At 36.3% G+C, this 72,089-nt stretch overlaps 3 protein-coding genes across 3 annotated transcripts; 2 read left to right on the top strand and 1 right to left on the bottom strand.

Annotated features, from left to right (window-relative positions):
• Positions 1 to 35,051: 35,051 nt before the first annotated feature.
• Positions 35,052 to 41,554, top strand: LOC105648006 (AP-5 complex subunit beta-like protein). Its single transcript, XM_012234251.4, has 3 exons — positions 35,052 to 36,581; positions 39,169 to 39,608; positions 39,734 to 41,554. Exons 1-3 carry the CDS (start codon positions 35,148 to 35,150, stop codon positions 41,226 to 41,228), a joined length of 3,369 nt encoding a protein of 1,122 aa, XP_012089641.1. The 5' UTR covers positions 35,052 to 35,147; the 3' UTR covers positions 41,229 to 41,554.
• Positions 41,555 to 52,343: 10,789 nt separating this feature from the next.
• LOC105648007 (Phototropic-responsive NPH3 family protein) lies at positions 52,344 to 54,962 on the top strand. The gene is made up of 3 exons (XM_012234252.4): positions 52,344 to 52,513; positions 52,596 to 53,750; positions 54,456 to 54,962. Exons 1-3 carry the CDS (start codon positions 52,451 to 52,453, stop codon positions 54,795 to 54,797), a joined length of 1,560 nt encoding a protein of 519 aa, XP_012089642.1. The 5' UTR covers positions 52,344 to 52,450; the 3' UTR covers positions 54,798 to 54,962.
• A 4,118-nt stretch (positions 54,963 to 59,080) lies between these two features.
• Positions 59,081 to 68,465, bottom strand: TAF15 (TBP-associated factor 15). The gene is made up of 8 exons (XM_012234253.4): positions 68,219 to 68,465; positions 67,641 to 67,808; positions 67,153 to 67,505; positions 66,833 to 67,027; positions 65,748 to 65,831; positions 63,280 to 63,361; positions 63,075 to 63,201; positions 59,081 to 59,601 (listed from the first exon to the last, which is right to left on the bottom strand). Exons 2-8 carry the CDS (start codon positions 67,758 to 67,760, stop codon positions 59,369 to 59,371), a joined length of 1,194 nt encoding a protein of 397 aa, XP_012089643.1. The 5' UTR covers positions 67,761 to 67,808; positions 68,219 to 68,465; the 3' UTR covers positions 59,081 to 59,368.
• Between the last annotated feature and the right edge of the window lie 3,624 nt (positions 68,466 to 72,089).

The raw sequence follows: 72,089 nt of genomic DNA, 5'->3' as shown, positions 1-72,089 counted from the left end.
TTGCTTCTACCTCTTCTTCTTCTCCTTTTTCCTCTTTATTCTTCAAAAATTTGCTATCCAATTTAGAAATACTGCAACATTTCCCTTTCAATTTTACACCAAGAGGGGTCAGAATCATCTTGTAGGGCAACTTTTGCTTTGTAACATTCTACATCTTATCAAACAGAGCAAAACAGAGATTGTAAGGCCTCTTTTCAATAAGATGTCACATTAAGTACAAGTCCACTTGGTTGACGTATGTGAGTGACCCACTCTTAGGCAGCAAATAATGAACTACAATTTTGTAAAGCCACTCCACATTTTCATTCAAATTAGAACAGTCATGTAAGCCCCATTTTTCTGTGTATGAAATAGTAGTTTGTCAGTCTGTGAATAATACCACCAGTCCGAGAATCTGTATTATCTCGGTCCGAAAAATTACTATTTATACTTTATATTTCATTTAATATTTTGCAATATGTATACATGATTTTTATGGGTAGAAAGTAAGTAATGAATTTATTTGGAGAATTTAGATAATTAGTGAATAGTGAATTATGATGTTATATTAATTAAGGAAATTTAAGGAACTATTTTTATGGAGTAAATTTGAGAATTTGTGGAGAAATAATATTTTGAAGGAATTTAATTGGAGAATATTTGTAGCCATTAGGTTAGATTACTATTGACTCAATCTTAGCCATCCAATTATGGGAAAAGACCAAAACACTCTTTAGTTGCTTTATAAAAGTCAACTCCAATAATTGAGCAACCACTTTTTCTCTTCTTCTTCTTTTCTTCAATGCAACCTTCCTCTCCTTCTCTTATTTTTCTTCAACTTCTACTTGCTAATCCACCAAATTCACCCCATCCAACTTGATTTAAGTAATTAATCTTAGAGAGTGAAGCTAGAGAAGTGATTTTTGGTGACTAATTTCAAGAAATTTGGAGATTTTCCTACTTAAGCCAAAGGTTGCCCTCTACTAAGGAGTTAAGGTAAAGCTAAAGCTTAGAAAGTCGTAATCTGAGCTTGCTAAAGCTTGTTTTAAGGTTAGTGTTCATAAATACACTTACTTTGTTTCAATTTTTGATTTTATGAATTTATGCTACTTTGTGAAAATTTGGGGATTTTGTATGAATTGATTAAATTGTTGAACTTTGATTGCACAATTGTACATATGTTATGTTTAGAAATTTTTCCTATGGTAAATTGTTAGAACTTTGGGAAAAAAATGAGGAATTGGTTTATTTGATGCATGATGAAGGTTTAAATGTTTTTTTGGGTGTGCTTAAGGGCTATTTTTCGATCCTTTTTATTTTCCATCTATGTCTGAGCCCTTCATGGAAGTTGTAGGTCTACTTCTTAGCTTTCCAACCCATCCTCTTGTATCCAATTTGGATACATATAGCTCAACTTATGGCTGAAACACCCAAACTAACTATGTTATGCTGGGCCACATGCATCTTTGAATTGAGTGCCCATTTTGACCACTATAATGGCAAGATTATGTTTTGAGTTCTACATGAAAGTTGTTTCCCTGTATTTTAAGACTTCCTTGGTTTTATATTGGTTTGATTAGAGTGTTTGGATAAGTAGGAATTTCATAAACATTGGACTTGGTTTTGCTAAATCAGGTCTGGACTGTTGGTCTATGTTCCTAGATTTTGTTTATCATGTTACAGATTGATCTGGGCTATGGTCCCTTCATAACATTTGTATCATTTTGTCTTATCTTTCTAATGAATCAAATTTCATTTAATTTGGAGACCTATAATTCAAGTTTTGTCTTAAAAACACAGCAAGGGTCAAGGTTACTTTAATGCTGAAAATTTCCTATGTTAAGTAATTATGTTTAAGTAAGAGAATTTTCATGAATTACTTAAGTTTAAATTAAGTTTTCATTATGATTATAAGGAGAATAAAGAAAATGAATTTTATGAGAAATGTTATAAATTAAGAATTAAAACAAGGATTTTGGGCTCTATTATTTTTGGTGTGAATTTGTTGCATGATATGATTTATTATGTAAGATGAGGATGCTCGGCATTTGATGCCATTATGATAAGAAGCTATGATCATATGCTAGACACGTGGGTGTCATATGTTAGGGCGGACGCACTCTATATGTTATGATAAGTTGGCGACTTAAGGCCATTATAAAAAAGCTATGAAAACTTATCTGCTTCTCTTTCCCATAAGTATAAGCGAGCCCTTGAAAAATATTTTAAAGGAAATTAAATGAATGAGATTATATTATTTTAGTAAACCTTAGTTTGGAAATAAATGATTATGTTATCAAATGAATTTTCAAAGCATGATTTTAAAATAATGGTTTTAAAATAAATAGTATGATTATTGGTATATTGAATGCCTAAGCAATGAACTTATGAGAAGAAAGAATTAAAATATTCATATTATCAATTGTAAGTTTATTTAATATTTCTTTTGCTATAAAAGTAAATGTATGTTGAAGATTTAATGATTTAATGATTGTAAATCTTTAAATGAAAATTTATGTTTTAAGTGTGTTGTCATCACAACATTTGTAAGTGTGTGATTTATGAGCACCACTGAGTTTTATACTCCGCACATTGATTTTTATCACGCACAGGTTAAAGACCATGGTTGCTGCTTGAAGACCAGAAGAGTAACATCAAAGCAAAAGAGACTATTTTGGTAGTAGTAGATTGAGATTTATGTAATGAAGAATTATGGCATGTATAATTATTACATTTTCGGAGATTATGTTATTTGAATTATAACTTAAGCATGTAAGTATAAATTATTTTGTGGTATATATTTGGAGATAAGCATAAGATTTATTAAATGACTGAATATAAAATATGTTTAAGATAGTTAGTATGACTAAGAACATAAGGACATAATATTTATAATGAATGCAATTAATTGATGAATATTAAAATGCTATTGAGAATTTATATAGCTATGAAGATAGAGAAGTGTTGTCGTGTTGCTTAATTGTTACTGGAGTTGTTGGGAGTTGGAGTTTGGATTAGGAAGTGTTTTGGTATTCACATCTTTTGTAAGCTCACTTTAAGGGAAACTCTTGTAGTTAATCTGTAGGATTTTTCCAAAATCGTTTTCATAAATAAAAATATATTATTATCAAAAAAAATTTACTCACTAAACTTGTGAATACTTAATCACTTTTATGATTTATATGTTAAGTTAGGACGGTGTCTTTGGCACCGAATGTGGCATCCGCCGTCAGGTCTCTCGGGACTGGGCGATGGGTGTTACAAGTCAACCAATGCTCTCTGTTTGTTAGGAGTAGGTCTCTTAGAGATTTTTCTAACAAATTCATCCTTGTCATATCCTACAAGTTTGGTGATCTCCCTAATTTTTATTGCCTTTGTTCCTTTATTTGCAATTTTATAAACATCACTCAAATCTTTAAGAGAGATTAATCTAACTTCTCCTCCCAATTTCACTAATAGAATTTCAGCCTTACTTCCACTAATAGAACCATAGAATTCTTTAACTAAGTCATCATAACAAGGTTTATCTAACGGTAAGAAATCTATCCAACCCTGAAATTGAAACCATTCTCTAAAAGGAAATCCCTCTTTTCCGAAGAATCCCCAATTAACAACATAAGGTCTCATTAAGGGGTTTTGAGAGAGAGTAGATTTTTCTTTACCTTTGAAAGTAGTTTCTTTCTCTATCACCTTTTCTTTTCCTTTTGATTTCCCTTTCTTTGGGCTAGATTGGATTGCTATTTGTTTAAGCTATCTTTCTTGTGCCTTAAATTTCTTGGTGAGTTTGGTGAGAAGGTCTAGTTCTTCTATTTTCATGACTTCTAGAGAAGGTGAACGAGATTCAGACATGGTGATTTCTGAGTTTAGGTTTCTGAAGGTTAGGGTTTCACTTAAGGAAGAAAGATGATTTGAGAGAGAGAGAGAGAGAGAGATGAAGGTTAAGAGTGATTTTAGTTAGCTTTAGATGAGAGAGAACAAGCTTTAATGGGCAGTTGTAATTAGAAGAGGTAATGTCAGGCGGCGTGGGAGAGGGAAAAATAATGGAGAAGTTTTGAAAGTTGAAAAAGGTGAAAGGTGTTTTTTGGGGTGAAACCAAAAAACAATTGATTTGACTTTGCAAGTTCTTTGATAAACACAACAAGTAAAAAAATAAACACATAATTGACACAACATTAATGACTTGTCGTCACTTTGACAAAAATTAAATTTAAAAGAAAACTTTGACAAAGAAAATAAAAATGTCAGAATTAATTTGTCTAAATAAAAATAGAATTTGATGTGGACTAAAACTTTAGAATTCCACATCAGAACGAGATAAGCTCTTTCAGACACAAAAATTTTATACTTCTACAGAAATATATGCACTTAAAATTAGAATGACAAAACATACTGATTAGAGCAAGTCTTTTATTGAAAGCGCAAGAAAGCATTTAGAAACATGACAATTTGATTAGTTATATTTTGGATATAATATTTCATGTAATAAATATTTTGTTATTAATAAAAGGGCATATATTTATCTTTTATTTTCTATTGATTGAATCTTGGTAAAAGATAAAGTCCATGAGACAAAACTGCTTTGCAAACTAAATTATAATGTGGTTATAATTATGAGTTTGTGGGTCCCGTATGTGTTTGGCACAACCCAAGAGGGGGTTGAATTGAGTTTTCTAAAACATAAAACTTTAACTTTAAAAACAAACTCAGAATTCTATAGCAGTGGAAAAGTAATGCACTTGTGAGAATAAATTATTGATTAGAACTACTTTACAATTTCTTATGCAATATCAAAACTACTTTATGAAGGAAAGCTATTATGTTTAGAACATCCTCATAAAGTTTAGATAAATATAAAAGACTATGTGAGAGACAGTTATTGAAATCTGAACTGTTTCATAAAGCTTCAATCAAGATTAGAAAACTGATTAGAAACCCAAGTAGTGAAATATACTAAAAACAGAAGAACAATTTAGAACTTGGTATATTCACTGAGCAGAAGTCCAGAGTCACTAATGTTTAGAAAAGACAAAGCTTATTCTAGTTTAGAACATCAAAACCATTAACAACTTTTTAGCATTTCTAAAATATAAACAGAAGTGTAAGTAAAATAGTATCAAGCAGAAACTTCAGAAAGTAAAAAGATCAACACAGTGATTTATACTGGTTCAGCACTAACTCTCCTACATCCACTCCCAAGACTCATCTTGAGATCCTCAACTATTTTATCTCTTTTCAAGGGTAAGAGACAAACCGACCGTACAAGACAATAGATCAACTCCTAGATCTACCCTCTGTCCCACTAGATTTTCCAACGGTTATAGTTAACCTCAACCCTTTTAATTTTTGGCAGAGAAAAGAAACTCAAATCAAGACATTAGAACCTCCCTCACGGAGAATGTCGCTTGATAACCTATTTCACAATAGCTTTTCACCTAAGCTATTACACAAAAGTTTATCAAATAAAAACCTGTCTACTAAAGATTACAAAATCTAAATAGACAGACAGAAATGCAAATATGAGCAAAGGAAAGACAGTTTTTAAGATTAGAAAATCATTTTAGAAATCAGAATTGTTTTTCAAAAGAAGTTGTTATAAAATTTCTTTTCTCCTTTAAAGATAAAACGAAAAGTATTAAGATGAAAAGAAATAAAGGGGGTTGAGAATAAGTTTTGAGAGATAAAAAATATGATTAATGGACGAATACTTTTAAAAACTCTTTTCTCCCACGTCTTTTAAAGAGAAAACGCCTTTTATAGAGAGGGAAAAGAATCCCGTATTTAGAAAGTAAAATCTCTTTTTCAAATCAGAATATTGACTTTCCATATTTAGAAGATACAGAGATCTTTGTTACCAAAAATTCTTTTGAGTCAATATTCTATCTTTTTGGTAAGCGAATAAGAGAAAATCTAACTTTCCTATAAGAACAAAATTTTCAAAAATAAAGATTTGAAAATCTTCTTCGAAATATTTATTTACCAAAAACGATTAAGATAAAATCTCATTCATTTAGCTAAGAAGATAAAATCAAGATTTTGGATTTTTTTAAAAGATTTTTTTCCGAGAATGAACACATAAGATTTTATTCTATTTATTCTATTACCAGAATTATTTGAGACAAAATCTCTTTAATTTAGGTAAGTGAATAAATTTTGAACCTTTATGAAAATAATTTTCGAAAAACTAAAATAAGCTTTTTCTAAGATATTTATTATAAAAAATGATTGAGACAAGATCTCCTCCATTTTAGGTAAAAGAATTAAGGAAAGAAAAAGCTTTTAATTTTTTTTAAGGAAATATTTTCGAAAATCCTTTTTATACAGAGAGAAGAAATTAATTTTGTGCTTATAAATGGATGTCTCTCCATCCTACAATAAATCCTAAAAATCTAACCACTAAGGTCTTCAATAGTCTTCATGATTCTTGAAATTGTAGGACTTACCTTGTTTATTTATTACTTTCCATATATAATCTGCATAAAATATTATTAGCACAAATAACATAATTTAAATTTATTTGTTTTGTTTTAATCATCAAAATCTCGAGATAAATATTTGACCCTTGAGCCAACAAAGTTTTATTTTGCACTAAAACAATATCTCTAAATATTCATGGTCAATGTTTTCCTCATTATTGGACGATGATTAGAGCTATTGAGACTATTACATATTATGTTTTTTCCTTAGGGAAGCAGCTGTTCCCATAAGTTGAGATATTTGTATAATATGTAGGTGTTTGTTATTTAAACAAGTCCACTGAATTGACCTACATGAGAATTCCGTATGGAGAGTTATCTGTGTCTATGGAATACTCAAGTGATGGTTGTGTAAGAGATCCTTTGGCTTGAAATTACTAAGCTATCTTGTATGGGGACGACTATATTTTGATTTTTCGTTCACATTATTTATTCATGAATAATAAGTAATGATTTATTGGACATAGTAGGAACTGTATGGAGATAATTGTGTAATTAAAAGAGGATTCATCACTCTAAGTAAATCAAGGAAAATGTTCTAATTGTTCTCTACTATTATTGATTAAGAAATCCTTATGTAAGGTAGAATGAAATTAGAAAACTAGATTTAAAATTTCATTCAAATGATCAATCGCTAAAATTAAGAGAAATAACATGATTTAGTAAAGCAGACACACTTCATGTCTAATTACTAAATCAGAACATTAATGATGAAGGGATATTAATTATACTGATAAATCATGCACTGAAAGGTAAAGTCAAACCACTTTGACTTTTCAAATATTTGAGTAGTCTTGACATGTTGCTAGACAATGTACTTGATCTTCAAATATTAATTATTTAATTTAATTTATATTTATTGCCAACATATTTAGAACCTAGGAGGTCACACACATAAGAATGGATATGAGAAAGTGAAAACGAGAAATCGAATCAAGTATGACTTAATTACAAATAAATTTTGGGACATTAAGGGTAAAATTGTAATTTATATTTAATTACAATTTTACCTAAATTATTAAGTATTGACTTAATTGATTTATGTCTTAATAAATTTTATATTAAAGAAACCTAACATTTTAATTATGATTTATTTATTTAAATAGTTAAATAAATAAATATAATTGATTAAATTGAAAATCCTCTATTACTATATGTATTATGATTTATTTATTTAAATTTTTTAAATAAATAAATAGGTACATTTATATTTTAGTTATAATTTATTTATTTATTTAAAAGGTTTAAATAAATAATTATAATTAATTTTATTTATAACATAGGGTTTTCATATATAAGGTTTAAGAGACAGTCTAAAGACAGTAGTTGTTGTTCATAGCCACAAAACAAAACATAGAACATAAGATAGCTAGCACCATTATACATCTTAATCTCTCAACCCTCTAAAATAATTTTAGAGTTTTTTGATTGTACATTCGTATAGATACTACTAGAAGCCGGATACTTGAACAACTTTTGGTTTGCGACGGCCTAGCCGCATAGATCGAAATTTCGAAGAATCTGCAAAAGAGGTATTCGTCTAAACAATTTTATTGCTTTAATCGTTTAAACGGATCCCTATTGGTATAATTATATTTGTTATTATTTTCTCTTTCTGCTATGTATTACTAATATTGAAATCTAACGTGGTGAAATAATCAGAAGTAGGTGCTGAAAAGAAAAAAGTTCACATAAAAAAATAACCCACCGTAACAGTTGGATAAATTTAATATCTAGTTAAAAAAATCTTTTAAAATAAAGCATATAATTGGATAAATTAAATGATAAATAAATAATGTAAAGAAAAAATTTAAAATTCATCTAGCAATATTTGCAGTATATATATATATATATATATATATATATATATATATATATATATATATATATATATATATATATATATATACATACTGTAAATTTCACAGTTTGCATATCCATTTATATGTATATTTGCAAATCCATCTAGACTAACAACAAACCACTTATTCAAATCCACAATGAAAACATAATTTACCCATGCATAAAAATTAAAATTTTAAATGATAGCCTAAAAAAATACCAAGCATTAATCAAATTCAAACTATTCAATTAAATGAATGTGTAAATGCATATCATATAAGAAATTTATTGTTTGCATAAGAAAAAAAGAAAAATCAATTTTATAAACTTTCTTATTGCAACAGACATTAGAAAATCCTCCTTCTGTATTGCATCTAATATAAGTCAGCTCATACTCATTCCAAACTTTAACAAATTACAACTACTATCTTCTAAGTTTATAATGAACTAGACCTTTCAAATATAGGGTAACTAAGCTACAGAATCTCATACCCCAAAATCATATTTATTAAAATAAAACATTATTTGGCATTTTATAACACATCTCAAAAGTGAGCTCAACGATTTGTTGGAACTAAAAAGATATGAATACAAATGGAAAGCTAATGAATTGTAAAATAATATATAAACCCTAAGCTTCTTTGGAATAAATATTTTAATCTGAAATTTGTTTGTACCTAGTGCTAATAATATACTGCACTATTGAAATACTGCCCTACTTAGTGCTAAAGCTAAGATGTCAAAGCAACTTTTGAGAATTGCTTCTACGAGTTAAAAAATAAAATAACTAGATTACCTAACCTTAAAAGAAGTGGGTTTTTTTTTTTTTTTTTTTTTTTCATTTCAACAAAACCGAATTGAAAAACAATAATTCTTAATTGAAAAACCTTCAAAATTCACACAAGAAATTCATTAGTAGTAATTAGGAAAATCCTAATGTTAATACCCATAACCCATAATTGCAATGCCTTTTATTTAATATAAAATAGCGAATAGAGGTCAGTATCGGCGAGAAACTTTATTTATAAAGGTTAAACTACCTTGCGGATAGAGGTTAATCTGCATAAGGCTGGGCTTTTTGGGTGAGTGAGGAACCCTACTTAGGACTGCAATAAAATTGCTGTGAACATTTGAAATACTTTATTAGACCCTTAAAATGATTTACATAAAGTTACAAGACCTAAATCAAAGGTATGCTAAAATTATAGGGGAGTGATGTCTCAAATATAGCAATGTTCACTTATGCTACACTTGAGTTTGCGTGTGCCCCTTCTCCCTAGAGTCTTCTAGGCATGTCCTTCTTTAGAATTTGGTAGAAGGCTCTAGTGTTATGGACAAATTCCGTAACCGTGTAGGCCAGCATCAAAGATGCGTACCAAGCTGCGTTTCAACCTGCAGGGTTGAGGCGGCTTAGCGGATTAGGGCGTTCTGCCCCAGTGGTACCATTACCCCATGCAAAGTCTGCATGCAGGCGGGGTAGTGTGCTGCTCGGGCACAACTGGTTGAGAGCTGGGCCGCTCTCCTGATGAGCCCATGGCAGGGCGAAACCAGTGTGGTACGGTATGGCGAGGCTTGCCTCGGAGCTATGCGGGAGGGCTCCCGGGGCGCCGCACGGGCGCAGTGCTGCGCGAGACTCTATGCCCGTGACAGAGTGGTATCAGAGCAGGACTTGCTTCACGTACAATACCCAATTGATGATGCACAACTCCAGGGCCAGCGTCAAAAGTACCGCCCTGTGTCTTGTCTCCTCGTGGTGTTAGAGCAATGGGGGAGTCCTAGGCACCACAGCTCCTCGTGATGTCAAAGCAATGGCGGAGTCCTAGGCATCACATCTCCGGGCGATGTCGAAGCAATGGCAGAAGTCCTAGGCATCGTTCCTGCATCTGGTGTCAAAGCAATGGCGGAGACCTCAGGCACCGAGTCGTGTATGGGAGCATTCATTCGGAGCAAGCATGGCTACATAAAGCTAGAGAAGTGGGTCGAAGTGGGGCGTAAAGCAAGGACGGTCCAAGGGCGAGTTGACCTCCCTCGGCACGAGGACGTGCCTGGTTTTGAGTGGGGGAGGATGTTATGGACAAATTCCATAACCGTGTAGGCCAGCATCAAAGATGCGTACCAAGCTGCGTTTCAACCTGCAGGGTTGAGGCGGCTTAGCGGATTAGGGCGTTCTGCCCCAGTGGTACCATTACCCCATGCAAAGTCTGCATGCAGGCGGGGTAGTGTGCTGCTCGGGCACAAGAAGCTAGCAAGAATGCAAAGGCAGCCTCACAATTTATAGGCAAGACTTAGAAGGGTGCCAATTGGGCTGCCACACTTGAGCCCGTTTTCTAGAATTCTCCACATTATTCTACTCAATAGATATTTCATGTAATGTCTACATTATTCTAGAATTATCCATGTAATCTAGACCGTTGATTTGTATAGATTAAATCCTAGCCGTCCATTGAGGAGGTGGAAGTGGCTATAAATACCACCCCTCACTTCACTTGTAAATCATCCAAGCTCATACAAGCAATACAAAGCATTTGAGTGTTCTTATAAGCTCTCTTGTGTTCTCTTCTCTATTTAACTCTCGTTTTTGCTCCAACACAACTATAAGGCTTACTTAGCTCGTCCTAGCACCCAAAGGCGACTAAGTGCCGCACGGATAGGCAAGCTAAAAACCTATCTCCGTGACAGGTGGTATCAGAGCAGGTTCCGTCCTAAGTGCCAAGTCCCTTGCCTTGATCAATGGCAAACGAGGAAGCTCAATTGGTTGTTGCTGAGGAACAACAACCCGAGCAACCAGAGGCAGTACGAGGCCGTGAGCCGGTGCGCACTCGATCTAAGAGGGGGAAGTCTAAGGCACGAACCTCTCCCATGGATCATATGGAGCAGAGAATCGCAGCTCTTGAGCAAGCCTTGTCTTCTCAAGAATCTCTTGTGGGAGAACTCTCCGAACAAATTGATAATGTTGTTCAGGAGAATGAGGAGATCACTCGGGCAGCAAAAGGCATGATCACCGAGCTTGGCCGGACCCTACGAGAGGAGCTTCAAGCCCTCGCTGGTAGGATAATTGAGGTACGAACATTCACCGAATCTGAACTTAGTGCTCTACGTACTGAAGTAGATGCCATCCGTTCCGAATGTCGGATGCACCAACGAATGACTAGTCCTGCCTCGACCAGTGCTACCACCGGTCCTATGGTGCATGGCTTGAAGGTACCCAAGCCTGCAACGTACGACGGTACGCGTAGCGCCTCGATGGTGGAGAACTTTCTCTTTGGCCTTGACCAGTACTTTGAGGCCATGGGGGTAAATGATGATGCTGCCAAGATCGGTAATGCCCCCACATTCCTCCGAGATGCTGCTCAGTTATGGTAGCGAAGGAAGCACGCGGAGCGTGAAAAGGGCATTTGTGTTATCAATACGTGGGAGCAATTCAAGTCAGAATTGCGAAAACACTTTGTGCCTCACAATGCAGAGACGGAAGCAAGGGGTAGGCTACGTCGCCTACGACAAAGCGGTAGCATCTCCGACTACATCAAGGAGTTTACTACCCTCATGTTGGAAATTGACGACCTATCTGACAAAGATGCTCTCTTCTATTTTCAGGATGGGCTGAAAGACTGGGTAAAGGTAGAGTTAGAGCGGCGTAATGTGCAAACGCTTGACGATGCCATTGCTGTGGCTAAAACTCTAACTGACTATTCTGCCCAAGCCAAAAGTAAGAAGCCTAATCCTAGTAAGAGTGGGGGAGAGAAGCATAGTCAGAAAAAGGATCAAAGCCACAAAGAAGGCGGTTCATCCAAACCTTTCGGCAGAAGATTTGACAAGCCGTTCAAGAGGTATGATTCCAAACCTCTAAGACCTTGCTTCCTCTGTGAAGGGCCACATTGGACAAAAGATTGCCCCAATAAGAAGGCAATAAACGCAATGTGTGTCGAATACAAAAAGCAAGAGGCAGAGGGAACCAATGCCAACTTGGGATCCCTGCAATACTTAAGCTCCATAACAAGGCCCCTTCCTGCTAATCTCCCTGAGATGAAGGGTTTGTTATATGCTGAAGTAGCCGTCAATGAAAAGTCGGCTAGCGTAATGCTAGACACAGGGGCTACAGATAATTTCATAGATGTTGGGGAAGCTAAACGCCTGGGCCTTAACATCGTTGGAGGCAGTGGCACAGTTAAGACCGTGAATGCCAAAGAAAAGCCAATTATGGGATTCACAAAGGCTGTGACTGTTAAGATCGGTTCATGGTGTGGGAAGTTGGACTTCACTGTCGTGCCCATGGACGATTTTGACATCGTGTTAGGGCTAGCATTCTTCCGCAAGGTACGTGCACTCCCTTTCCCTTATGCAAGTTCCCTCATTATACTTGAAGGAGAGAGGCCATGCATTGTCCCATTAAAATGCATAGAGAAATCACCATCAACGATCTCTGCTATGCAATTTAAGAGGGGCCTAAGCAAAGCCGAAAACTTCATACCATCAATCAGGGAACTAAATGAGGGAGAAGAATCAACAAGTCCTAAACAGTCCTTGCCCGAATGTGTGCAAGCGGTCTTGGAAGAATATAAAGATGTCATGCCTCCCGAGCTGCCTAAAAAGCTCCCTCCTAGAAGGGAGATTGATCATGAGATTGAGCTGGAGCCTGGTGCCAAGCCACCAGCCATGGCTCCTTATCGCATGTCTCCTCCGAAGTTGGATGAATTGAGGAAGCAACTCCAAGACCTCATTGATGCAGGTTACATCCAACCCTCCAAGGCTCCTTATGGCGCACCAGTCCTCTTCCAAAAGAAGAAGGATGGCTCTTTGCGGATGTGCATAGACTATCGGGCCTTGAACAAGATCACTATCAAGAACAAATACCCAATACCTTTGATAGCTGATCTCTTCGATCAATTGGGGAATGCTAGATGGTTCTCTAAGCTGGACTTGCGGTCGGGTTATTATCAAGTGCGAATTGCGGCAGGAGATGAGCCCAAGACGACTTGTGTAACTCGGTATGGTGCATTTGAGTTCTTAGTAATGCCTTTCGGCCTAACCAATGCCCCAGCAACATTCTGCACTCTTATGAACAAGCTGTTCCACCCATTCCTTGATAAGTTTGTGGCGGTGTACTTGAATGATATTGTGGTGTATAGCACTACCCTTGAAGAGCACGTGCGACACCTCAAGCAAGTCTTCCAAGTCCTCCGAGCAAACGAGCTCTATGTGAAGGTGGAAAAGTGCTGCTTTGCTCAACAAGAGGTAGAATTCCTTGGGCATCGAATTAAGGAAGGCAAGCTAATGATGGATCCAGCAAAGGTGAAGGCCATCCAAGAGTGGCAACCTCCATCAAAAGTCCCCGAGCTAAGATCCTTCTTAGGCCTGGTGAACTACTATCGCCGCTTTATAAAGGGGTACTCAGCCATTGCGGCGGCCCTGACCAATCTGCTCAAAAAGAACTGCACATGGCATTGGACATCGCAATGCCAAGAGGCCTTTGAGAAATTGAAGCAGATGGTGTCCGAAGAGCCTGTCATGGTGCTTCCCGACTATACAAAGCCTTTCGAGGTACACACTGATGCCTCGGATTATGCTATTGGTGGGGTACTTATGCAAGAAGGCCATCCCATTGCTTATGAAAGTCGAAAGCTGAATGATACCGAGCGACGGTATACTGTCCAAGAAAAAGAGATGACAGCCATCATTCACTGCCTACGGACGTGGCGACACTACTTGCTTGGCAGCAAATTCGTGGTCAAGACAGACAATGTAGCTACCAGCTACTTCCAGACGCAAAAGAAGCTGAGTCCCAAGCAAGCCCAATGGCAAGATTTCTTGGCAGAATTTGATTACAAGCTCGAGTACAAGCCAGGTGTGAACACTCAAATTTTGAGGCTCAAAAGCCTATTTTCTTCCGGACTGCGAACAGTCCGGCCGGACCGGAGGCCTTTCGGAAAGTTCACCGGAAATATGCCAATATGGTACTTGAAACGTCCAGAAAATTACGAGGATCACGGAACTGGTCTCGGAATATTTTTTGGAGGTCCGGAACTCCCGGAAATATCCCGGAAAAGCCCCCAGCCGCCGAGCCGGCGGCCCATCCCGGCGGCCCATCCGGGCGGCCCAGCCGCCGGGCGGGCCGCCGAGACTTGGCGGCCTGGCCGCCGGGCGGGCCGCCGAGACTTGGCGGCCTGGCCGCCGGGCGGGCCGCCAAGCCGGCGGTCCATCCGGCGGCCCGGCCGCCGGGCCGGCGACCCGGCCACCGGAAACAGTCCGTTTTGCGCCTATAAATACAGGCCTCGGGCCTCCTGTTTTCCACACTCAGTCTGTGTTGACGGACGCTCCTTCTCCCTACGCTCTTTGCGATTCTTTACTGCTTTCTTGCATTTTTTAATTTTAATTTCATTTTATTGTTGTGATATTTGGTCACTTAAAATTAAATTAAAATTAATTCCCTTAACGAGGAGCTTAACCTGGAGTTAAGAAGCGGTCGACGATTAAATCAGGTACGTAAACAAAACTCTGCCTATTTAATTTTAGCACTTCATGCATGCTTCTCTTCTACTCCTTTTAATTCTACAACTGCATAAATGCATTCATGTCATCATATAGGCAAGTAAATTGCCTCAATTAAAGTATGATTAAGCTAAATGCCCGGTTAATTAATAATCGTGGTATTAAAGCCTAAATCCGACAATATTGGCTTAAAATATCTAGTCTATTAATGGCTATGGTATGATTGCCTTTATTTCGAACAATTTTCGGCTTAAGTCCAGTTCATCAATAATTGTGACTAAGTAGCCTAAATTATTCACGTTCTTTTGGCATTAAATTGCCTACATTGCAGTTTGATTAATTACTTTTGGTAAACAAATTGCCAATAAGTAAGATCAGTTATTTTTTAGCAATAAAACGCTTAAATCAAAGTTTTGGCAAAATGCCTTAAAACTAAATCAATCTTTTTGGCTTTAAAGCTTTAAATCATTCAATTTTGGCGACAGTCGCCTAAATAAATCATCAATCAATTTTGGCAACATCTTGCCTAAATCGGCACTTTTTGCTAAAAGCTTTCAAATCAACACATTTTGGCTAAAAGCCTTTAAAATCAATTTTTTCGGCAATTAAATTGCCTAAATCACAAAATGTTTTGGCTAAAAGCCTTAATTCATTTTTTTGGCAAACAAATAAGTCCAATCAACATTTTTCTGGCACACAAATAAGTCCAATCAAAACTTTTTGGCAAAATGCCTAAAACAATCAATTCTTTGGCACAATGCCTGAACAAAATGCACAAAGCATACACACACTCATGCATAAAGCATCCCCATTCAAAGCCCTCTAAAAGAGGCCTATCGAACTACGTTGACTTTGATCTTCCATTCAAACGGAAGTACGTAGGCACGTTCGGGATCTAACCCCGGGCGGCAAGTCGAATCACATAAACATCTTTTTCATTGGTCTAAATTATTTCATCTTCCTTGCAAAACATTCATTCTTAGGTTAGTTTCATCAGCATGACATAGTCTCGGGATCCACCTCGGGTTCGAAGACCATGCCTTAGACATTGGGCTAATTAATCTAGTAACTAGGTTAATTAAAATTGGAGTCACTTATGGTTTTTCCTAGTTTACCCTAAAACAATTAAACAAGGTGGCGACTCATACATTCACGTGCATTTCTTCCTTTAGTCACACGCATTCACATGCCCATGACATTTTGGGGAAAGGGGTTCACAGTTTGGCGACTCTGCTGGGGAGACTAATGCAATCATTTTGCATAAAGTGGACTACCATTGTTGTGTAAACTAACCTGTCCTTCTTTAGGGCATTATTTTACAATACTTTGTTTTGCAGGGTACCTTAGCACAAATCAAGTATTCTTTCTTTAAGAATACGAGATGAGGAATTTAAACTCAAGTTGTACAAATTGATTAAGACATTTTAATTTGTTGATTTATTTGCACGAATTGAGAATCCTTTTCTCCATTGCATAAAAAATGAATTTCAAATGAATTTCTTCTCTCTCTGTTCAAACTTCTGAGTCTGGATAGCAAGTAGCGCTGATCGGCAGGTCTCCTTGATTATGTCGACGGACAGCCAAAGCGTCCTCCCTGTTGCCGCAAACCATCCCTAATCCTTTTGGGGATGGCCTATGGGCATGCGTACCGTTGGACCCACGCGAAACTCTTTGTTTCACATGTGGTTAGGTATATCCATGCTCAAGGCTCAAGGGTCCCTTTATAAGCCTATTCTCTATTTGTGTCATAGCCTATAGAACCTATCCTTTAGGACTGTATGCACCCAATGATGAAAATCATATCATAAACAGATTATGGTGTGTTATTGTGCGCATTCATGGCATATCATAAACATTTGGGTAAACACAAAGAGAGCAGAAAACACCTTTTATCTTCAATCATGCACAGTTGGACAAAGAGTCAATCTACCTCATATCACTCCCCTGATACACCAAACACTATACCTAATCCAACTACCCTTGTACTTTTAGGTGCCCCCTGTTCAAGTGCTAGCCACACCTACAGTGCTATCACCAACTTCACCAGCTTCACCAGCTACACCGGTTACACCTACGACTCCTGCAACTTTACCCTCACCAATGGCATCACTGTCTGACATCCAAAACCTCATTGAACAACTGGAGGCTAGAATGGAGGCCAGAATGAATGAGGCATTGGCCGCTCAAAGGGCTGCCCTGATAGCTGAATTGGGGAATGGTAATGGTAACGGAAATGGGGCCTCGGCCGGAGGAAGTGGGCCTGCCGCTTCCAATCAGGGTCCTGCTGCTGCTGAACCTACAAACCCTGCCTTGAACTTGGATGACGTACCCTCCAAAACTGCTTCTGAGCTGGAAGCTCAGAGAATGAGAGAGAAGCTAGAGCTTTTAGAAAGGTCAGTCACTGCCCTCAAGACCCATAAGGAAGTGGTGGACATGGACTCCTTGTCTTTGTTCCCTGAAGCCAGATTACCAACTAAGTTCAAAATGCCCAACATGGACAAGTTTGATGGAACCACTTGTCCTAAAACTCACCTGAAGATGTATGTGGGTGCCCTTAACCCATTTGGATTGAGCAGTGAGCTCCTTGCTCAGTTGTTCCAACAATCTCTCACCGGTGCTGCATTGAGATGGTTTGTCAGCTTAGATCGGTCTAAGATGAAGACCTGGGAGGATATCTATAATGCATTTAATTCCCAGTATCACTACAACATGGAGGTGGATGTTACCCGAAGGGAATTAGAGACTACTAAGCAGAAAAATAATGAACCTTTTTCCTCGTTCCTTACGAGGTGGAGGGCCAAGGCCGCCCAAATGATTAACCGGCCTTCAGAACAAGAACAGGTAGACATAATAATAAAGAATCTGCAACCTGTCTACCAACAACGGTTACAAACCCAGTACTTGCCAACGTTTCAGTCGCTCATTGCTACTGCTACGAAGGTAGAAGACCTGATCCAAATGGGGCAACTGAAAGACGACGCAGGAACCTCTAAGTACAAGAAACCCAGCCAAGCTGGCAAAGTCCACGAAGTGGCAAGCATTACCCCCACTAACCCGTTACGTGTGGGGAACATGAGAAATGGCAGCCAATCAAGAAGAACATACACTGATCTCGGGATGCCAATCCTTTTGGTTTTCCGAGAAGCTGTCAAAGCAAATTACATCAAGCCTTTGGAAGCAAGGCCCCCACCAAATCCTTTACCAAGGAATTACAAAGCAGATGAATACTGTGAATACCATCAGGGGTACGGGCATAAGACTGAAGCGTGTTGGACGCTTAGGAACCGCATACAAGATCTGGTGGACAATGGCTCAATCATCCCGAGAAGTAAACCAAACATTAGTACTAACCCCTTACCAAATCATGGGGTAAATGCTATTATAGATGACCAGGAACTGATCGATCCTTTCGAACTGTTCCTAGAGATGAATAACATATGTGTCCTGGATCTGAACGACCTAAGTGAAGAGGTCGATGCTATTACCAGGAGCGGGAGACAGTATGAGCCACTGGTTTTGGATAAAATCCACAACAAGCCCTACCAGAGGGCAGAGGAGCCAAAAGAGGACCCGTTACTCTTACAATTGAAAAAGACACAAGCTAGGGTATCAATCTGGGAACTGTTGGCAGCATCCTTTCCTCATCGCCAAGCTCTTTGCAAGGCTTTGAGCCAATTACAGACGTCAGTGGAGGTTAGCCCTGAAGTACTAGTCTCCACCCTCACCCAGTCATCCAAAGTACAAAGCATCGGGTTTTCTGATGAGGACCTGCCTAAAGAGGGAGGCAGTCATAATAATGCTCTGTATGTCACGGTCCAGACCAGAGACAAAACGGTGCCCATGGTTCTCATTGACAATGGGTCAGCTCTGAATGTCTGTCCACTAAGGGTAGCCAGCTGCTTAGGGTTGGAGGAAACAGACTTCACTCCATCAGATCAAATAGTGAAAGCATACGACAGTACCCGGAGGGAAGTATTGGGGGTTGCCACACTGAAATTAACAGTTGGGCCAACTGTGATGGAAGTTCCGTTTCAGGTAATTGATGTACCAACTAGCTTTAATCTGCTTCTAGGTAGACCATGGATACACCACACTAAGGCAATACCCTCGTCCTTGCACCAAAAGGTCAAGTTTCCCTATGAAGATAAAGTTGTCACCATCCAAGGGGATGACTACAATCAGCTGAAAAAGCCAAAGGGCCAGCCTCTCTTTGAGGTCAGTCCTGAAACTGCCAACCTACCTCTCTCAGGATTTCAGTATGACACCGTGCAATGCATAGAGGGAAATCCTGCCAATTCTCGAATTCTCTTTGATTTCGGGACAGTACAGATAAACTGCATAGTGCCTCTGATGCTGAAGATGTCCTACCTGCCAGGAATGATTATGGCAAGGTCAGGAAAAACATACCCCGCACTGCAGGCCTGGGAGTGTCCGGTAAATGAAGGAACTTATGGACTAGGTTATGAGCCTACCGAGGAAGACCGCGCTGAAAGGATAAGGCGAAGGAAGAAGGGAGGCATACAAATGCGGCCATATCATCTGACTTTGAATGGCTATTTCTGTAAACCGGGAGAAACAATTCCTTATTGTGGCTTCCCGGAGCCATTCCCCTGCCCGACTGCTAAGAAGATGCTGCCTGGGTTAGAAGTATTTGCCGATGTCTGGGGCAACGGGCCCGAAACCATCACTACACTGGAAATCGAAGACTTCATGCAGCCTAGTCTCTTTGATGAGGTTGCAGTCATCACAGGAAATGACGGGAATCAAGATCTGCTCAGCCTGATCAAGCCGAACAGAGGGCCTCTTACCAATTGGTACGTCGAGGAGGAGCGCACTGCTGATAAACCCCTTCCCGAGTCAAACCTAGCACCAGAGTCCATAGTCAAGTCCTGTATTGAGTCTGAGTCTGAGTCGGAAACCGAGTCAAGAACCAGTTCCACTTCTGAGTCGTCAGTGTCGGATCTAGAAGATCCAGATGTCAAATTCGATGTAACCTTTGAAGACGATTCCGTCATATGTAATAAAGGCCTGCAAATTCTTGATTACCCCGTGTGTTTGTTTTTCCAAGCATTTCCAAGCAAAAATAATCAGATAAATGAAGTAAAAAATGAAAAAGTAAAAATAATAATCGGCAAAGAAGAAAATGAACACACATACATTGCATCTGATTGCATGAACAGGGAACAAGTCAGTGAATGTTTGAAGAAATTTGCTGATTGTTTTATGTGGAGGGCCAGTGACATCACGGGAATTGACCCAACAATAGTGGCGCACAAAATTCCAGTATATCCAGAGGCTAAGCCAGTGAAGCAAAAGCTAAGGAGGCTAAAGACGGAGTGGTCCTTGAAGATCAAGGAGGAAGTAGCTAAGCAATTGGAAAACAAGTTCATAGAACCCATTGCCTACCCGACTTGGTTAGCAAACATAGTGCCAGTTCCTAAGAAGGATGGAAAGGTGCGAATGTGTGTGGATTACCGGGACTTGAACAAAGCATGTCCGAAGGACGATTTTCCCCTGCCACATATCGATCTATTGGTGGACCGAATGGCTGGACATGAGATGGTCTCCTTGACTGATCTCGCAGTCGGATATAACCAAATAATGATGCATCCGCCAGACAAAGAGAAGACGGCATTCATCACAGAATGGGGGACTTACTGTTACAGGGTTATGCCTTTTGGGCTCAAAAATGCCGGGGCAACTTACCAAAGAATGGCAACGACCATCTTCCACGATATGATTCACAAAGAGGTAGAAGTGTATGTGGATGATATGGTGGTTAAATCAAAAACAACTGAAGACCATACAACAGCACTTGAGAAGTTCTTCTTTAGACTTCGAAAGTACAACCTAAAGCTCAATCCAGCAAAGTGCCTCTTTGGAGCTACATCTGGAGTGTTTCTGGGGCATTTGGTCAGTCACAAGGGCATAGAAATTGATCCGTCGAAAGCCAAGGCCATTTTAGGGATGCCAGCACCACGGACCGAGAAGGAAGTGCGAGGTTTTTTGGGTAGGCTACAATACATCAGTCGGTTCATCAATCAGTTGGCTGATACTTGTGGTCCTATTTTCAAACTACTCAGGAAAGGAGTAGCGGTCAAATGGAACGAGGATTGTCAGAAAGCTTTTGATCAAGTCAAGCAATACCTGCTATCCCCACCAGTTTTACAACCACCAAGGCTAGGAAAGCCTTTGCTATTGTACCTATCAGTGACAGAAGAAGCTATGGGTGCAATGTTAGCTCAGCAAGCAGAAGATACAAGGGTAGAAAATGCCGTGTATTACCTCAGCAAGAGGATGCTAGAATACGAATTGAAATATAATAAAATAGAGAAGCTGTGTTTGGCTCTGGTCTGGGCATGTACAAAGCTGCAGCATTACCTCTCATCTTACACTACGCACGTTATTTCTGAATCGAACCCCTTGAAATTCCTTATGGAGAGGCCGGTTCTAGACTGTAAGATGGCTAAGTGGGTGTCAGTGCTCGCAGCCTATGACCTGAAATTTGTACAAAGAAAGGCAGTGAAGGGCGGAGCCTTAGCTGATCAATTAGCGGAATTACCGGTCGAAGACCAAATGCCGGAGGTGGAATTTCCCGATGAGGACTTGTTAAGCTTGGAAAGCGAAGCCTGGGAGATGTACTTCGATGGGGCTTCGAACTATCATGGAAATGGGGTTGGAGTTGTATTCAAAACTCCTTGTGGAGAATACATCCCAATTGCAGTTAAACTAGATTTCGCTTGCACCAACAACGAAGCCGAATATGAAGCTTGCATCAAGGGGTTAGAAGCGGCCCTTGAAAAGGAAATAAAATTCCTCAGGGTTTTCGGAGATTCCAACCTAATAGTCTCCCAAGCCCTAAGGAAATGGAAGATTAAAGAAGAACGTTTGGTTCCTTACCTACAACGTTTGGACGAATTGGCTCAGCAGTTTGAGGAGTTATCGTTCCACTACCTGCCGCGAGCCAAGAATCAGTTTGCCGATGCCCTAGCTACTTTGGCCTCCATGGTTAATATAGAGGGAGACCAAGTCATTCGACCTCTGACAGTCCGGCTACAGAAACAGCCAGCACACGTTATGAATTTGGTGGATGACAAGCCTTGGTACTGGGATATATAGAATTATCTTCAGGGTGAAGCCTATCCAGAGGGATCCACTAAAACTGATCAACGGACATTGAGACAGTTAGCATCTGGATATTTCCTTACTGAGGGAATTCTGTACAAAAGAAGTTGGAATGGCTTGCACCTGAGGTGCGTTGACGAAGAAGAGGCTCAAACCATCATGGATTCCTTACATAATGGGGAATCTGGTCCACACATGCATGGGATGGCCCTGGCTCGGAAAATTATGAACCTGGGTTATTACTGGTCAACTATGAACGAAGATTGCGTGAGGCACACACGGAAATGCCACGAGTGTCAAATCTTCGCTAAACTGCAAAGGCAGCCTCCGGTCAATCTGAATCCCATAGCCTCACCATGGCCTTTCGCAACTTGGGGCATAGACATAATTGGAAAGATCCATCCGAAGGCCTCTAATGGCCACCAATTTATCCTGGTTGCTGTTGATTATTTCACAAAGTGGATCGAGGCAGCCTCCTATTCGGTTTTAAATGCCAAGAAGGCAGCACAGTTCGTTCGTACCAACATCCTTTGTCGGTATGGAACACCATTCGAGATTATCACTGATAATGGATCTCATTTTCAAAACGAGTTTTCAGACCTGCTGAAGCGAAAGAAGATCCAGCATCATAAGTCCTCTCCCTACCGTCCACAAACGAACGGGGCCGTTGAGGCTGCAAACAAGGCCATAAAGGTCATTTTGCAGAAGACGGTGCAGAAGCATAGGGCATGGCACGAACAGTTACCATTTGCCTTGTGGGGATACAGGACCTCCATCAGAGCGCCTACCGGGGCAACCCCGTATTCCTTAGTGTATGGTATGGAAGCAGTGCTGCCTATTGAGCTGGAAGTTCAGTCGGCAAGAATTATCCGAGAAAGCCAGATCAGCGAAGCAGATTGGGCCGAGAATTATCATATGCAACTCTTGGGTATGGACGAAAAGCGATTACGAGCAATCCACCAGACTCAAGTTTATCAAAGGAGAATAGCGCGGCATTTTAATAAGAAGGTTAAAAATCGGAAACTCGAAGAAGGTTGTTTGGTTCTGAAAGAAATTAGACAGCCAATCATAGACCCACGTGGGAAGTTCCGTCCTCATTGGGCTGGGCCCTATGTGTTGAAGAAGATATTATCCGGCGGAGCCGTCGTCTTGACTGATTTAGATGGTTTGGAATTTACAAATCCATGTAATTTAGATCAGTTGAAAAGATATTATGTGTGATCATTGCATGATGTAAATGAACTACATTAGGCCTGATTCTCTTTGGAAAAAAGAAATTATATATCGGAGATATGTAGGCAACCCTCATTGGGTGCGGTCTAAACATTAGTAAAAAAAAATCATCATTTCACAAATTTCATGCTTCTCTGCCAAAAAAAAAAAAAAAGAGAAAAGGAAAATGAGAAAAAACCCGCTAAGTTGAAAACCCGAAAGGGCAGCTTAGGCAAAAGTGGGTAGCTCGCTAAGCTGAAAACCCGAAAGGGCGGCTTAGGCAAAAATTAGAGCTTAAATAAATAAAGTTGGAAAATGATTGGAAAGCTAAACAACATTCTCAATTTAAGCAATAAAGTCAAGAAAGTGAAAGAATCCAAAATAAAGCTAAGTCCAAGACAAAAGTATAAAACATACATCTAAAAATCCAAAATTCCAAATAAAGGTCAAACAACAATGAAAGTCCAAAAAGCCTATAGAAGTCTAGGTATCCCGTCGCCTCCGCGGGGCGGCATCCTCTGAGTCTCCTATCTGCCCAGCCTCGCCGGTCCGAGGAGCCAACACAATCTCCTCACCAGTCCCAACCTCATCCTCAGCATCAGCCTGAACCCAACCTTCGAGTACGCTCAGCAGTGCAGTCCTCCTTGGTCTCTCAATTGGCCAGACAGTAGTAATAAACCAAGCCCGATACTCAGGAGAAGTCTGAACACTGGCAGGGTTAGGCAAAGGCCTAACCATTTGATGATCTCTTACCCAAGCCCTAAGGACAGCTCGGGTAACACCTGGAGTGATGGCCGAATCAGCTGAAAAGTCATCCATAACCGGAACAGTTTGATCTATCCCCATTTGTCTCAAAACGCGCAAAGCGCAGTACCAAGTACAATGGGTGAGACCCAGAAGATAAACCCGAGAATGGCGAAAGCTGACCTGGATGAAACGGGTAACATTGTACCAAGGAACGAACCACAATATCTCATCGGGGCCCAACTCAATCAGCCATGAAGTCCATGCATCAATAGAAGGGCGTGTGATCAAGATCCTCCGGGTACGATACTGAGAAGGATTGTAGGGTAAAAGAGTAGGAGCGGCAACCACTTGGAGATGGTCCCTCAACCATACCTGAGTAATGGATCCTTTCTGTTACAATGAAATAATAAAAGGAAAAGGAAATGGGAAAGGTAGTAAGGGGAAATACCTGGAGAATGATGGGAGAGACTGTCCATTCCTCAAACCCTAAAGCAGCCCTGTCGAGGCTCCTAATAGTCTCTGCCAGTACGAGACCACCGATGCAACCCATGTCTTCCATTTGCCAAACCATGGGGCAAAGGCATAGATCCCCGAAGCCTGGGTCCCGGTTAAACAAGAAGCCAGCCAACAAACAGAAAACTAAAGCCCGCATCCTCAGCCTCATCCGGTCTGGGTCATCTGGTTGAGCCTCTGAGAACTCATCAATCAGGGGCAGCAGGATCGCTTTCTGGTCATTAACGATCATAGCTCTAGCTTGGAGCCGGCTGAATCGAAACAGGGTCTCAAACGATCTAATATACCCAGCTTTTATCTCATGCCTGACCAAAGGGGCATTAGGGTCACATCCCACAATGGCACAAAACTCCTCAAAAAAAGGGCACATCTCCTCCATCATGGCCCCGAACCGGAAAACGTGGGCCTCAGGGTCCCAAAATCTAATGCAGGCCCTCAAAAAATCCCAATCAATTACCACACCTCTGAGAGTAATGGCAGGAGAAAGACCGTACCTCCCCAGATTGATCTTTTCAACTTTGGAGAGACTCCTAGTCTAGCTGTGCATGCTATGGTTATAGAAGGGATTCATTGTTCTTTTCTTTTTTGTTTTATGTTATCTTTCCTAAAAAGAAAAATGATAAATAAATAAAAATAATGAAAAAAATAAAAATAAAAATAAAAATAAAGAAAAAAAAATAAATAAAAAAAATAAAAACTGACCGAAATTGGATTTTCTGGCACAAAATTCGAGAAGAGAAGAGAGTAAAAAAAAAAAGGGCTGAAATCCAGCTTTTATAGAAGGAAATTCAGAGTCGGTGGTCCGGCCCGGCGGCAACAAAAAAAAAAAAAAAAAAAAATTTATGTGAAAACTCTTTTGGTGTTAATAATCCTTTTTGTTTTTTTTTTTTTTTGTTTTTTTTTTTAATACTAATCAAGTTTTTTAGTGCTGATCAAGTGCAGGTACAGATAAAGTTCAGTACAAGATACATATCAAGTGCAGGTACAAAAGTTCAGTACAAGATACATATCAAGTGCAGGTACAGACAAAAGTTCAGTACAGCAATAAAAAGGTAGAGTAGAAGCTATCAGTGGCGGGGCCTCCTCCTCCTCTGATCATCAAAGGCCATCTGAGTCCAGGCCACAGCCACTTCTTGCTGCAATCCAAGAATCAGCTCCATCATCTGATTAACCAACCCGACAGGAACCTGAAAGTTATACAGAGAAAGACACGAGTCAATATCAAAGCTCTTACAAATCCTTTTTGTGAGAGATGTATCAGGTTTTACCTCAGTAATGTCCTCGGAAGGAAGAGCCAGGCGATCCACTTTCTCCAGGGAGACTTCTCGAGTAGCTGGAGGGCCGTCGGGTACAAAGTGGGAAATACTGTAGGGTAGGCGGAGCTTAACCAGATCCGGATGAAGCGGCCCGGTAGCCTCCAGAATGGCCCGGGGAGCCCTAGAATGGCCCGCCGATCGGCTAGGCCCAGCCTGCGAAGAGCCCCCAACCGGAGTAGAAGAAGTAGGATCAGTCACAGGCCTCCTCCTTGGAGTCCTAGTTGAGGGACCCGAAGCTCGGGAAGAACGAGTGCCGAACGGCTGAGAAGCAGCCGGTCCTTGGAAATCATCAAGACGAGATCCAATGGGCTGCATTAAAGTAATGCGGCAGAATTCATCATAATCTCCCTCCATAATGAACTCCAAGTATGGAATGCCCTCGGTATGAGTAGCAGTGAGCACCATCTGTTTGCCCGCTCGCATGTCAGTGGGAGGGGGATAAGGGACAGAACGGCAGCCTCTTATTTGGATGTCCACTCTTTCGCCCAAGTAATATCGTCGTAAGAATGGATGCGACAGAACCACCCTCCGCTGAGTCAAAGTGTCTGACCGCTGGAAGCCAGAATCAGCCTGAATCCAGCTCTGTAGACGGGCAGTCATTGGCCCCGCTTCAACCTACAAGATTTTTATGTTAATAAATCATTTTTATTTAACATATCTAAAATCATTAAAGCACATACCAGTTCCAAAGAGCATGTATCAAAGAAGGCTCTCAGCTCCTTCAGCGATTTCTTGCGCCGAGCAGCGTGAAGACGTGATTTGTACCATCTCCAAGCCAAAGGTGCCAGCCCTAATTCAAGGTCAGGCTGAAGCAGCTCGGGGCGAGTGTAAGGAAAGTATTCGAATGCCCAAGTCTGTGTAAAAGAAGAAAGGGAAGAAAAAAAAAAAGAAGAGTCAGTGAAAAAAAGAAAAATCCAGATGTAGGAAAAGGAGAATGTTCCTTACATTACCTCCCAGAAGTAGTAAGTCCCGCTGAGTTTGCAGTGACCTCGACTCAGAGCACACATATCATCATACATGCGGCTCAGAATAGCACCGGCCCAGTCATACTCCTTTAAATGGGCCAGATTCTCCAAACTCTTCAAGATAGAGGGGTTAAATCTCTCTTTTCTGTTGGACCAGAAGGTCGAAGCAAATAATAGCAGCAAGGTAAATCTGGCTACCTGAGTAGCCGTCAGCTCTCCCCGCCCAAATCTAGCATAGATGTCAGGGGCCTGGAGGGATAACCAGCGCCTAGAAACGCTCAACGCGGGAGAAACCGTGCCAGGCTCGACAACCCGGGGCAGGTCCAGCCCAATCAACTCCAACATTCGGTCAGAGGAGATCTCAGACCTCCAATCATCATACAGCTCAATCGGTCGAACTCCGAAAGGGATTCCGGAAATCACAGAAAAATCCGTAGGGGTCATTGTCAGCTCGCCCCAAGAAAAGTGGAAGGTGTTGGTAGTGTCCCACCACCTCTCGGCCAAAGCACCCAATAATTCCTTGTGATTGTTCCGAGCCATGTCAAGGTGTCTTAGATAACCCAGATAAGACGGGCGGATAATTGCACCCACCGGGTGGCTGTAATCAAGAATTTCAGGCGGAATTCCAGCTATTGAACTCTCACCGACATCCAACTTAATACGACAATCCTAAAAGGTAAAATAACCTAAGAGTTACTCCTCGGTCCTTTACTAAGGGTAATATCTTAGTGCTTTCCTAGCATGCATACTGATAAAGATAATAAGCAAAAATTACCATTTTGGCCTAAGGCCCAATAAAATTCATTGTTTGGCCTAAGGCCCAAAAAATTACAATTTTGGCCTAAGGCCCAAAAAATCACAATTTGGCCTAAGGCCCAACAAAAAATTCACATTTTGGCCCAAGGCCCAAATAAATAAATGAGAAATGAGCTTACCTGGGCAAAGATGCCGGTCACGGAGGCGTGGGTATCCGCTTCCACCGCCAGATTGGCATCGTCGAGGGAGGTCCCCAGAGACTCCAGAAGGTCTTCATCACTGCTATAGCCTGCCATGGTGAGAAAGTTGAGAGAATTGGAAGTTTGGAATGAATGAAAAATGAATTCTTCAGCTATTTATAAGGAAAAGGCTAAAAGGCGGGTCTTCCGGACGCGTCTGATTTTCGCCTCCAAAATTTGGTCTTCAAACAACCACCGACGCCCATAAATCATTTTTATGGTTGCCGGTGGGGGGCAACTGTGAACACTCAAATTTTGAGGCTCAAAAGCTTATTTTCTTCCGGACTGCGAACAGTCCGGCCGGACCGGAGGCCTTTCGGAAAGTTCACCGGAAATATGCCAATATGGTACTTGAAACGTCCGGAAAATTACGAGGATCACGGAACTGGTCTCGGAATATTTTTTGGAGGTCCGGAACTCCCGGAAAAGCCCCCGGAGTGAACTTGCCTGCCCCGGTGGCTCAGCCCCCGGAGCCAGCCGCCGAGCCGGCGGCCCATCCCGGCGGCTCAGCTGCCGAAGGACCGGCGGCTCGGCTGCGGAAAGGCCGCCGAGTCGGCGGCCCATCCCGGCGGCCCAGCCGCCGAGCGGGCCGCCGGGCGGGCCGCCGAGACCCGGCGGCCTGGCCGCCGGGCGGGCCGCCAAGCCGGCGGTCCATCCGGCGGCCCGGCCGCCGGGCCGGCGACCCGGCCACCGGAAACAGTCCGTTTTGCGCCTATAAATACAGGCCTCGGGCCTCCTGTTTTCCACACTCAGTCTGTGTTGACGGAAGCTCCTTCTCCCTACGCTCTTTGCGATTCTTTACTGCTTTCTTGCATTTTTTAATTTTAATTTCATTTTATTGTTGTGATATTTGGTCACTTAAAATTAAATTAAAATTAATTCCCTTAACGAGGAGCTTAACCTGGAGTTAAGAAGCGGTCGACGATTAAATCAGGTACGTAAACAAAACTCTGCCTATTTAATTTTAGCACTTCATGCATGCTTCTCTTCTACTCCTTTTAATTCTACAACTGCATAAATGCATTCATGTCATCATATAGGCAAGTAAATTGCCTCAATTAAAGTATGATTAAGCTAAATGCCCGGTTAATTAATAATCGTGGTATTAAAGCCTAAATCCGACAATATTGGCTTAAAATATCTAGTCTATTAATGGCTATGGTATGATTGCCTTTATTTCGAACAATTTTCGGCTTAAGTCCAGTTCATCAATAATTGTGACTAAGTAGCCTAAATTATTCACGTTCTTTTGGCATTAAATTGCCTACATTGCAGTTTGATTAATTACTTTTGGTAAACAAATTGCCAATAAGTAAGATCAGTTATTTTTTAGCAATAAAACGCTTAAATCAAAGTTTTGGCAAAATGCCTTAAAACTAAATCAATCTTTTTGGCTTTAAAGCTTTAAATCATTCAATTTTGGCGACAGTCGCCTAAATAAATCATCAATCAATTTTGGCAACATCTTGCCTAAATCGGCACTTTTTGCTAAAAGCTTTCAAATCAACACATTTTGGCTAAAAGCCTTTAAAATCAATTTTTTCGGCAATTAAATTGCCTAAATCACAAAATGTTTTGGCTAAAAGCCTTAATTCATTTTTTTTGGCAAACAAATAAGTCCAATCAACAATTTTCTGGCACACAAATAAGTCCAATCAAAACTTTTTGGCAAAATGCCTAAAACAATCAATTCTTTGGCACAATGCCTGAACAAAATGCACAAAGCATACACACACTCATGCATAAAGCATCCCCATTCAAAGCCCTCTAAAAGAGGCCTATCGAACTACGTTGACTTTGATCTTCCATTCAAACGGAAGTACGTAGGCACGTTCGGGATCTAACCCCGGGCGGCAAGTCGAATCACATAAACATCTTTTTCATTGGTCTAAATTATTTCATCTTCCTTGCAAAACATTCATTCTTAGGTTAGTTTCATCAGCATGACATAGTCTCGGGATCCACCTCGGGTTCGAAGACCATGCCTTAGACATTGGGCTAATTAATCTAGTAACTAGGTTAATTAAAATTGGAGTCACTTATGGTTTTTCCTAGTTTACCCTAAAACAATTAAACAAGGTGGCGACTCATACATTCACGTGCATTTCTTCCTTTAGTCACATGCCCATGACATTTTGGGGAAAGGGGTTCACACCAGGGAAGGCCAATGTTGTGGCTGACGCACTGAGTCGCAAGGCAGAATTAGCCAACATCAGTGCTAGCACCCCACAGAGCAACCTGCTAGAGCGCATCCGAGAAGGGATGCAACACGACCCCTTTGCCAGAAACTTGCTCAAACTTGCAAAGGAGGGCAAGACACGAAGATTTTGGGAGCAAGATGGTGTGCTATATACTCATGGCAACCGCATCTTCGTGCCGAAATGGGGGAACCTTCGCAAAGAAATTCTCAAGGAGTCCCACGACTCAAAATGGGCTGGGCATCCTGGTGAAGCACGAACAATGGCCTTAGTAAAAGTTCACTACTATTGGCCAAGGATGCATGATGATGTCGAGACATATGTTAAGACTTGCCTTGTTTGTCAACAAGACAAGGTAGAACAGCAACCTCCCGCGGGCTTACTTGAACCTCTTCCCATTGCGGAACGTCCTTGGGAGAGTGTCTCGATGGATTTCATCACTGCACTACCAAAATCGGAAGGATACGGTAGCATCATGGTGGTTGTTGATCGATTCAGTAAGTATGCTACCTTCATCCCCGCACCAGTCGAATGCAAGGCTGATGATGCAGCCCGTATGTTCTTCAAAAATGTGGTAAAGTTATGGGGACTTCCACAAAATATTGTGAGCGACCGAGACCCCTGCTTCACAGGCAAGTTTTGGCGAGAATTGTTCAAGCTGATGGGGACAGACTTGAACTTCTCAACCAGCTTCCATCCCCAAAGTGATGGGTAAACAGAACATGTCAATGCATTATTGGAGCTGTATCTCCGACACTATGTTAGTGCCCATCAGCGAGATTGGGCTAAGTTGCTTGATATTGCCCAATTCTCTTATAACCTCCAAAGGAGTGAATCCACAGGCAAAAGTCCCTTTGAGATCATTATGGGACAGCAGCCCCTCACTCCTAATGCCATCGCAGCTTCTTATGCCGGCACCAATCCAGCAGCTCACAAGTTTGCGAGAGAATGGCATGAAGAGGCTGATGAGACTCGTGCTTGTCTCGACAAGGCTGCTCGACTGATGAAGAAATGGGCTGACATCAAGCGGCGCCCAAGAGAGTATGCCGAGGGAGACAAGGTGCTAATCAAACTCCTTCCTAACCAATTTAAGGCGATGCGCAAGCTGCACAAAGGGTTAGCAAGGAGGTACGAGGGACCATTCCCTATCATCAAACGAATAGGGAAGGCCGCCTATCGAGTTGAACTGCCGCCCAAGTTGAAGATTCATGATGTCTTCCATGTTAGCATACTGAAACCTTATCATGCGGATGATGAGGACCCAAGTAGGGGCGAGTCTACTAGAGCGCCAACTGCTATTGTTACCGAATTTAACAAGGAGGTTGACAGCATACTAAACTCACGAGTGGTGCGGCGACGTAGAGTGCCAGCCTATCGCGAGTATCTAGTCAAGTGGAAGAACTTGCCCGAGTTCGAAGCTAGCTGGGAGCATGAGGATACTCTTTGGCAATTCAAAGACAAGATAAAAGAATTCGAGGCTCAAGACGCGACGAGGACGTCGCGAGATTGAGTGGGGGAGGGTGTTACGCCCTGCACAAGAAGCTAGCAAGAATGCAAAGGCAGCCTCACAATTTATAGGCAAGACTTAGAAGGGTGCCAATTGGGCTGCCACACTTGAGCCCGTTTTCTAGAATTCTCCACATTATTCTACTCAATAGATATTTCATGTAATGTCTACATTATTCTAGAATTATCCATGTAATCTAGACCGTTGATTTGAATAGATTAAATCCTAGCCGTCCATTGAGGAGGTGGAAGTGGCTATAAATACCACCCCTCACTTCACTTGTAAATCATCCAAGCTCATACAAGCAATACAAAGCATTTGAGTGTTCTTATAAGCTCTCTTGTGTTCTCTTCTCTATTTAACTCTCGTTTTTGCTCCAACACAACTATAAGGCTTACTTAGCTCGTCCTAGCACCCAAAGGCGACTAAGTGCCGCACGGGTAGGCAAGCTAAAAACCTATCTCCGTGACACTAGGCTTCTCTAGTAAGACCCAGATTATGCTAGAGTGGTTTCCTTCGAGCTTGCCTTGCCTCCACAGGTGCCAGAATTCTCTAGAATTCTCCAGATGATCCTCCAACCCTCAAGATGGCCCTAGATTATAGTAGAACTCCCTAGATCTCCCCAGATCATTCTATCACTCTCTAGGTTTTGCTAGCACGTCCCAAAGGCTTCTAGGCTTCTTCCTTAGTTTTATGCTTTCTAGAACTCTCTAGAATCTTGGAGAATAGCCTAGTATCTTCCTTCCATCGACTTAGTTGATTATATATACATATAAAGAGGCACTATAAGAACTCTAATTGCCTCCTTAATCCGCATGGTTTCAGGCCACTCACTAAAAACACTTCAAATATCAACTTGTAAAATTAGATCGATTTGACATTTATTGGATAGTTAAAATTATACTATCCATATCTCAAATCAATAATTTGCATATTAAATCAAAACATCCTAAAAAAATGTTACTCCCTCTATTCTCTTTGTATGGAGAAAACTGATTTTGCACATGGATTAAGATGGCAGTTTAACTGAATATTTTTTCTACTTTATGCCTCATTTACCTAAACAATATTAATTGGTCTGTTAGTTGAGAGAGAACTAACTTATATAATGAGACTCCCAATGAAGCATCAATTACAAGATTTACAGTCAAAAATGGAGGGAAGAGGTGAGTTAATGCATTAAACTCTTAAAAGTTCAAACTTTCCAAAATTATAACTTTCCGTTTGAAATTTTTAATTTCCATTTACATCATTCTTGAGCTTTTCAAATATATTCACACAAATATAATGAAAATATAGAGCCTTAATTTTATTACTCTCATTGTCTCCTTAACTTTTACAATATGCTTACATATAAATTTGAAGTAGATGAAAATGTAATTACATTCATAGACATTTCAAAAAAAAATGGCAGTGGAAAGAGGGCAACAATAATTGTTACATCATGAATCCACCATTTTTATTTTATCTCAATGATATTTCAATCTACTCGTCCGCACATTCTCAAGATATGGCCACAACTTTCCAACTGCCAAATTTGTACTTTTTATTTGATGAAGAACAAAGCGTTATAGTTGTTCTTGAAATGAGTCTATCTCAAAATGTTATTGCAGACAACACAAAAATAGGAATACCTGATCATATAAAAAATTCTATAAGCAACATGCTTTTTTCTAAGTTGCAACAAGATAACCTAAATTCGTGTAGTTTGAAAAAGTTGCGGCCATATTTAGCATATCTGTGAAGTCAATTTAAGTCTGTATCGCTCACGTTTTATTTAAGAACATAAGCACAAAATTTTCATTAATGCTTAGTTAAATTACAAAATTACATTAAGTTAGTTGGAGTTAATAAAATTCGTGAACACATTTACAAGGTGTAATATCAATATAAAAAGGTCTTTTAAAACTAAGTTGCAGCCTTCCAATTGTGCATTCATATTATAGATAATTACACAAACTGTCACTTATATTTGTGCTTGCATTCATAAAGTCGAGCACACTATTAAAAATCCTCAGAAAATAGTTATTGATAACAAGGCTCATATAAGTGCATTTTAGACTTTTTAATAAATGCCATTACTTTTTTTTACCTGTCACTTTCTCGTTCAGTGAACAATTTTTACACGGATAAGATGGCTCATATAAGGGCATTTTAGACTTTCCATCTGACATTTTTCAAAGTTTCTATTCAAAGTAAAATTCTCTATATAAAAGAAACACACAAATTGGAAAGTTTCTTTATATAAAGAGAAGAGGGAATATTATTAGTATAAAAACGGTCGAATATATAAATTGCCCCGTGAACTTTTATAAAAAAGTCTGGTAGCACCCTATACTTAAGATTTAATCTTTTAGCTCCTTAAATTTCATTTTTTTTCATCAATTACATACTTTAAACTTCACTCTCCTTGTCAATTACACACCTTGTCATGTTGGAAAACTAATTGAAAATGCACGTGCTAGAAAAGAGAGTAAAATGTATTTAAGTATCCAACATGGTATTTTTTTTTTTTTAAGTTTTTCTTTTTAACTTTAAATTCTCTCTCCCATTTTTAAATTTATATTTTTAATGTTAAATTAATTAAAATACTTTTTTTAAGCTTTACTAATATTCATTTCTCTCTCTTCTTCATCTTCTTCTACTTGAGATGAACCTTGTTAGCAATTTTTTTTTTTTCATCGTACTATAGAATGAGGAGATTAAAATGGTTTTCTAATTGTATAACTTTTTCCAGTTAAAAACTTCAGCAATTTAAAACAAAAAGTTACAGACCTAAACAAAAGAGAACAAAATGAAGCTAAAGATCATATGTGAAACGTGAAGATGGGTAAATTGTTTTTTCAACTCAACTTCATAGCAAACCAAATTTTCCAAATTTTTTCTTTAAAAAAAAAAAAAATTTCTTGGGTATTGGAAAAGAACTGAAAGGGTTATAAATCTGCAGGTTTTGATTGTGGGTTTCTGCTTTCTTTCTCACTGGGTTGATTTCTGCAAAAGTTGCAACCATCTAATACTGTTCCTGCCAAAAAAAAAAATAAATAAATAAAGAGAATCAAGTTAATCATCTACATGCTATGATCTTCTATATGGATAAATAAAAATATAAAATCTGAAACAAGAAAAATTAAGAAAAAAAATATGATTTTATATTTTATGGGATAATTTAAAAAATGACTAATAAAATAAATTAAATAAAAGCATGATAGATAGAGAGAAAAGCAAATGAGGATGAGATGAAACCAGGGGATGTTGAGCAGAGAACACCGTTTTTCTTTTTCTTTTTTTTTTTTTAAAAAAAAATAAACACATTAGAGCTAATGTGTTAAATAACTTGCCACCTATAACTGATTTTTCTATCTTAATGTGGAATTCACGAATTAATTTTTTCTCTACAAAATCATTTTTAAATTTTTAAAATGGGCCACGGAGCTTTTTGATAAAAATTTAGGCGACAATTAATATATTTGGCCACATTAAAACTTTATAGTGTTATCAGAATCTTTAATTTTAAGGGCACAGCGTCCTATACAAAGTGTGGCCTTCTCTAAAATTTTTACGAGAAATATACGAGTGAATTTTATATAGAAATGGAGTAAATAGTTAATCACTTTTTTTTTTTTTCTCCCAGACGAGTAATTTTAATGTCTTTAATAAGGAATCATAATTTATATTTATAAAAATTGAAATTGAAATTGAAGTACTTTTGAATTTCAGATAAAAACCATTAGGTGATCGGATCTTCACTATTTACATGCCCAATTCCTCCGGCAATTGTATTCCCAAGCCATGACAGATAAACCACCGCCACTGAAGCCACCGCTTTTTTCCCAAGACTGGGAGTCTCTAATCGACGACTTTCAGCAAGGCGGTGCTCGCCTCCACAAATGGACGGCGGCCACTCACTCCCTCCCTTCTCTCCTCGACCACGCCCTCTCATCTCTCCTTAAAAAAGACTTCCCTCTCAAAATCCCTCTCCTTATCTTCCTCGAAGAATTCTCCGATACATTTTTCACTGATGAATCCCAATTGGACCGTCTCCTCGACGCTCTCCGTGCTGTTGTTCAAGCTCCTCTCGATGGGATCGCTATTACTTTTCTCTTCAAAGAGCAGTTCATGGTCTCTACCACTTCCATTTTCATTTCCATCGACGCGCTCAATAAATTCCACGCGCGGTTCACTGAGGGTTTGGTTGAGCTGCTTCTCACTGTTATTCATCGTCCTAACCACGGCCTTGATCGACAGACACGAGCTATCGCTTGTGAGTGTCTACGCGAGATAGAGAAGTGCTATCCTTGTCTGCTTTCGGGTGTTGCTGGCCATCTATGGAGTTTGTGTCAAAGCGAGAGAACTCATGCTTGTCAGTCTTACATGTTGTTGTTTACTATGGTTGTCTATAATATTGTTAATCGTAAGTTGAATGTCTCTATTCTGAATACTTCGGTGCCTTTGGTTCCATTTAATTTGCCTCAATGGATGTTTAACAGTAAGGAGATTGCGGGTGTGAATGGTAAAGAGTTGAGAAGGGCTTTGGCGTTTTTGTTAGATACGCGGCAGGTTTTGACCCCATGTGGTATGGTGGAGTTCTTGCAAATGATAATGCCACTGGCTGTGGCTTTGGAACTGCAAGGTTCCATGTTGAAAGTGCAGTTTTTTGGGTTGATTTATTCATTTGATCCATTTTTGTGCCATATTGTTTTAGTCATGTACTCCCATTTTCTGGATACGTTTGATGGCCAAGAGGGAGAGATCGTAAGGCGATTAATGTTGATTTCTAAGGAAACACAACATTATTTGGTTTTCAGATTGCTAGCTCTTCATTGGTTGTTGGGTTTTATAAGCAAACTGATATTGAGTGGAGAAGATAAGAAATATAAATCGGTTGCTGATATTTGTTTGAGATTCTATCCAGCTGTGTTTGATTCACTTGCTTTGAAAGCATTGAAGCTTGATTTGCGTGCTTTTTGTTCCATATATCTTGATAGTTTGAAAATAGAAGGTGGTTCTGGTGAGGAGGGCAGTGCTGCTAATTCTGTTGTCAAGCTTTTTGCAGACGGTCTAGTTTCTGTTTCAGCTTTCAAATGGTTACCTCCTTGGAGCACTGAAACTGCTGTTGCATTCCGTGCCTTCCATAAATTTTTGATAGGTTCTTCATCTCATTCTGACACTGATTCTTCTACTACTAGAACCCTCATGAACTCTGTAATCTTTCGTACTCTACAGGTATTTTTTTTCTGCTGACAATTAATTGGTCTGCATTGCTTTATTCTGCTCATTTATTTGCTTTTCACTATGAACATAGATATTGGGGGATTAAGAAGCTTATTAGAAAGCTATTTCTTGTTTTGACTTGTCTTTCTTTTATGTAACCGAAAGCTCTTTAGCATTTGGACTTTGGTCTAAAGAAGTATTGAGATGCTATTAGACAAAGTATTGGTACAATTTTTATAGATTAAAACAATAATTTATAAGTTGGATATGTGTGTCACCTTCGAAAACACAGATTATATGAGATTCCACAACTGCAAATATGTCAGGTGATAGTGTTGTTGTGAATAACGAGTTAAAATAAAAAGGTACCTTATAAATCATCCAGGGAATTGTCTTCCTCTTAACAGTTCGTACTAATTTTGGCTTTGAGCATTCCAAAGTCAAAATAGTAATATTTTTGAAACATACAGTTTTTGCCTGAGGCTAGTTTGGAAGGAGAATTTGTTCTGATTATGTAATGTTGAGGACATTGAAATCTTAAAAGTTGGGGAGGAAAAAGTGTCTACATATTTTGATGTCCACACATTTATTCTTTTCTATTTTTCCCTTGTCTCTTAATTCACCTCGCTGTTTGTTAAGAATTGTAAAGCTCTAGTGGATCATAATGCTGCCTTTGAAGTACAGAACCGATGAGTATTTCTATATGACTTGAGGTTTTCCATTCTGGAACAGTTTCAGTAATATTCTACCATGATTTGACATAGCAAAATAGGATCTAATTCTAAATTAGGTCATATTTGACAGCAGAACATTGAAAGAGAGGATAAAAAGGCCAAAACTAAAATAGGCTTGAACTTCTGGTTATGCAACCAGGAAAGGCAAATGTCTTGAACTGATTTTTATTATTTCTCAAATATCTGAAAGTTACTTTAAATCTAAGCATTACAGCTTTATTTATAAGCATACAATCCCTTGAGAATAAGATCTTAACTTTAAATCCTAATAGAAAAAAACTTGACTATTCGACACAAAATTCAACTTAATTGAAATATAAAAATAACCCTAATTTGAAAATTTACACTACTTTGAATAATCATGTGCCACAATAACATGAATGGTAACTTTTGAACATGCTGAAATTCCTAGTTTAGCTCTTGCATCGTGAAGTGTGCTATTTATTCAATACTTGATAATGCCTGGTTGGGGTCAATCCTCTACATATTTTCTGTAGCAAAATGTTGGCATTTTGTAGCATTAGTTGTTTTGGTTCTGCTGTTGAATTTTAAATTTTAAATTTTCAGTCACAAAAAGAAGTAAAATACTTGGCATTCTTTGAGCAGTTTGTTTTTTGTGACTAGAAGCAATTTTGACTGAAGAATTTGGTCAAATGTGCATTTTTTTTAAAAGATATGCTTTCAAGGCTGAAGGTTCCATTAGGCAATTACGGTTATGATTTGTAATTTGTTCATAAATTGAGGTGAAATTCTTTTAGTTTTTCAGAAAAGCTCTTACGAAGTTTAGTCCCAAAATAGGTTGGAATGGACCCATTTAGCAAACTGTGAGACTAATCGTCAGTTCGATTGAGTAATAACATGTTTATGTCCTAGCTCTTTCATTTCACATGTAATACATGTGTACTCCATTAGGAAAACTCTTGCAAGCAATAATAAGATTATCATTAATATTGGCCTCTTCCAGTTATTTGTTTCTTACTAATTGGATGTCCCCTCATGGAACGTAGAATATTGCAAAGTAATCTTGGATTTTTACCTAAATTTTCAGGTTTTCTTTCAAAATACAATGTAAAGTTCAGATCCTTGTTTTTCTTTCTTAGAGAGGCTTTTCTATAAGGATATTTTTCACCTATTCTCCATAGGATTCTGTATGTGGCTATTGCTGTTGTATTATTATAAAAATTACTTCCTAATATTTATCCTATAGTTTGTTTTATTTATTTATTCATTCATATAGATCATTTCAATATTGTACTAAGCTAGAGGGAGAGAGGTGTTGATATCACCCATTATATAGCATGAGAAATAGAATATACCGTGCAAAAAGACAACTGAAAGTATCGGCTTAGTCAGAGAGAACTGGCAGGCAGAAAAGAATCCAAGCTTGAAAAGTGTGGGGGAAAGAGAAAGAGTTGGAAGTTTGTTTTGCTGCATGTGCCTTCTAAATAAATAATATCAGACCATCAAAACTATTTTTTTGACTCATGGAGTTCATATCAGGTCTTGGTGTTTTACGTCTAACAAACTGGGCCTGAATCACAGGTGGATCAACTAGATTGATTTAAAGACATTCTTTCTTCTTGTGACCTAGTCCTTGCCATTTTAATTTATGACAATTTTGACATATATCAAATTTTATTTATTTTTCTATTTCCCCATCCCTAATCTCTTTTATTTTGTGGCTGGATGTATGCTAGTGTCTTTGTTTGAGTTCCACCTGTAAATTACTTGGCTTCAAGAAACCTTTTCTTTTTTATTTATTTTTTGTCTTCTATACTTTTTGAGTGGCTAGACATGAAGCAAATAATGCTGATGTTCCCAATTGTACTTCTATATCATTGATGCTCCCAGTTTCACTTGTCCAGGGGATGTTGGTGGGGATGACATTGGATTTTGTAAGGCTGGTTCCTGTTGTCATTTCTTTCATTGAGCGTTTATTAGGCTGCGAAAAGCATCGGTGGTTGGGAGAACGCCTGCTTCAGATGCTTGATGAGTATTTGCTTCTAAAAGTCAAAATAGATTATAAATTGGTTTCTTACTTCCCAATATTTGACAGAATAGCCGAAAATGAGGCAATACCTCCTCAGAGATTGGTAGACCTACTTACCAAGTTTATGGTTTTCCTTGTTAAGAAACACGGGCCCAATACAGGGCTGAAGTCATGGTCGCAGGGAAGTAAAGTCCTTGGCATTTGCCGAACTATGCTGATGCACCACCATAGCTCTAGATTGTTCCTTGGGTTATCTCACCTTCTTGCATTTACTTGTCTTTACTTCCCTGATTTGGAGGTTCGAGACAATGCCAGGTGACTTAAAGAAATGCCCTTCAGCATTTTTTTCCCTCTTTTATGTGTGCATTTAGTTCCTTTCCTTTTATACTTGTTAGTAGCTGTTGCTTCTCACTTTCTTCACTAACTGTGGTAATGCATAGGATCTACATGCGGATGCTAATCTGTATACCCGGAATGAAGCTTAAAGGCATACTAAACTTTGGGGAGCAATTCCTTGGAATTTCACCATCTACAAATTCAAGCTCTTTCTTCAATGTTCTATCTCCTCGACATCATCAGAATTTCAAGAAATCTAGGAGCATCTCATCCTGCATTCATCTGGAGCGTATGTTGCCTTTGCTTGTTAAGCAATCCTGGTCACTGTCCTTGTCGCCTTTGGATATTAGTTCCAGTAAACCTAGTTATCTGGAAAGCATTATGGATAGTGAACCACAGGTTGATTTAAGGGAGCTAGAAGTTGGTACTAATTTTCTAGCAACCTCAAGAAATGAAAGAACTACTCCATTACAGGAGCCATTACGTGTAATGGATTCAAAGGTTTCACAGATCTTAGGCGTATTAAGGAGGCACTTCTCGTGTATTCCTGATTTTAGGCACATGACAGGGCTCAAGGTTAGCATATCCTGCAGTTTGAAGTTTGAATCTGACTCTTTCAATCAGTTATGCGGGAATAGCTCTCCAACCAGTCGGTTAGATGGAATAGATGCGCTTCCTGCTTTATATGCAACTGTGCTAAAATTTTCATCATCAGCACCATATGGGTCCATCCCACCATATCACATACCTTTCCTTCTTGGTGAAGCCACCAAGAAAGATCACATCTCCAGCCCAGAAGTTTCACTAGACATTGTTCCTGTGGAAAATTATTTTGAAGAAGAGGAAAACTATAAAGCTCGCGTTACAGTTGATCTAGAACCACGGGAACCTACTCCTGGTTTGGTTGATGTTTTCATTGAAACAAATGTGGAAAATGGCCAGATAATCCGTGGTCAGCTTCAAAGTATCACAGTAGGTATAGAAGACATGTTTCACAAGGCTATTGTCCCGTCTGACATCTCAGAAGATGCCATGTCAGCATATTATTCAGGATTATTTGATGCTCTTTGGGAGGCATGCGGTGCTTCCACCAACATTGGACGTGAGACGTTCCCATTAAAAGGAGGGAAAGGTGCTGCAGCAATCAATGGTACCCGATCTGTCAAGCTTCTTGAGGTTCCTGCAGACTCTCTGATTTGTGCCATTGAGAAGTATTTGACACCCTTTGTGGTTTGTGTGATCGGAGAACAGCTTGTGAACATGGTGAAGGATAGGGGAATCATCAAAGACATTGTATGGAAAGCTGCTGCATCAGATTCTTTGGTCGATAGCACTGCCTTAGTTACTACCGAGTTCAATAAGGGTCCACTTCATCTGACATACTTCAATGATGAATATGATAGAGAAACTCAGGTAAATGGCTACAAAAGAATCATGGGTTGCTTTCTCGTGTTGATATTTCTTCCACCAAGGTTCCATCTTCTTTTCCAAATGGAAGTCTCTGATCTATCAACGTTGGTTCGAATTAGGACTGATCATTGGCCATGCTTAGCTTATGTCGATGGTTATTTGGAGGCTTTATTTTTGACAGAAAGGTGATCTTACAGAGGATGAAGTCTCATCCAGATGACCTCTTTTGCTGCTTCTGTAAGTTAATTGCCAATTGGTTCTTATTCTTTCCCCAGATTATTTTAACAAAAAGGAGGGTAATTTTTTTTAACACCCGACAAATAAACTGTTGTGTAAATGCCTCTGCAAGTGAGTTGCTTTTTGTTGTATTCTTTCAATGTATCAAAATTTTAAGATACCCTTTTTGTTTTTTATGGCCTTCCATTTTCATTTCTGTAGCAGAAACGTCCAAGTTTCTAGTTTGTGTAAAGCTAATTCATTGTATCAGTTATGTATTTATTGATTAATTGTTGTCATTATTATTTTTATGGTTATTACTACTGATTAATTGTATCCGTTATGGTTATTATTGTTGTCATTGTATCAAAAGTGCTTCCATGTCGTTGGATATTAGGTAAGAGTAGGGTTTGCAGAATATGGCGTTCATAGGGCGGGCGGCTAAGAAAGATAAGAGATAGGGCTTGAAGAAAGCGGGTAATATTGAATGAAAATGAATGGTCAAGCAGTCTCTCATATTCTAGTGACGGAGAGCTCTCAATAAGGCATATAATAAATAAGCCAAAGAAGGGAATGAGTCTCTTTTAATGAAAAAGCAAGCCAGTTACATTCCTTCTCTAATTGCAGAAAAAAGGGCATCTTGTTCCCGGCCAGTTTCCTTGATCGGTATCAGGTATAGCTTGCTTTGCTCACTCACTAGGGCTGGAGGTCGGGATAAGAATGAGATTGTCAGACCCAGTTCCATGTGGCAAGGTATGGTTTCTCACTCTAGCTAGGGAGAAGTAGTTGGATGCAGTGACAGAGCAATCGGGATCCTATCCTACTTTGCTTTGTCATCGATCCACATCCCGCAGCAATGGACTAAGTTATCGGCCAACCGGTCGGGTCCTGCCCTAGCCATAGTCAGGGCTTTCTAGAGACCTTTTAGACAAAAAGAAAGATCGATAAGACGGTTTTTCACAGTAATGACCTTCAGTAGTGCTTCTTCCCCGCTCTGGACAGTAATAATAGAAGGCAAGCTAGCATTAGCAAGGCAAGTTAACTTGAAGCAAGAGCTCTTAAGGGCGGGAGCATAACTGCAACTAAAACTATTACCAGCCTATACGGGCACGCGTACTATTTCCACAACTAAAATCACCTCCTACACTTGAGAACTAATACGCATTGGAAACGAAGCAGACAGTCACCATTACCGAAGACTAGCCTAGTGGTCAATTTTTTTGAACTCTTTTATTCTTTATTTTTCTTGTCACCAAATTTCAAGTTTACTCTCAATTATATTTTTCTGATCAAAAGTTAGTGAAATTGTTATTTTCGTATTAATTAAAAGTATAAAAGACTAAATCGTCCTTTGGAGTAATTAATTTGATTTTTAACTTTATGAATTTCATCAATTACTATTTGTCAAATTAATTACAAAATCAAATATTTAGAGTTAATGAGTTTAATTAACTTCATTAAGATTCAAACATTAAATAGACAATGCAGTACAATAAATCAAATATTTTGTTGGGTCTTAAGGGATGAAAGGGGCACCATGTTGAATGCTTGTCAGTTAGTGGGGGTTTTGATGCTTCAGTTGCTGAGGCACTATCATTTCGTGAGGCCTTACGTTGGGCCAAAAGAAATGGTTACCGAATTTGAATCTGATTCTCAGTTACTTGTCCAAACTATATACCGTGGTCGAAATGATCTTATCCTATTTTGGTTGTTTAATTATGGACTGTAAAGCTTTGTTAAAAGAAATTCCTTTAGGTTCTGTCTCTTTTATTCGTAAATCAGCAAATTGGATTGCACATCTTCTTGCAACTCATGTCTACTCTTTGTCCGATTTGAAGGAGTGGGGTCTTGTCCCTCCTTTCATTATGGATTTTTTCATTAATGATTTAAGTTCATGAAAGTTGCAGTTTTATTATTTTTTTTTTTTTAAAGAAAAAGGACAATCCAGTACAGTAAATTGAAGGATTAAAAGTCAGATTTAACCTTTTAGATTAATTTATCCCGTAAATTTTTATAGAGATTAAAAGGTCGAATTTGACTTTTTTTTTTTTAGCTAATTTAGCCCCTAAATCTATTTTCATTTTGTAAACAATAAATTGATTCAATTATTGACTTTTATTCCTTCTTATTTTTGCATTAGAAACGAATGTTTTGAAAATTGAATTGGACCTTGGTCATACCAGTTAAATTCAATCGAATGTGATTTAGTTTTCTACTGCAAAATGGGCAACTTTAATTTAAACAAAAAAAATTAAATTTTTATTATAAACTAAATGGATAAAGTAGTTAAGGTGCGAACGAACTATGTTAAACATTGTGGGTTTAAATTTTGGAACACATTACTTTTTTTTTTTTCTTTAAAAACCTCAGTACCTTCAAATCCATTAACTTTTTCTTTTAAAATATTTTATAACAAATAAATGTCCAAAAATTATAAAAAATAAATAAATAATTCAGTTGAACTAAGTTGACGCGGTCCTACTGAAACCTGCTATCAATTCTAATTTAAAAAACATTACTAAAAACATCCAAATCAAACTGTTCCAATACTTTTGAAAGAAGTTCAAAATCCATAAAGACATCGTTTCTTTCAATACATATTAAATTTACAACAACATGTTATGTAATTTTAATATGTTGAACACGAGAAATGCATGGATTTCGTATGCAATAAATCCAATAATAAATGTTCATTTTAAAATGTTATATTTATGAATTCAAAATCATCGGTTAAGGTAAAAAGCACTATAATATACTTCATGTGCCATTTTTCTCAATTTCATATTTAATTTTTTTTAACAAATGATACCGCTTGACTTTAATTATAATTTTAATAAATATCTATACAAAGATTTCCACATTGCGAGTATAATGAAGAATCACGAATTGAATTTAATCATTCTAAATAAGTTTATTGGTTAAATGGTTCAGAAGATCAAATGTGACCTCTTTAATCCATCTAAATGAATCCAGAGGTTAAATTAGCCGAAAATGTTAAATATGACATTTTTAATCCCTCTAAACAAGTTCAGGGTCAAACTGACATTTATTCTTAAATTCAAAATTTAACCTTTTATTTGTCTAATCAACATGAAAAAACATACTTAAAATTGAAGCTGAGTTTTTTAAACTAAAGTATAATTGAAAAGAAAAAAAAAAAAAAAGGAATCTAATAGAAAAATACTGAAATATTAGAATGGTGAGGTTGTGTTTTGATAATTTTAACTTGAGAGGTGTGAAAATTTAAGTAGTTACATAAAAACTCAATTCCCAAAATTTTTTATTCTCATATTTTGGAGGTTAACATTTTACAAATAATTTTTGAATACATAAGGATCAAATCGTTATATGTTAGCCTTGTGCCTAGTCCCTTGATGGAAGTCACAATATTCTGAAGTCTTATAGCCTGGAGAAGGAGGATTTGAGTACATTTTAGGGTCTAGAGGGTTCTCAAGCCAGCCTATGAAACTTTTTTGTACACCAAAGTTAAGGAAATATCGCATCAATAAAATTTCTCTTTTCCAAAAGATCTTTCCAGTCTCATAGGTTTATGGGTACTGATAGTAGAAACTTCTACACATTTCTTATTAGTGAAGAAAGAATTATTGTTACTTTTTTATATTTTAAAGAAGAATCATCCCTACTTGATCTTATCTAGATGAGGTCTTCTATCTTAGTGGCAGTAGTAATAAAAGCATTGAAATTAGGGAAAATTTTAATCTAGAGAAAATTTGACAGATGGAAAGAATATTCTTAACAATTAAGTCCACATGTTCAGTTTATCATTTGAGAAGCCTTGGACTTTGACCTTGTAAGGAATGTGGAGGACTCTTTGGGGCCTTGCTTGATAGTTTTTGATTCTCTCCTTGTAATATACTTCATTGTTCTAGCAATATTGCTCGTTAAAAGCAAAGATGACATCTCCCAAGTTCTTTTTTAAGATTCCTCAAGTCCAATTGAACCATCTAAGTGTAGCTTCGGTGAGAGATTGTTGAAACAATTGATTAACGAGGTCATTATATCCCCTACTGGGTTAATAGCACTTACACATAATGAGTTTTAGGGTGGGTCTTCCTATTAAATTTATCCACGGGCATTTTAAACTTTTGATGGAGTCAAGCTTAAGAAAGAGAATAAGAGAGTCTATGTCAATCAATTTGCCATAACACTTCATGGTTTTGTTGTTATATCCATAACTTCATAATTCTCTACTATCTTCTTATACTCATCATACGCTTCTCCTCCTTTCAAAGAGAAAAGGGGATTAGTTGTGCGACTTGATTGTACCACATTATCTTGTATTTTCCCCACACCAGTCAAGCCAACAATAGGGTCTTTTCTATTTAGAGGTAGTAGGAGCTGCTAGGATAACAATATTTATGTTGCAGATTTGTAGAGATTCACAATCTGATTATTCCATATTCAAATTTTTCAAGTTCAAATGTACCCAAATTATAGCAGTTATAGTTTGTATTTCCTATATAAATATGCTCTGTAATTCATATGTCAGTAATACAACATGCAAAGCTATTTCAAAGCATTTACATGGTATCAGAGCCTTCTGTTCTTTTCTTAATTCTTTAACTATGTCTTCTCCAGGTGTTATTTCCTGTCTTTCTTCATTATCTACTTCTACCCATCATGCTTTTTCCATTAAGTTGAATACCAAAAACTACCTTGCATGGAAAATGCAGTTTACACCATTACTTAACTACCAAAAGCTTCAACGATTCATTGATGGTAGTAAACCTTCAAGCATTTACATGGTATCCGATGTGGGATTCGCCTAAGTTAAGCTAACATCTCAAGCTAGCACCTCATCGGATGCGGATGTTACACTTGACCCTCCCTTAGGGACTCGGCATCCTCGCTAAGGTTTTCCCCACCACCAACTAGAGGGACAAGGCTTGGATCTGATACCAAGTCTGTGGCATCACATGCCTAGCAAGATATTGTCCGCTTTGACAAAACCTATTCACGCCCGCACAATTTTGTTCCTGTTACACTTCACCCCCCATTAGGGACTTAGCATCCTTGCTGAGATTTGCCCCACCACCAGCCAGAAGGATAAGGCTTGGCTTAGATACCAAGTCTGTGGCAGCCCAGGCCTAGCAAGATATTGTCCGCTTTGGACCGAATTCACTTAGGCCCGTAGGGTTTTGTTCTTAGGCTAGAACCAACTCAATAGCCCAAAAATAAAACCATACGGGCCTAAGTGGGTTTAACCAAAGCGAATAATATCTTACTAGGCCTAGGCTGCCCTAAACTAAAACTTGTTTTCTTTTCTCAGATGATTTGTATCGTTTTAATCTTGATGCTGAATTTATTGAATCCCTGTTTAATGTTGAACACAATATAGGTATTAAACGTAGTGCACATAATGAATGTTCTGCTTTCTTGTGGCATCAAAGGTTAGGTCACATATCCAAAGAAAGAATTTTGAGGTTATTGAAAGGTGGAATCTTACCTCAATTGGATTTCATTGACTGGGACGTGTGTATAAATTGCATTAAAGGTAAGCAAACTAAGCACACATTAAAGAATCCAGCCACAAGAAGCAGTGAATTGCTTGAACTTATACACACTGATATATGTGGCCCTTTTGATGTTCCCTCTTGGGGTGGTGAAAAATATTTTATTACCTTTATCAATGATTTCTCACGGTACGGTTATGAATATTTACTGCATGAAAAGACTCAATCAGTGGATATCCTTGAGATATTCATTAATGAGGTAGAAAGGCAGTTAAATAGAAAAGTTAAAGTGGTGAGATCTGATAAAGGTGGTGAATATTATGGTAAATTTAATGAAAATGGACAATGTCCAGGTCCATTTGCAAAGTTCCTTGAAAGTCGTGGCATTTGTGCACAATACACAATGCCAGGTACACCTCAATAGAATGGTGTAGCTGAAAGACGGAATCGTACTCTTATGGAAATGGTTAGGAGTATGCTAAATAATTGTACTGTACCTTTATCATTATGGATGCATGCATTAAAGACCGTTGCATATTTACTTAATAGGGTTCCTCGTAAGGCAGTTCCTAAGACCCCTTATGAACTGTGGACGAGAAGGAAACCTAGTCTGAGGCATCTTCATGTTTGGGGTTGCCCAGCAGAAGTAAGGATATATAATCCACATGAAAAGAAGCTTGATGCTAGAACAGTTAGTGGATTTTTCATAGGATATCCTGAAAAGTCAAAAGGGTACAGATTTTATTGTCCTAACCATAGTACGAGAATTGTTGAGTCTGGTAATGCTCAGTTTATTGAAAATGGCCAAATTAGTGGGAGCAGTGAACCACGTAAGGTGAATGTGCAAGAGATTCAAATTGAAAATCTAACTCATATGGATTTTCTTAATGTCTCTTCTTCGGCTGTTGTTCCACTTGTTGTATCACGGTTTAACAACATGGTTGAACAACAAAACAACGTTCCAAACCCACAAAATGACCATATAAATGATGAACCAGCAAATAATGAACAATTCACGAATGATCAAGTGGTTTCACAAGAAATAGCATTACAGAGGTCACAAAGGCAAAGAAGGCCAGTTATTTCTAGTGATTATGTGATTTACTCACTTGAGCATGAATGTGAATTGAGCATTAATAAGGATCCAATCTCTTTCCAGAAAGCCATGGAATGTGATAATTCTGAAAAGTGGTTTGATGCCATAAAGGAAGAAATGCAATCAATGAGTGTTAATCAAGTCTGGGATTTAGTCGAGTTGCCTGAGAGGTCAAAACAAGTTGGTTGTAAATGGGTTTTTAAGACCAAACGGGACTCTAAGGGCAACATTGAAAGATATAAAGCCAGACTTGTTGCTAAAGGTTACACTCAGAATGATGGTATTAATTATAAAGAGACATTTTCTCCAGTTTCCAAAAAAGACTCTTTAAGAATTATTTTGGCTTTGGTGGCTCATTATGATCTAGAGCTTCACCAAATGGATGTAAAGACAGCCTTTCTTAATGGTGACTTAAAGGAGGAAGTATATATGGACCAACCAGAGGGGTTTGTGGTCACAGGAAAGGAAAACTTGGTGTGTAAGTTAAAGAAGTCAATATATGGACTGAAGCAAGCTTCCCGTCAATGGTATCTTAAGTTCAATAATACCATCACTTCATATGGTTTTATAGAAAACACTGGTGATCGGTGTATTTGTATGAAGGTCAGTGGGAGCAAGCTCATAATGTTAGTCCTATATGTTGATGACATTCTTCTTGCTGCGAATGATGTTGGGTTGTTGCATGATGTAAAGGGTTTTCATTCTAAGAACTTTGAAATGAAAGATATGGGAGAGGCATCCATTGTGATTGGAATAGAAATATTCCGTGATAAATCACAAGGACTGTTAGGATTGTCTCAAAGAGCTTACATTGATAAGGTATTAGAGAGATTCAGAATGGAAAAATGCTCCCAGGAATAGTTCCAATTCAGAAAGGAGATAGGTTCAGCGAAATGCAATGTCCTAAAAATGATTTGGAACGTAAAGAGATGGAGTCTATTCCATATGCGTCAGTGGTTGGTAGCTTAATGTATGTTTAGACATGTACTCGACCGGATATTAGTTTCGCCGTAGGAATATTAGGGCGATATCAAAGTAATCCCGGGATGGACCATTGGAAAGCTGCAAAGAAAGTACTTAGGTATTTACAAGGCACTAAGGATCATATACTCACTTATAGAAAGTCCAGCCATCTAGAATTGGTGGGATACTCGGATTCAGACTATGCCGGTTGTGTAGATTCGAGAAAGTCTACATTTTGTTACTTGTTTCTCCTAGTTGGAGGAGCAGTATCATGGAAAAGTGGAAAGCAGTCTGTCATTGCTACTTCCACTATGGAGGCTGAATTTGTGGCATGCTTTGAGGGCACTATTCATGCATTGTGGTTGCGAAACTTTGTCTCAGGTCTAGGCATTGTTGACAGTATAGCTAGACCGTTGAGAATTTACTGTGATAATTCTGTAGCTGTCTTCTTCTCTAAGAATGATAGGTACTCTAAGGGTGCAAAGCACATGGATTTAAAGTACTTATCTGTGAAAGAAGAAGTGCAAAAAACATAAAGTGTCAATTGAGCATATCGGTACTGATCTGATGATAGCGGATCCGCTAACTAAAGGCTTACCGCTCAAAATCTTCACTGGCCATGTTGATAGAATAGGCATTATAGACAGGTCATTGTTAGCATGATGTTCAGACTTGTATATATATATATATATATATATATATATATATATATATATATATATACATATGGTTATTTTGCTCATATTATTGTGACACTTGGGAATTCAATTAAAGATGTATTTTTACTTATTTATGTGTTATCCACATTATAGATATATACAATAATGGTTTGAGTGAGATAACAATAACATTTGATTGTGACAATGTATTGTTTGTTGAATAGTTTCTCCATTAAAGTTTATGAATTGAAGTGGTCTGTGATATATGGAAGGAATCATGCCGATTAATGACTTGTGACCGCCATAATCCAATTATATTAATTCTAATTAAGGTAAACATGATAGACTCAAGAAATGCACATGGACCAACTGGGAGATTGTTAGATTATTTAATAATCTATATGTAGCCCATGTGATTAAAGGGCTGGTTCTAATTAAGATGGCCCAAGATGATAGTTATTGGGCTTAATGGATAAGAGCCAGTTAGGGTTTTAATACCCTTCTTCTGCCTTGTAAAAGTAAAAGGAGTCGACAGCTTAGGGTGAACACAGAAAAGAAAACAAAATAGAGAGTGTGACGGCTGCCTGAAACACATACGGTGATAGCTTATTTGAGAGAACTCATAAAAGAAACTCTCGTAGTTGTTGATTATTCTCTGATCATTGAGAGAAAACTTACGGACAAAAGGCCAGAGGAAGAAACATAAATCTGCTGTTACGGTGAGAATCGAATTGCCACAACGAGGTAACCCATAACATAAATCTGCTGTTATGGATCAAAGTACGCTTTCGATTATTGTCTATTTCTATCAAACAAATTCTATAAACAATAGATCTCAACATTATCAACTAGAGTTTAGTAAATTCATCCCTTCTCAAAGCTACTTCTTAGCTACTCCAATCAATCTTTCTTCTCCTTTTATCAATTCTAGCTTCTCAACAATCCCTAGCCCAAAATTCTTTGCCACCTCAATACTGTAACCAACCTCCATCACATAAAGATCAAATATATATTCCAAATTTAAATCGAATGGCTGGTAAGGTCATTCTTATAGTAGGAGGCTAACTTTATTGAGGGACATCAAACAAACCAATCCAAATTTTTAGAATTTAATATGTTTTATGTATTTAAAAGTTGAAAAGTAATCCATATGTTTCATATAGTGTTCCTATAAATACCTCTTTAAAGTGGGAAGAACAAAAAATAAGGAAATTTTGAAGTATTAAAATTATCTATATTTCTACTTTCTCCATTCTCATATGATGAGTTTTTTTTTTCAAAGAGAACTAAAATTCAAATCAAACAGTCTAAATTAAAGATTTTTTAATTTTTATTAAGCAAATGATCGATATTTTTTATATGTTTTTCGTTGTAGTTATTTGTATAAGATCCACACATGGTTTTTATGGATTGTGGAATAATTTTAAAAATAAAATGTCAAATTGAGATAAAATATCCAAAATAAATACAAATAAATCTATTCGTAACTTGTGTTATGATTCTCTAATTTAAAACAGCTCAAGCATAGTTACAGGACAATTAGATATTGTCTATTTGTTATTCACGAGTTGATTAGTTCCATTCCTAGGTGGGGTCCAATCTTCACATGTCCTTTGTAATTACAAAGCTAACATATGTAGCATAGCATGTATGGATGACAAGCGAGTGAATATTACTATATATATATATATATATATATATAATATAATATAATGACAATAAAGCCTCTCTTGACTTGCAGTGTCTGTCTCCTACAAAATACAAATGACAAACCTCCCCATTATCCTTCTCATTCGGTGTACCAACATCTTGCTTGTCTTTTGGAAACTTCTGAAAATAAAAACTATATTATTGCTCACATAAAACAAATTTTTTGTTTCGAGTTCGAGTTTTCTGCATCTATTTTGTGAGTTAAGAAAAGCGCTGTCATATTGTGTAACCCGCAGCGTTAGTTTAACATATTAAATCTCTCAATGAAATTGTTTGGAAAAATAAATAAATTTTTGTTTTTCTCGACGCTTATTTTCATCCTCAGGTCAAAAAATGTATTCAGATAATTTATTTTTTATACAATCCATCCGTGGATCGGTTGTTTTGCTCCTTTTATAATACTCTAATCTACTTGAAAGCATGAAAATAGAATTAAATATTAAACCTGCTAAAGTTGTTTAACAAGTTGCAGTTTGATGACAAAACTATTTGTATCTGTTTGTTTTATTTCAGAGATAAATCCACTGTTTAGAAAAACTGCTTTTGGAAATCCATAGGTCTTCTTTATTTTATTTTTATTATTTTAATTTCTATTGAAATTCAAATATCTCTTAGCTCTAAAACCATTTTAGTGTATTCACTTTTTAATTTATATTCATATAAAAGGTAACTCTCCTAACCCAACGGTTTTCATACTCAAGACTCGAAACCAAAATCTTTAGTTAAAGTTATTTTTAAAGCAATTTTTAATAAATTATTTTCTAAAAAATAAGAAAATTAAGTATTTTTTATATTTCATTTATGTTTAGATATTTTTACTATTGAACCCACTAATAATTTAACTACAATTTTTTTGCTTTATATTCAATGTCAAGAGGTCACTTCATAATATATTATATATGTAAAAATTAAATAGCAGTTTAATTCTTATTTAGCAGTTATAGTAATTAAATGACAAAATGATTAAAATAGATAATGATATATAATTTGATTAAAAAATTTATTATGTTCCTCTCAAAAAGTTTCCAATTTTCTTTTTTAAAAACAAAAAAACAAAAAAGAAAAAGAAAAAGGAAAACACAACAGAACACAAATAGTAGACTAGACAGTGATAGAGAAATTATTGGAATATATTATACTATACGTTTTGTCAATATAATGCTTCTTGGCTGCATTATATACAACCCTTATGCTTTAGGATTAATATTCGTACATTAATATCCTCTGTATGTATGTTTGTCCATTGTAATACATAATAATACATTTCTTGTTCCTATTCAATGAAATTCAGCAATGTCAAAGCTCTGTAATCTTTCAATCCTTGTTAATGGCGAAGAAACTTTCTTTCTACATGAGGTAATCAATTAATCTCCATTGTTATTATTATAAAGGTTTACAATTAATAAAATTGATTATTACTGATGATTGGATTCTGCAGAAAATTGTATCAGTATATTCTGGAAAGTTGAAGAAGATGATCAAAAAAGAAAAGAGAAAAAACAGTTCAGTTATCGAAATCGAAGACTTTCCAGGAGGATCAGATGGGTTTGAATTGGTTTCAAGATTCTGTTACAACAATGGCAGAATTGAAATCACAGTTTCAAATGTCTGTCTTCTCCATTGTTGTGCAATCTTTCTTGAAATGACTGATGAGAAATTAGTCTCAAACTGCAACAACAACAATAATAATAAGAAGAAGAATCTCTTGAAACAAACAGAGATTTTTCTTGAAGGAATATTTTACTGGTCATGGAAGGATACAATTGCCAGTCTAAAAACATGCGAGTCATTTTTCAGTTCTGCAGACTCATATGGACTTATCCAAGAACTAATATGCGGTTTATCAGCTAAGATTGCTCAAAACTCAGATATTAATCTTCTTGCTTCTTCTTCTTCATCATCATCTTCGCCGGAAACTGCCTTCAGACTCTCCTCTTCAGCAAAAACAACACCAGAATCGAAACATAAGCCATCTTTCTCTTCAGGAAAAAAATGGTGGTTTGATGATTTATCCTCATTGTCTCCATCCATTGTCGAGAAGTTGATAAAGAATTTAGGAGCATATGGGAGTGATAACAATAGCTTAACCTTGACAAAGTTCATCCTCCATTATCTGAAAAATAGAGGCGGAATGAGGTCTGGTGGCCATGAGTATGGTGGTCTAGCAGAAACAGCAGTTTATGGAGTGAGTTTAGTGGGAAGAAGTGCATTTTCTTGCAGAGGGCTGTTCTTGATACTAAGGAATTTGTCTGGGTTTGGAATGAGCAAAGATTGCAGAGGAAAATTAGAGAGACTGATAGGAAATTTTCTTGATGAAGCAACATTAGATGATTTGCTTATATCTGGGCATCATGAGAGAGGTGTTTATGATGTTAATTTGGTTTTAAGGTTAATAAGAATATTTGTTAATGGTGAAATGGTTTCTTTTGAAAGGATGAAGAAAGTTGGAAGATTGATTGATCAATATTTAGGGGAAATATCACCTGATCATAACCTTAAGATGTCCAAATTTCTTGGAGTTATGGAGAGCTTACCAGATTCTGCTAGAGACTGCTTTGATGGGGTGTACAAAGCCATTGATATGTATCTTCAGGTTAGTATTATTGGACACCATTTTTCCTCATTATCTATTTTTCCTGTTTGCATTTACTCTTTTTACATGAAGTTTCGGATGTTTTATAACAATTGTTTTAAATTTTGATGATGAAGGACAATATAAATTTGTCTCAATTTGCTTCGTATAAATGAATTCCATAAAATTTAGTATAAATTAACTTTAAACTTTTAATTTTAAGTTTATAAAATGAATTTCATACAAGACATAAAGAGATTAAGAGAGATAATAATTTATTTTTAGAGGGACTCCTACTGTTAGTAGCAGAACAAGAAATTATATCATTAGTTTTCATATAATTAGAGTTCGGCGCAATTTAATTCTTTAAGGACGAGATGAAAAGGCAGAAATTTTTAATCAAAAGTTTTAGTTTAAACTCTAGATATGAAGTCTCTTTAAACATTCATCCTCAAGAGACCCGTTGGATACAAATTCGGATTAATCAGACCAGTAGACTTTGAATGGCGGGTAATTTAACAAAAAAAAAAAAAAAAAAGTCACGCGTAAATTATGGCAACTTAGTCTGCTACCAACAAAATAGTAAATTGTCATTACTTGAAATGATAAATAATAATTTTCAAATAATGCCAAGATTCAATTCTGGTCCTTCATATGATGTGGGATGATTTTATTATTTTAGTTCAATATTTAATAATGAGGATTTATTGAACATGGAAATTACAGTCTCACCCCACACTCCCATTTGAGGAAAGATCAAGAATATGTGGATGTCTCAACTATGAGAAGCTGAGCCTTGAGGCATGTAAAGACTTGGCCAAGAATCCAAGAATCCCTCCAAACATTGCAGTTGAAGCACTCAAATCCCAAAAGTGTCAACTTGAAGAAGATGATTATAATATGAATAAGGACAATGAAGATATGAAAATTAACATACAGAAGATGCAAAGAAGAGTGGGTGAGTTGGAAAAGGCTTGCAGAGAGATGAAAGGTCAGATGTCATGGTTGGTTAAGAGAAATGTCATTATTGCACCTTCCCATTCCAGAACATTACCTAGACTCTGTTGAATGGATTGGAATTTGATACACAACTTATATAATTCTTCTTTTTTTTTTCAAATATTTTACCAAGATATTATGATTATATATAGATTCATGAATGTGTTCCAATTGTGTATGATTGTAACTTTGGTCTGTTTTTCAGTTAATCAAACTTTTGAGAATTGCTTATAACTATTTTTTTTACCCATTTGGAAAATAGAAAAAGTGTGTATGTATGAGGAAAGGAGATTTTTTGTTTGGCCTCGTGCATAAAGTTAACTATGTGCTTTCAACGATTATTCTTGTAACCCTTAAATTTTGCAGGGAATCCATTGTATGACCCTCTACTTTTATATTTCAGTAATAATGTCCCTCGCTAAAATGAAATGTGAAAGTATAGGTCATGATTGATTCCTGCAAAGATATTTTGTCTGTTATTATTGAAATGTGATAGTGTAGTGTCATGATTGAATCTCGCAAAATTTAGGGGCCACAAAGATAATCGGTAAAAATATAAAATCAAATTAATATATTAAATTTTTTTTTTTCATGTTTACATCGGTGGATGTTAGATATGTATATACATGTAGAAATAAGAAATGACACTGAAATAAAAGGAAGCCTAAATAGAGATGGAGGATGGAAAAAAGGGTGGAAGGTAATATTTTCGGTTAATGGGTTAGTTGGGTGTGTGAAGAAGAAATATAGGCATAGGACAAAGCATCCTGTCCAATGTTGCTCGCTTGCCTATGTTCTCTTACGTATCATGATCCTCCATGTGTTATGGTATCAAAATAGTTAGTAGATTAGTTGTATATAATATGGAAGTGAGGGAATAAATCATTCTAATGACTGAGTAATACATAGATATTATGTACGAGGCAACTTGGACATAATTAGGTTCATTTATTGTCAGGACTCGAAATTGTAGGCAAGACCAGTATAGGGTTCAAGTAAATTTAAAGCCCCAACGGCTCGTAATAAGTCTAAATCACATAGTTCAATCATACCAAACGGATATCTAGAAACAGTAAGCCCATATTATTTCATATATATAAATTTAACAATCACATTATTCCTGACTCAATTTCAACATCTCAAGTAATGTATAATTCGAGCCTAATTATAATACACATCATTCATAATATGAGCTAACTGGTTTATACATGAACTTAATTAAATATTTAAAATATCCTTAAGGTCATCATCGGTTAACATGCTCTTAATAATACATATTTAGAATAATGTAAGCCCTACAACTATGGAGTTTAACAATAAGTAGGTATAAAAGAGTCTATATATATAAAGTTTAAATACATAAATTCACCCCTAAACTTTGCGACTTTAACCTTATGACACTCTAAATTTTGCGGATGACCTATTGTGCACCTGAATTTGTAAATTTTGATTATATTACACACATTTCAATACTAATATCAATAATTTTTAGGGATTTTGACTTTTATCTGAAAAATATCGACTTGACATGTAGTTAGTGTGACTTTTTAAACAATAATTTTCATAAAATTTAACTTTTTAATGAGTATTTAATTAATCTAAATTTGCAAGTTGAAGTACTGAACAAAATAAATTTGAAAATTAAAGTGTTTAATAGATATGATTTTATAAGTTGAAGTATTTGATTGGTCAAAGTAAAAAGGTACCACAAGATTACATTAACAAAATTCATGGGTGAAATTATATATTAGGCCTATATATAAGTTACATAACTCAAATATCTACAAAATTAAAAATAAATTTTATAGCCCTGCGAAGAAGAATGCACAGCTCTAATCGAACAATGAAGAATCTACTTCCCCAAAAGATTAAACAAATGAAAAATGAGTTTTTACAACTCAGTAAATAATAATAAATAATGCATGATACAAAGATTCACCTGAAATACTTCCTAAGATACTAAAATGAACACAAAATCAATCAAGTATATGGCACAACATCAGCATCCACAAATAATTATACATTCACATAATCAAACAAGTGAAAATTAATCAGTGGCGTCACCAAGAACCCGATTCCTCATACGTGGCCGACCAATTAAATCCTCACTTGACCATTTCTCTCATTGTTTTTACATTCTCTCTTTTCTTTTCCATTACCAATAAGAGGTCATCCGGTGATTTTTTTCATATCATTTATATATAGATGCAGACGAGGTGTCGATCTATCCATACATGGTTAACAATATCACAAACTGTCCTTGTGATTCACTTCATCCCAATTCCATATAAAATTCCATATAAGTACAAATAAGGCACAGAAATATCACAATACAAATAATCGAACAATTCATTCGAAATAATGCTCCAAATCAATAATTAATATGCAAACATAAAAATATAATTATGATGTAAATAAATATAATCATAATAATAACATAGTAATATAAAAATAAATGCTAAGTTATCATTTATTTCTTTATAAAGTAAATAATATATATATATATATGCAAGTAATGATATCGACTGTTTATTATCAATCACAGTGAAAGAAAGAAAAAAAAAAAAGCGTTTATTTGGAGTTTGACTTGCAGGAGTGGTAGAGGAACTCAGATGATCCAATGGTAATACTCGCTAGAAATTGAAACTTTCCGGTTAAAATGACCGGCATTAGTTGTCATGAACAAAATCCGATTCTGCCGGCGCTAGCTTGGCCGGAACTGATGAGGACAGTGGCCGGTGAAGCTACTAGAGACGATGGAAGGATGCAACCGGCCGGTTCTTGGCTGGTCTCACCAGAGATGTCAAAAGAATATAGAAAGAAAGAGTTTTCCTGATCGGAAAAACCCCCTTCAATCTCTCTCATTGTCGCACTATGACTGGCTGGCCGGCCGGAGATAACGGAGAGCGGTGACCGGAGATGCTGCTAAGGAGAGGAAAGGATCACGTCCGCCAGTTAAGGGTTAGCGTCGCCGGAAAGACGAAAAGAGAGGCTGGAGTCACAACTGTGCCAATTGAAAAGAAAATCGCAGCTTCACTTGTGATTACTGCGCTCGCCAGAAACGAAAACAGGGAAGGGAAAACGACAGTGAGGTGACGGCGACAGGAGGAGGCGATGTTGGTCGGACCAGGCAGTGATCAGAAAAAAGAAAATGGTGGGGGAAGTGGGTTGTGCACAATCGGGAAGAAGGCGGAGATGGGTTTAGGGTAAAATGGTGAATTTGGGTTTTCTAGAGAGTTCTACTTGTTCAGTGGGTGGTTGTGTTCAAATTGAGTTTGATTCGGTCCAAATCAGGGGTTTTACTTGGTTTTCAATTAGTTTAATTTAGTTTTTTAGTTTGGTTTAGCTATATAGAAATTTTTTTGTATTAAATTTTGCTAAATAAATTCATGGGGTAGTAATTAATTTATTTTTAAATATAATAATGTTTTTTTAATATCATTGGTTAAAATTAATATTTAAATTTTAAGTGACATTTTTTGAAAAAATTTGCGGGGTCGTTTCATTTATAGTGCAAGTAATTTCAACTGTGAGTTTAATTATTTAAAGAATATTGTACCTAAATGATTTAGTGTTAATATAAGTTTAAATCACATAAATATTTTTATTAATAATAAAATTTAAAATTATTTAATTCTATCGAAAAATTTCTTTTTAAATAATATGAATTTTATTTTTTATCCTCACAATAAAATTTGAAACTCTATCTATAAGTTTAGTTTAATCTTCTCATTTATGTAAGATGGAGAGTGAAAAATTTCGAATTCGAATTCTCTCGATTACAGCAATTTTTACTAATTTAGCGAGTCAAGAGAAAATTACTCATATTAGTCTATAGTGTTATTTTGGTCTTCTTACATAAATAAAATGAAATTCATAGTGTAAAACCCCTAAGATTTCACATTTCATGGATTTTGTGAAATTCGTGAAGTTGCATCCTAAACGGAACCGATTTCAATAACCGATGCTCTGCGTAATCTTGAAACAAAAACAGAAACTTTAAATTTAACATTTAATCCAAACTTCAGACCTTTTTTCCTTTCTGCCCCTTCTCCGAATTGAAAATTGCGTTACAAGGCTTTGAGGGCAAAAATTGAAAACCTTATATAAAGGCGTTCAAACCTTTTAACATACTAATTATCCAAACAATCATTTCTTTTAACAAGTAAAAACATTTGCTCAATTCATTTGACTCCGTCCGGTCACTTTTCTTAACCTTTATACTTTTGTATTTTTTTTTAATCAAGATGGTTATAATAAGATTACCCATTCTGTTCTAGCAAATCTTGAGGCAAGGTAAGCAGCCTCCTCTACCGTGGGTGCATTAGTTAAGATCATGCTATAACCAAGTATTTCAAGTTTAAACAAAGTATTTCAAATGAGATGAACATAACAACATTGTTCAATAAGGGTCCACTGTGCCATAACAATCTATTGACAAGTCCTAAATGCACATAATAAATAACTCCATTAAAGTTGCTTTGCAGCATAAGCTTCCAGTTTTTTAGACCACAAAAATGCCAACTATGCCAAAACTTTTAAGATCAAGAAGACATCCTTTCCACCAGGAATAATGCCAAAACAACCACTTCCATATGAAGTGGAACGCCAAACAAAGCCAGAAATTCTTGCAGAAGTCCTCAATAACGGTACCTATCTCTATCTCTGTCCCTATCTCGGTCTCTGTCACGGCCATAATCTCTGTCTCGGTCATAGTCATACTCCCTGTCTCTATCTTTTCCCCTATCCCGCTCTCTACTTCTACTTCTGTGCCTATCCCTAGCATTATATTCTCTGTTCTTGCTGCTTTCCCTATCATCCCGCTCCCTCCCGCCATCCCTGCTTCTCTCCCTTGCATCTCTGTCAGCCACACCTGCAAAAATACCATTTTCATTATCATACATAGAAAACCACCTGCTCCAACAGGCAACCATCTCGAATAACTCTTTCAAGTGCTCCTCTAATTCAAATAAACGATAAGCTCGTGTCAGTGCAAAATGTCAAGCTTAAACAAGCTCACAGCTTTTTAACTTGGTTGAAAACACGAATTGGTGCACAAAATAAATTTTCAGAAAAGCAAATGAATGAATCACTTTGCCAAATCCTTATGTCAATCACTATTGAAGTAAGAGAAATCAAATATGGATTTGTAAAGCAACTCCTTGTACTATTAGGATCAGCACAGAAACAACAAAATTCCAGATGCAACATGATAGTCAATCAACAGGACAAGCTCGTGAGCTCAAACAATTCATGTTGATGCAATTTACTTGCACGAAAGGTTAATAAAATGAGCAATTTCATCTTCATTTCACATGCTAAAACACGCACTAAACTAACAGGCGCTTCCATTTTTTTACAAGTAAAAGCATTCCCCGTAGGAAACTACTCAACTCCTAAGCTGCAGAATTTGTAAGAAAGGCCTAATCATGAAAAATTAACAAGGAAAAAGCTCAAATTGGTCCTTAAAATCTTGTTTAGGAGTAATCTCCAAAGTTTCAAACAACATTAAAGGACACAGTTCTTCACTCCAAAGTAACCTCAGGGTCAATGATTTTATTTTAGTAAACTGAAACATTTCATTAGCTATGCAGAAAATTTTAAATTAGAGAAATTCATCAGTCTCCAGGAAAAATTAACACCAAAACCAGCTGCAGAAGTATTATGATGAAAAATTTTAAGTTAGCTCAGTAAAATTCAATAAATGAAGGTAAAAGCAAATTATTCTTCCTATTTTAATGGCGTCATTTCAGGAGTTATTTAAATAATGTAAAGAGAAAGCAAGGTTCCTTCAATTTGACTTTTGCTCTACACCTCATTTATTTTTAATAATACTCTAACTTGAATGTCATGTTAAATTTCCAGTTGGATTCTTTCCAGAGTCTTGCCAAAAATAGCTGAATACTCCAGTAAGAAATTTGAACTTTAATGACAACACTGAAACTTTGTGTTGTGACCACAGTGAAAATTAGTGCAAAGCTAAGTGATCAATAGAATGATTAACCCCCTTTATGTTCTTGCTTGTGGTTGATTGTGAATTCTATATAACTCCTTAAACTACATTGAATAGAAAAATTTTGGTAGAGTATGACATGCACTGTCCAAAAAAGAACTCCCGTAAAAGAAGAGATGTATATATATAGATAGCTATGGTTATATCTGCGTATGTTTAATAAGCCTTCTTATGTATTATCAATAATTTCCACAAAAAGCGGTAAGATGATGTACTGGCAGCAAATTCACTAGAATAATACACATGTAACAACCAGAAAGTACTAGATGATGGTGCAAATAAGGCTGGGCAAAATTTGACATAATTCGAGTTCCTAAATCTTTAAACTTTTCCTAAGCTCTTGGTTCTCTGCCAGTATAAAAATGTTATATACTTAAAATACACCTTCTCAAAAAGAATGAGAATCTTCCCATGATATTCTTAATAAATGTCTATAATGGTGTTGGAATCTAAAATTCTGCATTATCTATCTATCCTAACCAACACCCCCTTTCTCTATGTCCACAGGAATAGACTTCATTGACAGCAAAGAATTTTATCATGGACTTCTGTTCAAGTACTCGAGTACTTTTTATTGTTTTTCTTCTTATTCTGTAATTTGAAGTAGACTTCGGTGCCACTATACATCATCCTAGCTAAACCATTGCTATTACCATATGCTACATGTCACTTCACTTTGAATATACCAATAGTGCTGGTCAAATCCTAATATTTCAATTGCAAAGATTGAGAGGTAACCTCTGCCTTTTCCCCTCCATAACAATGAAGTTTAGTTTAGTTTTTTTTTTTTTTTTTTCCTGTTGTCATTGTTATTGTTAGCACGCCCTAGGATGCCCTTTATTAACTAATAAGCAAATAACCTAATTTCTGACTGAAAAAAACATTTAAAAAAAAAAAAACCACAGATTGTTGTTCCTCGCAAAACAAACTATACAAATCAAAGGGAATCCATCGGTCTCATATATACTTAGAGGAATTCCATTCAGACAATCAGAAACCCCAACACTGATTACCAAGCTCTAAAGGACTCTGCTATCTTTATTCTACCCATTTGGCTTCTCTTATCTACTTCACGAAAACCAGGACAAAAGCTCACAACCATCCCTATCCTTTGTCTCTAACCTACTACCTTTTCTCAGTACTTTTACCCTTTGTACAGCAACTGGAAACAGGTATAAAAGCAGGTCAGCTGATCATGTCACTTCATTGATCTGCTCTGATCAGAAACACAAGATCTCAAAAGCAAATTCGTAAATTGCTAAGATGTTCTAGTGTTGTACGAGTAATTAAACACCTCCCGTAACATAATAAACTTTATTTAAAGGATTGACAGAAATTTAAAGGATTGACAGTATGTTTCATTGTCCATAAAGATTAGATATAACACAATTCACAACACTGGCGATAATTGAAATTCGAAACCTAGGATGGACATATTCTAGAAGAACCCTAAGTATTCAGATGGAAATACCACCACTCTTTCAGACAAGTTAGTTTTATGATTGATAAGACACATTATGGGTACTGAAAACCTGACTCCAAAAAAGAGTTCCTAGAAAAGGTCAATTGATCAAGTCAAATTGGTTTTAAATCAAACTTAAAAAATTTTCAGATCAAATTTGAATTTCAAGTTTAAAAAATCAATATACTTAATTCAAAATCACATATATAATTATATAATTATTTTATACAAACGAACTTAAAAGAATAAAAGTTTGAATTAATTGTTAAATTTTATATACATTCTGCTGTTCCTATATGTTTTCAGTCATATTTATTATTATTTGAGAAAATTTATTTATTTTAGTGAGAGAAGTTAAGTTATTTTAAAAATTAGATATATTAATTTCATTATTTGAAAAGTTTTACTTTGCAAAATTGGATGTATTTTCAATTTTAAAATTATTAAAATAGACAGTCCATAATGAAACCTGTAAGATTGGATAATGGATTGAACATGCAGTAATTCATAACAAATTAGGATTTTCAAATTCCTAATCCATTAGGTTCAGATGAAATAAGAGAATTTCCCAATGGATCATATACCCAATACATAGAGACCCTACCACACACCAATAATCCGGTTGATGGTAAATCTGATTAATGTATTTAGTTTTGATTCTTGATATAGATGATTTTTCATTCTAATGTAACAAAACATAAAAATTAATCAACAAGAGGTAGTGGAGTACCATATGTGTCTGTGTAATTTACTTTTCTCGTGTGTGTGTGTGTGTGTGTGTGTGTGTGTGTGTGTGTGTGTGTGTGTGCGCGCGCATGTGTACATAAAATTACAGAACAAATGAATACAGCTTAAAGAAACGCTCACAAACCTAATTCCTCAACTTCCCATCCCGCACGACCAGCACCTGGAAGAACCCTTCCAGATTCAGCTTGTTGGGTCTTGACACGGAACTTTTTCTTCAGATTGCCAAACTCATCATAGAGCTCACCATCATCCTGATATTGGATTGTAAAGTCTGTAATACAGGCAATGGCAAGTTATTCCAAAGATATGACAGTATGAGTAAATCTTACTTCTTCAGCTTCCTTTCGGCGTCGCCTAGTTTCTTCTATTTCTTCTTCATCAAGTTCTTTGTAACCACCACCTCTTCCTCCTCTGCGTAATGACAGATATAAAACATAAATTATGAGATTTTTCTACAGAACTGTAATGAAAACAAGTTGAAAGGAGCAGGAAGGAACCAAAGTGACAGCTTAACAACCTCATAAAGTCACAAACTAAATAGGAGATTTAAGAGAAATCATATATATTCTTTGTGGATAGAATCGAAATCGCTTACATGGTTTAGCTATGGTATGCATATACATATAGTGATGAACATGCATCGTGTTGTTACCCTAATAAAAATGGAACATGAAAGCATGCCTGTTATTAAAGAATGTGATGCTTTGTTTAAAGAATGTGATGCATTGTTCAAAAATCTAAAATAAATAAAGAATGAGTTTTTAGAAAGATAGAAGTGGCTCACATTGAAAATAAGTTCAAGAAAAAGGCAATTTGAGATTATTCTCCAACAATCATTGCTAGAATTACCAATTTAAATATTGACAAATGATGAGTGCAAAAGATAGTAGGAGAAACCAACATCAATAAAATGGTCAAGAAGGATTTGACAACAAAAACTCAATAAAGTACGTACTTAAACTACATGAAAGGACAGCCCCACGTAGTTAGTCCTGAACAAAATCAGCATTAAGGCTGAATCCAGTTGAGTTAATGAACAAAAAGAATGTGAGAATAAGAGTCAAGGTTTAGAAATTAAGAGAAATTTGTGTTGAAAAGAATGAGGATTCATTTAAGTTTTAAGGATTGTTGATCTTTACAAATCCAACACAAAGTTCTAAGATACCAATAAAAAGAAAAGGTGAAAGAATAACGCTCCACTTCTAAAATGTCATCTAAGATCTCCTTAACCACCATAACTTTAGCATCAAGCAAACTCACCAAAGCACTACCATATCTCCCATATATCTGTAATGTTACTAAGACCACTACAAGCAATTATAAATTCCCTAATATTGACAGAATAACATGAGTGTCTCTTGACTATTCCTAGCCTAGTTATATGTACAACAAATATTAATTGTTAATAGTAGTGGTAGCAAAAAAGAGTCCAAGGATAAAGGCCAGTAAAATTATCCTTTAATGAAAGTGTCAAAACCTAACTCAGGATCATAAATACGAGATTGTTTCACTCAAGGTGTAGTTTTCCCTGAAGTACCAAGGCAAATTCAAACACCAGTAGAGTGCCTCAAACTTCCATCATATTACTGATTCCATAATTTGTCTGAATCTAATTGGCATATAAAAGCTAAAAACCTCTTTTTTTTTTTTCGCCTGGTGATGGACTAATTTGGCTTTTCCTTTGGTACATGACCATATGTCATGACAAGGATCCAAAGGTATCAACAAAACCAGCACCCATTAGCTGAAACCCCAAAAATACTACTTCTGATCAATACTCCATGATTATAGCAAGGAAATATTATCTTTCCTCCTCCAAGAGATCAATGGTTAATTAAAGAGATCTATAATTTAAGGGCACCTTTAGTAATGTTACAGTTTCCTTCTTTTATCCTCTTTTTCTCTATTTCTCTCGCCCATCATCTAAACTGTTGGTTGGCAGTCTGTTACTCATTCCAACTTTCTCACAAATCTACACTAGAATACAACTAAAAATTCTTCATGTGCTTCTTTTGAAACAAAGAGATCAATTAAAATTTAATTCCCACCTTTGTTGTTTCTGATTTTGTTGACAGCTGATGATACGCATTTCTGATCTGTGGCAATTTATGATGATGTTCCACAGTTGTTGAAAATAATTGTGATACACTGGTTTTAATGATTGTGTTGCTTTCTTGCTTTCTCTTTTTTTTTTTTCTTTTTGTGTGCGCACGTGTGTTTGTATAAACAGTGAAACAGAAAACACAAACTGAAACAATGTCAAACACATAATAAAAATAGCAACTTTAGAAAATCAAGATTGTAGCTAAACCTTTTGACAAAAAAAAGTTCAAATTATGACTTGAACCTAAACAAACTAAACAACTTAATGTTCCTCTTTCTAATTGATTTGGTCAGCATGCTTACATTTTGCTTCAACAAAACAAGCATAGAAGTCATAGACATGCTAAAAGGTAATACAAAAACTAAACTTAATAAAATGATCATAATTATTAAATGCACATCACGAAAGGTGCAAGGGATTCCACTTGCACCTCAAACCCTTAAAGGTGGGCGATTAACATTGAGCGCATGCCTTAACAGAAAGGCACGCACCTAGGCATGCCAAGGCTATATTTGCTCTGTATGAGTTTTTTTTTTTTTTTTTTTTTTTGAATTCCTTTTCTAGTTATTTCATCTAGGTACTCCTTTGCACTACTTATGCAACATAAGTTCATCTTAATTTATGCACAGAATTTGCTAAAATTTACTGATAGGATCATTCAAATAGATAAAATAAAGCAATTATCAGGTATACCTTACACCACCCTCATTATGACCAGGTTTATTGGTGTTGCAAATATTGCACTTTGTACGTTTTGCCCAATTGATATTGCCACACCTGAAAAATAGAATGAAAAAACATAAGTAATGGAAAAAGGGAGACACAAAAAAACAGTTAACATTTTACTATGCAATTCATGAAGTTCGATGGGAAATATAAACCGCAAGTTGTCAATCAGCTATTCAGATAAAGGCAACATAGGCTGTCAAATATCAAAAATATGCACAAGGAAAAGAAACTGCCTCAAGCTTGCTTAGATTCCAACAGCTTCCATTGTAATGCATGTAAGGTTTACTACATCATAATAGCATCAATTACACATCCTTCAGTACGCTAAAATTGAATAATATAATATGTACAGTGCGAGAAAATCCCGTATCACATAACATAATACTTCTTTTCAAGACTTTTCAAGCTAGCAATAAATTTTTCACGTCGTAAGGACTGAGTGAGAATGCGAGACATTCTCCAGAATCTCATCAAAAATTCCATAGGGCCTCAACAGAGACTAAGTGCTCATTCAAAACACCAGATTTTGCCAGAAGATTCCTTTTAGAAGTTCCGAAGTGCAATCAGACCAGAAATTATCTGTAACTGTACCTCCTCCTCAGGGTTACAGTTTTCTTCGGTAACTCATTGAATTCCTCAGAGGCCTTTCTTAGCATCCATTCATCAGAATTACACGTGGTGGAAAATGGTCCTCACCAAAATTGAGTTTTCACTAGGATTCGACAAGATTTAAACACCTTTTTTAGTCATCAAAGATGGATATGTTTTTCTGTTAGAAGTTTTCATATTCATTCAAACTGTAATATTATTCCTTGTACTGATTTACTATATGCATAATTAAATTATGAAGTTCACAGGACCCATTATCTAACCCTTGCTAATTTTTGCAAAAGTAAATGAGACAATCAAATTGATAATGAAGCCGACCACAAAGACGACAGGAATAGACAAAATACTACAACAATTAAATATTGAGTCAATAATAGTGAGTCATCAAAGAGTACAATAAAGTGAACAAAAAAATGAAAACCAGGGTTTGAAGGTCTCACATAGGACAAGGCCAGTCATTAGGACCAAAAAGTCCAGTAGAACCAGTAGCTGATCGACCATGACCCGCGGTGTTTTGGCTACCACGACCCCTCCCACGACCACCAGCCCCTGCGCTTCCACCAGAGACACCAGAAGGTCTAGCACTTCCGCAACGATTGCAAACCCCACGAAATGCAAAATTTACATTTGAACAACTGCTACAACAGTCAAGCATGAGAAACTATTTACATAAAGATGATAATAAAAATTAACAAGCAAAAAATGAACCAATTCTACAAAAGAGCAAGAAAGAGCTGCTCACCAATATCACATCACAGACCTTGTATTTGGACACAACCAGTCTCCCTCCTGTTGCCATGCTTTTCCTGAAGCATCACCCCTCCCTCTACCTTTTCCACCATCGCCACCATTCATAGTGCTTTCCTCCAACCCACCAAAATCGCCAGCAACATTTGGATCAACCCCAGAGTTATAAGTGTTATCATCTTTGCTTTTGGACTCTGCCATAAAAACTCCAATTATACTACCATGAAAATCCTTGTTGTTGAACCATTCAACAGCAGCTAGAGCAGCATGTGGATCCTCATATGTAACTGTAGCATCCCCCTTCGGCTCATTTGTTATTTTGTCCCGATACAACCATATCTTAGGTCGACCCGATCTCTTGTCTTTCTATTAAGCGTAAAATATAAAAGCAAAAACAAGACAGAGTACAATCAACATTCTGCATATCGAAATAAATACAATAAAAGGTAAACATAAGAGCAAAGTTTGTCATTATGAGAAGAATATGATGAGACTACGTACCTTTAGCACCCCGATAGTGCCGAAATACTCAGCCAACATATTCTCATCAGTCCCTTGAGGCAAGTTGCAAACATAGATAGACCCATTTGAAGGGGCTCCTTTTCCTGGATATGTTGCCATAGTGCCCCAAGTTCATCAAATTAACGAGAAATGAACTGCCTTTCAACTCTACAAAACAACATAACTGATTAGATAACTGTAACCAGCACCAGATATAATGCAAATAAAAATAAAAATAATTATAATTTCTTTGACTTCCAACTGGACACTTTAGTGATGCCAACTTTTGATTTATCTCTACCCATAAAAAGAATACAGTTACAAGTTTCAGAACTAGACATGCACAGTAGTTTGTGAAAAGAGGGAAATGATTCCGTTCCGTGAGGCAGGAAAAGAGTCAAAATTAGGGTTTCAGACAAATCGGCGACTTGAGTTCATAGATTTCGAATTTTAACAGAAATGACCTCACGCTTTCAATTTAGCGCATATAAAACCTTGCTATTTTCAGATTCAGGAATGATAATGGCTACAAAATCAAAAAAACAACAAACGGAAAGCAAAAACATGAAATGAAATACCTGTAAATTGATGATTCGAATCAGAAGGAACTGTCACTATCACGATCAGCTAATTTCAATTAGGGCTTTGCTCCTCCACCTGAAAAGCAAAAATGATAGAAACCAAAACCAACATGCTTCGATTTCTTTTCTGTAAATCTTTAATTAGAAAGAGCAATTATGGGCTGAGAGCGCCCCCACGATAATTACCAGAAGCGCTCAATTTACAAAACAAAGAAGATGTTTGGTCGGAGGGGTGAGCAAATCTACTATACTCCATTTATATACTTATATATAATAACTACATATATACGACAACCTCATCTTCATAAAATTTGAATATCCTATAATAAGGATAGTAATAATCAAGTTAAAATTATATTCTTTCTGTTTCCATTTTATTTACATTATTTTATTTGTAAAATACGCATATTAAGAATCTAATAAATAAAAATTATTTTATCATTTTTTATCCTTAACTCATTAAGATATGAATAAAAACTCTTCATTAAACGAAGAATTATAAAGGTTATCATGAGAAAAATAATTATTTACATATATAAATTTATAAATCTTGCAAATATTTTGGAACATCCAAAAAAAAATAATAAGCAAACAAAATGGAACGAAGGGAGTATTAATTAGTTGATTATTTTATTAAAATAAAGACCAATTTGACCCCTAAACTTATATACAGAGAGCAAAAAGCTCATACTTTACCTTTTGATCCAATTTCAAGAGCAACTCACACAAAATAATTTAATCTAAACCATCTATATATCTATATAAAATTGAAACAAAGAAAAAGTTCAATACCCTTTATCAGCATTATATTTTTCTTTTTTTTTAATTTTAAAATTTTATTTTATTTTTTCTATATTATGATTGGACAACTTAAATATTTCAATTAGTATTTAATGTGAATCATCCATATTGAATTATTTAAATTATTAACTTCGTTTGTATATAATTATCTACTCTAAAATATAGTATATTCAGTTGTTTAAGTTATACGTGTACACTCTATCTAAAATCTAGCTATAATTAGTTGAATTTTTAAATTTAAAAATAATTCTTTTGATAGACAATTTAATTATTTTATTTTTATATTATTGTTTGTAATGGTACAGCTAACGAAGTAACTTACAATCTCTAATTCACGTACACTACTTTGTTTTTTTTTTTTTTTTCTTTTGTTTATTTTGATAGATGTTTTTTTTTATTTTTTTATAAATTTTTAAAGTTTTTCTTTAATTTTTCATATTGTGATTGGATAGTTTAAGTATTTTAATTAATATTTTATTATAAATTATTCGTAGTGCATTATTTAATTGTGAACTCTATATATATAAAGTATTAATAGTGGTATTTTATTATATACTATACTTTGTTTTTTTATCTTTTATTTTTTTTAGAAATTTTTGAAGTTAAGTATTTTAATAAATAGTTTACTATAAAATATCCATATTAAACTATTTAAATTGTTGAACTTTATCTATATGTAATTATCGACCCTATTGTTTAAATTATACTCCCTACCTAAAATCTAGCTACAATAATTGAATTTTTAAATTAAATACAATTTATAGTTTCTATATAACACTACACTTTTAATATTTTATTTTTATTTTTACATCCTTCATAATAACTCATACGACTTTATTTTTATATTTTTTTTCTTTATTTTTATAGAAGTATTATTATTTTTTTAGATTTTAAATTGCGAAACAACATTGTAAAATAAGTTCTAATTTACTATTTTTTAGTCCATATATACTTATTGCCCATTTTATGTTATTGTCATTAAATATGAAGAGAACAACTATATATACCTTTAATTATTATTAATCAGAAATCCTTTAAGGAATTCATATGTATATAACAATTCTTTTGTTTGGTCTTCTCTCTTTTTTTTTTCAATAATAATAACACTTTTGAAATTAATCATATGAATTATATATTATTAAACATTAAAATTTACATTGTACATCATTAAATACAAATTTTTATAAAAAAAAATTATTTTTCTATTTTTTAAAAATAATTTTTAATAATTAATACCTGAAATATAAAGGAAAATTAAGAAAAGACAATTTAGTGTAAATGATAGATAGTAAATAACTAAAAATAATTAATAAAAATATTTATATTTCTTATTTAATGAAAGTGTTTGTATGCTTATGTTTAATTTTAATTTGTATTTAGGTTTAACAATACACACTCATTAAAAATAAAATGAAATTATTTTTGAATTAAAATAAATCAAATAATTTATTCTAATCACTTTTATTCTTGATTTTAATATAAAGTGAAAATAAAAAACATTATAAAATAACATTAATATCATTCAATAATAATTATTACTTAAACAACATATAAATACCCGCGTGCAAAGCGCGGATTAACGACTAGTCTAGATATAAGTCAAAGCATGTGTCAAGCAGGATTGGAATAAAGCGATTGAACTGTAGCAAATTACCAACTCTCCTTCTCACAAACACTAAAATCAACAATTATCCATCTATGCAATGAAAGAAGAAGAGGCAATGAAACTCTTTCATATTCTCCTCCTCTTTGTTTGCCAAATATTTATCTGTATCAATCTTATTTTTTTTATTTGAGTTTTCTTTTCCCCCATGGCCATTGTTAATCAATACCAAGGTAAAACTCTATGCTTATATTGTATTGTTTATTAATCTTCTTTTTTTATAAATGTGTTATTATTTATGTTGAATCCATCTAATAACATTATCAAGACGTTAATCATGTGTTTTCTTCTTTTAATTGAAAAAATTCAACTAATTGTCACCAAAATTCTATGTTAGAGAATTCTGATATAACTTTGAAACAAAACCTTGGAAGAGCAAACTATATCAGGAGATGGTTAATCAAAGTGATTTCCTTTAGTTTTTTTTTTCTTTCAGTTTCTTCAAATCTGTTGCTTTTCTTGAATTGGGTTCTTGCAAATTTTTGGGTTTTCTTTTGAGATTTTGTTTTTACATTTTTGTTACTTTTGTTGATTGGATCCTTAATGAGAAATATATATTTACAAATTCTGTGACAATTGTTAACAGAAATATTGGGCTTTGCTGACTAATTCTTTGTATTTTATGAATTTTAATTTGCAGATGAGAAGAGAATCTAGGATATCTACCGAAAGAAACAACCCCAAAAAGCATATATTATATATATATATATATATATATATATAACTTTGACTACGTGACTTTCACGCATGCTTTCTAACCCAAAATAGATTAAATCGAACTATTTTGTGTGAGTTGCTATTAAAATTGGCTCAAAAGGTGAAATATGAGCTTTTTGCTCTTTTAATATAAGTTTAGGATCTAAATTGGCCTTTATTTCTTATTTTATCAGTTGATTGGTGTTATATATTGATAAATTAAAGACATTAATTCATAAGTTGTGTAGGAAATTATTAACCTCTTGCAGATATCCAATGCTTGAAGTAAAATCTTCTCATTTCTTTGAATTCTTGTTAGGCTAAGTGATTTTACTAGAAATCACTTGGATTCACAACCATATTCACTTCTTTTGTTTGACGTGTTTTTGAGAGGAGCGTTTTTTTCATTTTTTTCGTTTTTCTTTTATGTACTTTTTTGAAAAGAATTGTCCTTCTTCCAAGAAAAACAACTACCTTTTTATTTATGTATGTGGATAATCCAGTACTTGGGGAGTTATTCTAAGGAAGAATAACTTCCTTATCCAATTCACATGGATACAAGTTCGGCTCACTGACATGGGCACCCCGACCCGATCCAATTTCTAACAATTGGATTATTTTATTCTTTAATTTTATTAGTTGAAAAATAAAGGTAGTTAAATTTAAATTGGTTATGTTAATTTCCTATTTGAATCTAAATTATATTAG

This window comes from Jatropha curcas, chromosome 10, assembly GCF_041381405.1.
Source record: "Jatropha curcas cultivar XTBG-Jc1 chromosome 10, XTBG_Jcur_1.0, whole genome shotgun sequence".
Taxonomy (NCBI): domain Eukaryota; kingdom Viridiplantae; phylum Streptophyta; class Magnoliopsida; order Malpighiales; family Euphorbiaceae; genus Jatropha; species Jatropha curcas.
This window is presented reverse-complemented; position numbering and strand designations above follow the sequence as displayed.

Excerpts from the sequence above, each read along its gene's own strand:
- LOC105648007 (XM_012234252.4), top strand. The coding sequence starts at position 52,451 with ATGTCAAAGCTCTGTAATCTTTCAATCCTTGTTAATGGCGAAGAAACT. Across the intron at positions 52,514-52,595 it reads AAACTTTCTTTCTACATGAG|AAAATTGTATCAGTATATTC; the intron begins GTAATCAATTAA and ends TGGATTCTGCAG. Across the intron at positions 53,751-54,455 it reads CCATTGATATGTATCTTCAG|TCTCACCCCACACTCCCATT; the intron begins GTTAGTATTATT and ends TGGAAATTACAG.
- TAF15 (XM_012234253.4), bottom strand. The coding sequence starts at position 67,760 with ATGGCAACATATCCAGGAAAAGGAGCCCCTTCAAATGGGTCTATCTAT. Across the intron at positions 67,506-67,640 it reads GCACTATCGGGGTGCTAAAG|AAAGACAAGAGATCGGGTCG; the intron begins GTACGTAGTCTC and ends TACGCTTAATAG. Across the intron at positions 63,202-63,279 it reads GCCGAAAGGAAGCTGAAGAA|GATGATGGTGAGCTCTATGA; the intron begins GTAAGATTTACT and ends ATCCAATATCAG.
- LOC105648006 (XM_012234251.4), top strand. The coding sequence starts at position 35,148 with ATGACAGATAAACCACCGCCACTGAAGCCACCGCTTTTTTCCCAAGAC. Across the intron at positions 36,582-39,168 it reads TAATCTTTCGTACTCTACAG|GGGATGTTGGTGGGGATGAC; the intron begins GTATTTTTTTTC and ends TCACTTGTCCAG. Across the intron at positions 39,609-39,733 it reads GAGGTTCGAGACAATGCCAG|GATCTACATGCGGATGCTAA; the intron begins GTGACTTAAAGA and ends GGTAATGCATAG.